This window comes from Scaptodrosophila lebanonensis, unplaced genomic scaffold (assembly GCF_003285725.1).
Source record: "Scaptodrosophila lebanonensis strain 11010-0011.00,11010-0021.00 unplaced genomic scaffold, SlebRS2 tig00000024-arrow-pilon, whole genome shotgun sequence".
NCBI lineage: Eukaryota > Metazoa > Arthropoda > Insecta > Diptera > Drosophilidae > Scaptodrosophila > Scaptodrosophila lebanonensis.
Window position 1 is genome coordinate 5544259 of NW_022060538.1, and position 70668 is coordinate 5614926.

A 70668-nucleotide genomic window follows, 5' to 3' on the forward strand; every position below is an offset into this window, starting at 1 on the left:
TTTAACCAGGTTGCATCTCAATAGCAATCTCTGCCCATTTCCTGCAAACATATATATATATATATAAAACTAGTTTGAAATAATTACGAAACCGAGTGGAGTGTAATACGAATCAAGCCATATTAGCTGGAATACTTGCTTTATCAATAATATGTGGATGCGAAACAATACTTTGTGTAACTCATACTAGTATGTCAAAGCAAGCTTCCGAGATTGTTATTATTTTAAGCGCGACGCGCATCTTTAGTTAATCGAGTTAATAATTCATTCAAACTTCAATTGTGCCTTTCATACGTTTCTAATTTATAATTCCACCTTTCAATTTACATATATCCTCAACTTTCTGACTACATTTGGCCACAAGTGCCAACTTCGCTGATGGGTTGGGGGGGGAAAAAAATAAACCTTCCATTCAGTTGTCATATGCCATGAGATTTATTTAGCCAATTTCTAAATAAATAAACTATTGGAAATTCAAATATTAAACCGACTATCGACTTTATTGCATATAATTGACGCTGCGATATTGAAAGCGTGTTCTTTATAGCATGGCAGCTATCTCCCCCTGATCTTGCTATGACTGATAAGTGCTTAGTATTTTATATTGGGTGCTGTAAGTCGCTTCTCTTTAGATTACTGATAGCGCCGGTAACTTGTGCTTTCGCATAAAAGTGGAGGAGATGTTTATAGATATTTTTAGACAGCCGTCGGCGATCAGTGAACCCAGACCGAGCGCCCAAAATGCACGACAAAACTTCGCAACTGCCCGCCTGGCTGACCAAGGAGTACATGCAGGAGAAACTGAGCCTTTTCCATAAGGATCAGCAGCTGCGCGTCCTCAAGCTCTCAGCAGAATCAGCCACGGGAAAGGGCGGGAACTATGTGGGCGTGTTGACGCGCCTGCAAGTAGAGTTCCAAACTGGTGATGGTCAACGGCAGCAACAGACTTACCTGCTCAAGGAGACCTGTTCCAAGGACACACCGGAGGCGGAGATTTTCAAGGAGTATGGCGTATACACTCGTGAGTTGGACATGTATGAGAATGTTTTGCCCAAAATGTCCGCCATTTTGCGAGAATTCGGCATCAAAGATAAGCGGCATCCTGATGCCGTCTGCGTGGATCGTGATCACGCCATCCTTATACTGGAGGATCTCGGCCAGCTGGAGTATCGCAATGCTGATCGCGTTCAACGCCTAGATGTGAAGCATGTCCAGCTGGCATTAGAAATGCTGGCCAAGTATCATGCAGCAGCCGCAGCGCTGCATCAGCGCCAACCCGAGGTGTTTGCGAAGAATTACGACTGCACTTTCTTTTCGCGCGGGGTCAAGGGCTATGGCACTGTATTTTCTGGACTCTTCAAGGCCCTGCTACGCTATATAAAGACCCAGCCCAAGTTGGAGGCACGCTACTATGAGAAACTCAGCCACATGCAGGACAATCTGATGGAGTACGGCGCACGCTGCTTGGATGTGGGTTCCGAAGACTTTCAGACCCTCACGCATGGCGACTGCTGGACCACAAACATTATGTTCCGATACAATGCCGATGGACAGCCCAGCGCTGTGATTCCCATCGACTTTCAGTTCAGCCACTGGACCTCTCCAGCCATAGATCTGCACTACTTCTTCAGCACATCACTACGCGAAGAGGTGGGCAAGAGGCAGACTGAGCTGGTTCAGCACTACTATTACGCGCTAAAGGGGGCTCTGGAGCAGTTGAAATACCAGGGCCCCTTCCACAGCCTATACGAGTTTCAGTTGCAGTTCGAGAAGCGCCGATTTTTCAGTAAGTACTCCAACTGTGTTTGGCTAACTAGTATTACTTATCTCTGGTATTAAATCACCTTGACCTTGCAGCTGTATTTATAACACTCGCCTTTCAAACAATTATGATATACAATGGCAAGGAAGAGACGTCGTTTCAAAATCTATATCAGGACACTCCAGAGGCTATACGCTTCCAGGACTCTATGTACGAGAGCGAGCAAGCTCAGCGCATTGTTCATCGAATGCTGCCCATCTTCGACGCTAAAGGACTGCTAGATGATCTGCATTGAAGAGCTACAAGCGAGCTCCTTTGGACCATTAGAAAGCTCATGAAAAAGTAGTATTATATACCTATTTTAATCGTTTCTCTAGTGTGGAAATTCTTCCACATTGAACGGTGACAAAAATTGTCCATGGACTTTTCGACATGTCTATTAGATATAGAATCTAAGACAAGGTTTGAATCAAAAAAAGAGACGACAAGTACATACATGCAATGAAATAGTTAATAAACGAACCATTCCCGGAATATTTATAAGAATATTGTTGTGTACTTATTTACAGACATAGATGGACAACAATTTTGAACGAAAGCTCCTTTTAGCCAATTTATTCGCGAGCTTGTCCCACTGCAGCCGGCATGTGTGGCGAGCTTTCCTTGCAACCACCACCCTTACAACTGATAAGAAAGCTCCGCACAGCTGTTGCCTTGCAAGGGAACACAAACAATACTCGGAAAGCCTCCCGCAGGCAGGCACAACAAAGCGCCTCGGACGCAATTGAAGTCAGTCGCAACTTTGGGCTCACACGGCGCATACGCAACGCGGGCTTCGATACTCCAGCGGCAGTGTGGCATTAGTTCACGGCCAAGTTATAAAAGTTAAAGGCTGGCCCGTTAAAGCCAACAGATGGTCGCCGGCTGTGAACGCGCTCGGTTATCTGCGATCAGTGAGGCACATGCCAGATGCCAAATGGAAACTAAACATTAAAGTTGTAAAAAGTAGAACGAGAATCCAAATTGAATTTATAAAAAGGCAAAAATACTGCGGCATGTCTAAACAATATTTTTGATGATGTGACGACAAATGACGATCCAAAGTGTTGTGTTGTGTTGTGATTTGATGTGAAGAAGCCAGGTGGGGTCAGAAATCCAAAGGTATACAACGAGTGGTCCTCCACCCATCCTTCACCCATTTCACCCAACTAGACGGGCGAATGCGCGTAAAAATATCATTTGTTTTTGGTTTGTTTATTTGTCTTTGGTGCAGTAATAAAAAGGCAGAAGGCGTGAAAATCTCCAAAGAGCGGCAATGTTTTTATCGCCAAAGTGGCTCGAACGCTTAAGCGCTTCGCGGAAATTTGCTAATAATCTGCCGGACGCAGCTCCATGTGTTCTTCCACTTCTCTGCTCCCCTAGAGCGTCTCCATTGTCTGTTTCTTTGTGCAGCGCAGTTCGCAGCTCGCAGCTCGCGGTTGGCGGTCGGTGCTCGGTGGTCGGTGGTCGAAGGCAAGATAATTGCGTTCGACGCAAAATAATCGAAATAGTATTTTATCTGGAGCGTTGGGTGGGCGTGTGTGCTCGTGTGGCTATCCGTAAGTGCCATGAAGCTGCCAGCTGACCAGGCAAAAAGTGGAAACCTTTAATGCGACGTGACGCACCAGACGTGTAAAGGAAACTGTAATGCTGGTAATGTTATTTCGAAAATTTGCAGCCAAAGTCGCAAGCAAGTGGAAAAAGAGATGAAAGCAAAGCCAATGAGAGGAAGTTGTAATTTAATCAAACAAATGAAATGCGAAATTGCTGTTTGCGTAGCACAGTGAAGAGCGTTTAAGTCTCTGAATACACAAAATAAGAATGAAAAGTGAACAAACGAGTGAACAATAAAAAATGAAATAGTTAAAGCTAAACAACTTGGTCGGACTCTCGTGAAAAGTGAGCTAAAATAAACCAAACGAAATAACGTAAAACAAAGCTGACTTTGTCCGGAAGCAATGCGCTGAATAATCAAATAATATAAAGGCAATATCTAAAAAAAAAGGGCAGTGAGTGAGTTTAACAAGCAACCCGGGCTATTATTTTGCCAAGGCTATCAAATGACTGGCACCGTTCAAAGGCATGTTACGGATTATTGGCCATATCGAGCACGACTGTATCTTCCTTCTCTTGTGTCATGAAGTAGAAGAGTTATTGACCGTGGCAGTCAAGTATTTGCTTAGGCTACTAAGTGCTTTTTGAAGTTTTGTACCATGGTGATGGAGGCAGGGTTGTGCATTTGAATGCCCAGGCGGGTGCTCCCAAATGAAGCACATCCGACTGTCATTCAAACGCCAAGTCAACTGGAATACATCACAAAGTTCTAAGCTTTAAATATATGTATATGCTCCGCAAGAAGTACGCTCATTTATACACTTGAAGAAGTTTGGGAAAAGTTTTCCGATGCAGCCGCACACACACACTCGTAAAAAACATATAAAAAATTATTTAACTCACTCTAGCAATTTTGTATTGATCGAAGTGGCAATATTATACAGTATATTCATGAACATTAAAATCTAATATTGCCAGTACTAGGAGGGAATCGAAAACACAGCTTTGAATTTTAAATTACTTCAAACTTTTTATATTACATCTTCATTTGTGTCCACAAACAATAAGATTACTTCATACTTAAGTAAAAATTGATGTTTTAAAAGTATTTTTAAAGTGGAATGAAATTTATAAAATATTATACCCCAAAACCAAAGGATAAGGGAAGGTCAGTTTAATTAATATGACAACAAACAAACTCGTCTTGTTTGTCCTTCTGTCCATGTAGAGGCAAAGATCTAAACAAGTATTTGAAAATTAAGATTACTCTCCAGATGCGAAAAAGGATACGTTTTTTTTTTAATACAATGGAAATGTTAAACTTACATTTACACCGCGATATGTCAACTGTAAAGGAAGCTATGGCCACAAATGTGAGGTCTGCCAGCTGCTTTAAGATGTGAATGCAATCGATTCAAACATTTCATTATGGTTTAGTTTTGTATTAAACAATTACTGTAAGAATAAATACAACGTTGGATGCTTCTAGTTGCTATACTTTCTAATATCGTTTCGTTAATAGAGATGGGCAGACGGACAACGCTACATCAATTCGTTTCGTCATATGTCTATATGCTTAGAATTTTAAATGCAATTTCACAAAAAAAAGTTAAATTTATACTATTCTACCCTTTCGGTAGAGAGTACAGCGTGAACCTATTTCTCAATTCCATTAAGAATAATTAAAAAATGAAATGCCAACAAGCGGCAGGGATAGTCGAGCAAGTCTGGCAGTGAAATACACTTTACCAAATCAATAAACGAAAAAAATATGCTTCCTTCTGCCTGTTACACATATTTACGATTCGGTTAGAGTATATAACGAGAGTTGTGTTCGTTAAGCCTTTTAAGACAAGTATAGTTTTATAGTAAATAGTTTTATTTTCCATTTCATTTGACTTCTGAGCGGCATGGAAAAATATCGTAACAAATAAATGAATAATTACCATATAGCCATATCTATCGTTCTGGCAAACTATTTTAATCACATAAGACACACTAAAAATCTGTTTATGGCACAATTAGCAGGTAATAAATGATGTTAAAGTTCTTCATACAGGTATTTATTTAATTATAGTTAACAAAGAACTGCTAGCTTTGCAAGAAAAGAACAACATAAATATAAAAACTTATGAATATACAAAAGAATTAAATATATTGAATAGTAGAACATTAAAAATAAAATTAAAAGAAGTGGAAGAGTAAGATAGGATTAGAGATTATCAGGTATGAACAATCTAACTTGAAAGTTAAAAAAGATAAAAAAGTAGTTTAATATATGTAGTTCTCTGAGTTTTTTATGGAGAAACCATTTTTGACAGCTGCGTTATGAATGTATACATATTTTTTTTGGACATATAGCGTTTGCTGATGGCTTTCCATCGCATAATTTGCTGCGTAAGCCCCAAAGGGCATTCATTTTTCCGACTGCATAACTGGTGCAAAAAAGTTTGATGCAACTTTTAATTAGTTGGTTTGTTCCGAACAAACGGAATGAATTAGCAAATGTAGGCAGCAAACAAGAAAGCCTCTCTTCGAGTAGGATCAGCCACATAAAGTGAAACAATTTCAAAATAGCCCGCCTCGGAAGCAGAAGTGTGTGTATATTGTTTTGTAACAGCAGGGTGTTTAAATTATGGATAAAGTGCTGACAAATTCTAACAATGAGTGTCATACGGCGACGTTTTGTGTAAACGCAAGACAAGAGACAGAATTGAAAACCAAATGAGCTGAGCTGTCGAGAACAAGGACAACAGGGATAGACGGCATCACCAGCAAATACCTTCAAGCTCAAATACTGCGAACAAAAGCAGCAACTACAAGAACAACAACAGCAACAACAGGACAACAGCTGTGTCCACACAGCAGAAGGCACGTGGAATATGGTGAGTGTAGATGTAGTTGCATGTACTTGTAATTGCAATGTAAATATTCCAAAAGCCATTTACAAGAATGACAAATTGAAATGAAATTGCAATGACTTTGCATAACTTTGTCTCTAAGCGAAAAAGCTTCCCCAAACTAGTACAGCATGTAATTACGCTTGGTACCTGGCTAGTTTCACTTCATTAGACATCAGCAATGGCGACTCTTCCACACTGCCACCCAAATGCTATTAAAAGTTGCAGCACAAACAATGCATTCGTGTCTAAATAGGATTTACATCGACACACAGCTACATAAATAACATTTGTCTTCATTGCGACACTCGTCTTCCTCTACTCCTTACCTAATAAATGATTTCCAATTGGCTAAGCAAAATCAGTTATTCAAAGGGAAAACAAACAGAGTTGGTAATATTAAATGAACACCTCCAAAATGATAAAAACAAAAAGGTTTCCTAGAAATAATAAAAGAACCAACGGCACGTATTTCCAAGTATTGGGGTCTCACTTTTCCTGAAATCAACGTCCCACTGTCCGCTCTTTACTGTCTCTTTTCGCTAGTTTCGAGTGCCAAGGACAATTAATTATTGCTCCATGTCCTCGCAATAAATTGTTTACAAAGACAAAAGATGTTTGTGCATTCAATTTCAATTTCACATAAAAAACATTGAAGCTGAGGTGAGAAGTCATCTCATTTTCTGGTTCCTTTACTTCCACAATTTTTGAATGTAGCTGCTTCTATAAAAGCAACAATGTACAAATATTTCTTAATGTAGCTGTCTTTAAAGTATACATCTCTAAAGGGTGATATACACTTTTAATAGATCGCGGTGCATACAATCATTTAATAATTTTAATATTGAAGTGAACATATATTCTAATGGGCAAATAGTTCTTCGCATGGACTAACTTCTCGTTATTCTTTTACTCATTTCTAAATACCGAAACATGCAATAATTAAATACTTCTTCTTCAAAATAAAAATAATTGCAGCCTGAAAGGAGCTTAAGAAATATATAGAACTTCTAGACTAAAATAAAATGTTTCAAAAATCCTAGTCAAAAATCTTAGACAATTAAATACTTCTTCTTCAAAATAAAAATAATTGAATGACAGGCACAGCTGACAGAATTTATTAGCAGCTTGAAAGGCACTTAATAAATACTTGTATATAGAACTTCTAGACTAAAATAAAATGTTTCAGGATAATCCTAGGATAGTCCCATAAATACCAGACAACAACAATTCTAATTTTTTTTAAAAGGAAATCTTGTAAAAAAGAATGTTTTGAATTCATTTTAAAAAAGTTCCTCTACACTGATAAAAAAGTTGCATAGTACGGATGAATATTTTCATATTAAATTTAATGTTCACCTATTTCATATTCAATTCAAAGATAAACATCGTAAATTTTACTAAAAACATATTCAATTAGTGAATTTAATATGAATAATATTCAAAACTTCGTTATTAAAGTGTGCCATATTCAATTTAATGAGGAACCATTTTAAATATTAATATGCACACACAAAAAAAAAAAAAAACAAACATTGACTATATTCCATAGTAAATTATAATATTTTTCTAAACTTTAATTTGAAGTTTTTTGTAGTCGATTTAAATATACTAGAAATATATTAAATTTCAATTGACTAGAATTCTCAAGTCGGTTTTCAGCGGTTGTGTGGTATAAATACAAAGGGTGTCAAGTAAGTGTTTCTCAATCAGCTGTTTCTCACTTATAATATTAATATTGATCCAAAGTATATCCGTACTAAGAGGCATAAAAAAACATCAAAAAAAAATAATTGATGGATAAAAAACGAACTTTAAAATTACTTTCTGCTAAAAAAATAAAAGATTTTTATAGAAATAAAATATGCATCATGGAAATGTCAATATTGAAAAGAGTTAAAAAAAACCAGTAGCGTAGACCAAAAAGTGGAATAAATATTTTGTAATTATAAAAAAATAAACCTTTGGCGTGAATCAAACCCACGTCGCCACGTCATTACTTGTGATTTAATATTGCCACACTTTAAATTTAATATTTTAATATTAAATTTTTAAATTTAAGTGTGCTCACTGCATTTGTACTAAAACACACGATGGTGCAAAATCGATGGTAAAAATAGTTGAATCTACGTGTAAATATTGAAATTTCCGTGCTTTTTTATCAGTGAAGTTATAATAGAAAGGGAGTTAAATGTTGTCCCATCTGGCATTTGACTACCGTACAATATCGATCTGGTCAGCACAATTTAATTTAGGTAGAATAACTATATAATTGCCTAACTTAACCGACTCGGTTAGGTAAACTGAACAAGGAGTTTAAATTTCAGAGATTGTAGCTCAGGCACCAAAAAAAAACAAAATGTATTGGAAAAAATAAAATATCTTCCAGTTTAAAATTATGGGTCTACTTAACCAAAGCAATTTACAAAGGAAGATTGCACAATTGGGCAGACAGTATGATGGTAGATAAGCCAGACCTACACATTTATTAAACACTTTCATGATGGAATACATGTTGATTAAGGATATGATCCAAGCAAGTCTTATTATCGAGATTTAAATAATGTAGCCATCAGTCCACTTTGCGAAAAAACATTTTTATTTTGTCTCATAAAACTGCTATCAAATGAATTTGCGCCAATATTTTAGCACACATGCAAGGATTATATAGCTTATTTGCGGCTCAACCAATAACATTTGTAATACTCAACTCTCTTTAGCTCTACCCCTCCAGCCCTTTTTGTCAAAAATAAACAACCAATCATGCTTACGACTGGGCTCCACTTAGTGTCTGTGTCGTGGGCTGAAACCGACACCAATTAATAAAATAAATATCCTTCCTCTGCCAACGACAGCGACATCCCAAAAGGGATGGATATGAATGCCATTTCCTACAACAACAACAAAAAATAGACACATTTGTCAACGGCGCGGCAAAACTGTCATTCAGCAAACGGTCCGCCTGCCACAGTCTGAGTGAACATTTAAACATTCGGAAGAAAGAAACAAATTGTATAAATGGCAATAAAATTCATTTCGGTAATCAAAGTATGGCTGGGTAGCAAGCAAAACTGGAACCCAGTACATCCGAAATGCCAGCCGAAATAAATCACAAGGATACGAGTAGCGGTTTCAAAGGGGGCGCTCGACTTGGTTGGCTAACAAGAATTGGCGATAGTGATGTCGGTGGCAACAGTTAACGTCTTTGTCAGGCATTATTTATGTGATGAGCCGGTTAAATGTGAGCTGTGGCAGACAGGAGGGCGAAATATGAATGCCCCCTGCAGTGATGACAGCACAGCGAAGACGTTGATAATTTCAATATTATTCAAATTTATGGCAAGCCCGTAAGAACTTGACGCTACTTTACATAATTTTCCAGTCCCGAAGTTTGCACAAAAGTTCCGCCTTTTGCGTGCAGCCAGAGATTACGCGCAGCATCGAAATATTTGCAACTCAAGGCGCTTAGTTTGTGGCATGAAAGGAAATCACAACTGTGAACCACAATTTGCACCTTGGAACGAGAATCGTAGAAAATCCTGAATGACTTGAGGGCTTTGACACAAAACTTAAGCTCTCAAGACACCTTTTCTGATCAGCTTTGGGGCAGCAGTTTGTCCTTCGTCTGTGTCTATTTCTTTATCAATTTCCTTTCCGTTCTGGGCCATGGAATTTCTGTGCTTCTCAAAAAGTTTCACCTTAATTTTGGGACTTTGCAAAGTGAACATCATCCTTGGACACAATGCTGGCTATTTTTAACTTCCTTTTATCATTGGGTTGTTGCGAAAATGCAGCTCATTGTCAGTTAATAAGTTTGTGTAAAATATTTTCTAAATTTGTTACTTAAAGAGTTCATATTGTTTGATTTCATTCGAAAACTCGGCAACTTGTGCAAATGTTTGTCCTTGTCCGACCCAAAGGAGGAAAATTGAAACTTTCAATTGAATTTTTATTGCATGCTCGCATGCAATTTCTGCTCCAATTGCAACCACAAGGGAATCTATCTATTGTTTACCTTTGGCCACTAAATCGAAGACTGAGCGGTGGGTGGCAAGGAACTAACCTTTCGCTGATAGAAAAAATGCTTTTAATAGAACGAGTCCAATACACAATCAATTTAAAAGCATTTTTTGTTCATCTGCCAAGAAACTAAGCAACCGACTTGAAGGGGAACATTTTCAGTTTTTTGAGTCGTAATTGAATGGCATACGTAAGGAACGACAGAAATAGGACTGCGAGGCCAGTATCCTCCGAAGACGGAGTGAGGCAACCTCATCAACAAACTGCTGGGCATTCACCTCATTGCTTTTTCCCACAAGAGACCCATACGAGAGGCTCCAGCTGCACCCTTCGGTTATAATTTCAAATTGTGTGTCTGCTGGAACTTTTATTTATAGCATACGAGAGCTTTATGACTAATTTTGGGATGTAAAATGAATATATTTATAAATTTATAAGGGGTCTTATGGTACACATTAGGCCAGCCTAGTTGTTTCCTGTGCTTGAGCCAAGAGACAGAGCAAGACATTTACAAGAAAGAGCATTCAATTCCAACCATGTGTATCCGCTTAAAATCAAATATGTACTAATATTCCAATTGAGAGCAGGTAGCCCTAACTATAACAGCAAATGGTGTTTCCTTTTCGTATTCTGCGAGTGATAGCTTCCCGTTGTGCTCGATTTAACAATGCGATTTTTTCATCAGAGTTTATTTTATTTCGTCAGCGATACAGAAACTGACTGAAATCATCGTCAGGATTTATTGGCAGATCATTTATAGCGCTTGCATACTTTTCGGCGCTCTAATTCCCTTTCGGCGTGCAGCGACGCGACGCGTGGGGCGAGAACTCAAGGGAGTTTCGGAATGCTGCCCATTTCGTTTTATTGACACTGACAAGTGCGCTTCATTTGGCGCACAACAGTGCACAATTATTTGTAGCAAGTGTCGTCATTTGTTATTGCCGTCGAATGTACATATCTGCCATTGATTTTTCACATTTGCTCGGGACGGGCGCCGCAGCTTGTGCGTGTAATGTGCGTCGTTTATGCGAACATAACGGTGAAAGTATCTTCCTTTAATAGCTAATGGCGGCTCATATTGCTTTGGGGGCATCGACAATGTTTGTAGGTGTGGGGGTACTGCGGCATATCTGGCATATCCACTGCGCGCACTGTTTAGCAGGAAGCATATCTCGGGCATATTGTTTATAACTTTTATAAAGTTCATGTAAATTATATGCATAGCCCTGTCAACGAGAGAAAACACGAAAAAGAGAAAAACAAATAGAGAGTGGGCGCGGCTAAAGCTGCATAAATTTATTTGAACATGACATATAAATGAGCGTAGGTTGTTGACACGACTTCTAAGTTGAAGGCCAAGTGTAACAAATTGTTGCCAACAACAGACATTAAGGGCATCATGACCAAAATATAAATAGAAGATCCTATAGTCAGCATGACTAACAAAGATAGCAGTCAAAACATGCAGCACTACAATCTGATGTGGCCAAAAGGTCACCTGCACGACTGCCATTTCTACGCAAATAAAATGCCTTTGCATGCTCAGCAATCCTTAAATCGCCCCTTGGCGCAACTCCAAAATAAATTTGAAGTCTGCAGGTGGCTTTGCGAGCTCAACCGAATGTCACCTTCAATTGCAGGTGGCATATACATACGAGTATACTGGAAGAAAATATGAAATATGCTATTCAATTAAATTCAAGAGTACGAGGCAAAAACGAAATATAAAATGTACAAATTTAACAACAGGCTGTTTAAGGAAACCAGGTACAGTTTTTTGGCTTAAGTCTTAAATAGGAATATTAAGGGAACATTAATTTAAAATTGATTCTTAATTGATACTTAAAAATGTGACGCATTGCTTTGCGATTGTTGCCTTTGTTGTCACATGCCTCGCATTTACCCATAAAGAGTCACATTCAAATCATGTCAAATGACTATAGACTGTCTGTCGTCTTCGTATGAGGAACGCTAATGTTGTTTATGGCACCTTACTTTTACTTTTGGCCAACCGTAGCTACCAGCAACGACCTAGCGATGAAGTCGTCGGCCCAAAGAGCACAGCTTAGTCAGTCGTGTGCGTTAAGCCAGGCTCATAAATCATAAACAAGGCCATCCACACACACACACACGCACACACAGACACACTCGCATCGACACACTGGCATTATTTCCACTTAGCTGTATTGATTTCTGAGGCTGGGAAGTTCATTATGCGTCACTTTGTCTCCCTCTATAAACAGATTATCGGCATGAATCAAACGGACTCGGCGCTGTCAGCAAGCAATGCGGAGTCCCTCAGCGCCTTCGCCAGCTCGGGATTCATCGACTCCCAGGAGCAACGGCATACACTGGACTATTTGGAGATGGGCGCGGGTGGTGGCAGTACCGCCGTCGCCACCACTCAGTACATACAGGGAAATCACAGTGGCTTCAATGCCACCAATTTCAACGGCACGTCCGGCGGCATGCCAGCTATGGATCCCGTGCTCATCGAACGGTTTCTGCGTAATCGCAGTATAGACGGACCTTGGTATCATTTGCTCATTGCCATGTACAGCGTGCTCATTGTTTTTGGGGCCCTTGGCAACGTACTGGTGGTCATAGCAGTGCTGCGAAAGCCAATAATGCGCACCGCTCGAAACCTCTTCATACTCAATCTGGCCATATCGGGTGAGTGTGTGTGTGTGTACTTAAGAGTATTTAATTCAATTATTTTCTTCTAAATATTGCTTAAATCTGAAATAAAATATTTTGTCTTCTATTTCGTTTTTAGTCTTAACTACTTAATAATTACATAAGTTAAATGTTTAATTTCTGTTTTGTTCCTTTGAGTATTATTTATAGTAATTATTCTTGACCTGTGGCCTTTTCAAAACCACTTTCAATTCTCAAAAGGAAATTATGAAATGTTGTGCAAAGTGCTAAACAGATTTTCACTTAAACTGTCTGTTTAGGTGGAAATCAATGATGTGAAATAATCCTCTTTAGGTAATAAGCCAGCTGTCTGCCTGTCTCTCTGTCTGTTCAGTTGAAACAGTGAACGATATTTGCTGAGTACTGAATAAACAGCCTGACGGCGGATGCGCCATTTAACCCACATTTTAAGCAATTTGTGCTTGGTTGCCTTTACAGATTTACTGTTATGCCTGGTTACAATGCCGTTGACTTTAATGGAAATTCTATCGAAATTTTGGCCATTCGGCTCGTGCGCCATTCTTTGCAAAATGATTGCCATGCTGCAGGCCCTGAGCATATTCGTTTCTACGATTTCCATAACAGCCATCGCGTTCGACAGATATCAGGTTAGTAGTCATTACCAACGTCAAGTGTGGGTCTGGATGTGGGTGTGGGTGTGGGAGTGGGAGTGGAATGCACGTTGGTTGCCCAGCAATGCTTATTCAATTTGTGCCGGTCATTTGGCATTCGGCATATTAACATACAAATGAGGCAAACATAATTGGACGCGTTATGCAAAGTTCGGTTGTTAATAATGTAAGCGATACCGATGTGTTTCAGCGATAAAGCCCGTCGGAGAGAAATTAACATGAAAATGATGGCAGGGATGGTGAGAATTTATTTCGCAATTACGCAGCTGTTCAGTTGCCGTAAAGCTGCCCAAACGAATTATCAATGTTGGCAGGCAATGCAATTGTCTATCTATAATTCGCAGTTGTGCACTATTTTTCTTAAACCACAACACACCATTTTCTATGCAGAATATAATAATCTTGATGAGTAATTTATTCATCGAATGACTTTGAATAATACTAGAGAATAGGGAGAGAGTACTCTTTCTGATAATTATTTTACTGCATTTAATATGGTTAGCAATATTGTTTTTGTTTGCAGAAAGAAAGTTCCATTACTATCTGGGATACTTTGCTCTCGAAACGTTTTTGCTGAATTAACTAAGCATAATACTTAACTGTATGAGATAATAAATAAGCTGTTTTAACCCCAAAAGTGTAATTTATCTTGCAACCAACGAGTGCTGAGATTAAGCAAAGCAATCAGAAATGGGGTCAAGTGTATAATAATGGTAATGATGATTCCAACTCCCTTATTTCTCTTTTTATTCCCCGGCTTTTAGGTCATTGTGTATCCAACGCGGGATAGTCTTCAGTTCGTGGGTGCTGTTACGATCCTGGCAGGCATTTGGTTGCTGGCCTTGCTGCTCGCCTCGCCCATGTTCATCTTTAAGAGGCTGGTGAACACCGACACCCCGCTGCTACTGCAGCGCATTGGCTTCCAGGACACGCTCTCGTTCTGCATCGAGGACTGGCCGCTGAACCATGGCCGCTTCTATTACTCGATCTTCTCGCTGTGCGTGCAATATCTGGTGCCCATCCTGATCGTGTCAGTTGCCTACTTTGGTATCTACAACAAGCTGAAGAATCGCATCACCGTCGTCACCGTGCAGGCCTCCACGCAGCGCAAGGTGGAGCGGGGGCGGCGCATGAAGCGCACCAACTGCCTGCTGATCAGCATTGCCATCATCTTTGGCGTCTCGTGGCTGCCTCTGAACTTTTTCAATTTGTACGCGGACATGCGAAGATCGGTCGTTACTCAGGGCATGCTGGTCGCCTACGCCATTTGCCACATGATAGGCATGAGCTCTGCTTGCTCCAATCCGCTGCTATATGGATGGCTGAATGACAACTTCCGTAAAGAATTTCAAGAATTATTATGCCGTTGTAAAGAACCCACTAATGTTGCTCTTAATGGTCACACAACAGGCAGCAGCGTTCAGGCGGCGGCGCGTCGACGACGCAAACAGGGCGCCGACATTTCCAAGGGCGAGCTGCGATTGTTGGGCAGCGTGGCTGGCGGTGGCGGCGGTGATTTTGTCGGTGGTGCAGCCGGTAGCGATGGGGACGCAGCCTGCAGAGGCGGTCGTGGAATTGGCGACATTGTTGATGGAGATTATACAACAACCGCCTGCAGCATGGGACATAATATATATGGATTGCGCAGTGCTGTGACCGAGTCAGTGGCCCTAACGGAGAATCCCATGCCCTCGGAGATGACAACGCTTATGCCTCGGTAAAGCAACCTCAATTAACCCTGACTTACATCAACTAACCTCACTAGACTCTGAGCTCAGCCCATTCTTGTGCGTATTCTAGTTTAAACCCTAAAGTATCGGTCTCATTAGCAAGAAAGTAACATATTGTGGCAGAACTGTTCAGCAGGCGGTTCCTTTTCCAACTTAAATACTTTTCTGTTGTTTAAAACAAAAGACCTTCATCCCGAATTCCCGAATAATTCTCAGAATTTGAAAAGAATGCCTTTCTATTAAAAACATTTTATTGAAGTTTACAATAAAAATGAATCTAAACAAACGCATAACCATACGCTTTGTTTTCAAGCAATAATTAGAATAATTATTGTGTCGAACCTGTCTTGAACACAACTATTTCATTCGAATACCAAAGCATTAAGCCAATCTACATTTCAATTTTATAGGTTGCAATTTTTTTGCAGATGTATTGAACCATGTTTTACTTCTTTCTTCAGAACATATTGGGCAACAATTAAAAATTCCTTGACTTGTTCCGTATGCTTAATGCATAGCATGGTAGCAAATTATTTTTGGCAATTCGATTATTCATTTGAAATCGAAAACAAATCCAAGGCTTAGGATAAAGTCGTGCTTCTGTTCCACTTAGTACTTTCTGTTCGAGACCGATTGCACTGTATTTTTTAGGAAGTAGTTCGATTTGATTTGCACTTTTCACGGCCAAAGTACTTAACTAATGCTTCTGACGCTATCTCTTTAACCTTCTCTCTCTCTCTCTCTCTGTTTGAGAAATTTCGACAAGAAAACAGCATGCATTTCAGGTTGATAAAATACTTTTGCACAATATTTGCATTTATTTGCTTTTCGGCATTTTCATGACATCCACAAATGGCGAAAAGCTTGGCACATGCTCATAGTATATGTAAATGCATTTTCGAGTGGAGAATCGTCGGTTTCTGTGGAACTGTAGCTGGCATGTAAATATTTCAACAGTTGCTGACGTTTTTGCACTCATTTCTCTAATTCTGCCTCTCACCCGTGCACCGTCTCTCACCATCTCACTATCTCACCATCTCTCTTTCTCTCTCCCCCTCTCTTTCTCACTTCGTATCAGGCCAAATGTTAGCTGAACGTGGCTTTAAGCAGCCACCAGCAGTGGGCCGGCCACAAATTGGGGCACATCTCGATCCAGAATCGACCACAATGCAAATAAAACTCTTACGAGATGCACACCAGAAATTGCAACAAAATGATAAATGTGTATACAATATAGATGAGGATGTAGGTTTAGACTAACTAATTACGAGTACAAGTGATTCAAAGCTAAGCTGAGTTACCTTTAAGTTTCGGGAGGCACACCAATTTACCAAAACAACAAACAACGACGGCGATGGATATGGAAATGGAGATGGAGATGGAGATGACGTTGAGGCGTATTTTAATTGGGATGCTTACGTGTACATAGATAGTTATAGATTTCAATCTGTTGTAGTTAAGCTAATTATATTTATCCACTAATTAAGTAACTAACAGCATTTGTGTGTTTATCTCTATCTGCTCTACGAATACATTTGCTTCTCATATCGAATACTGTAATTTAATTGAACGAGCCCTTCAATTAAATTTGGGTAATTGATAGCAGCTCTTGAGTTTACTTTAAAGCCTAGTTCCTACCATTTAAGCACAATCTTTCATACGATTAATATTGACAACGTTATCTTTCGTTAAGGTATGTACATATGCGAGTAATTTGTAATTTATTGTCATGATGGAAAATGCAGAGTATCCTGCATTACAGCTCCCATTAATTAATAGGCTTAACATTGTTAAAAACACAAACAGAATAAATGTAATTGTAAATATGCGTAAATATAAATGCTAATGGCGGATCCAAGCAGTCAGCCAGACAGCTCTCTCATTTATTTATTATGATAAACTGTTGCCATTCTTAATTGAGCACGAGTGCGCTTGACGAGTGTCCTACACATACCTAATTAAAGAAATACATACATATTTAAATACATATAATGGCCGTCTATACGATTACTGCTTACAATGTGGTATGCATTGAGGCAGCGAAGCGAAATGAAATAAACTTCAATAAAATATGACAAAAGTACACACACACACTCACAGCTTTTATGTTTATTTTGAAAAATGAGCTGCGTCTGCATTTCAGCCGAAAAGGTAAGTGGGGGCTTGAGAGCCCATTGAAGTGATTCACAGAGTCCCAAACAGCTGACCCATCAGCACTTGACCTTTGCCACTTTTATAGCATGTTTCCCTTTTCATGCGTACTCGCACACATACTTTACAATACTTCCTCAAACATTAACGGAGCAACAGAGCCGACGGTAAGCAAAATCCGGTCGTTTCGGTTTGTAATTGTGTGAAGAGTCAAGAAGCAGTGCCCGCAAAACATAACGTAAAAAGATATGGCCCATAAAAATGGCGTAAATGTGAGCACTCTCTGATTATGCGGCCCCTATGTACCTACACGGGTCTGGGACCCATCAGAGCTTGGTAACGATGTCGACGATGTCGATGACGTTGAAAACACGAGAGCAAAAGTCAACACAAGCCGCGGAAATGCACAGGCAAACGATTTAATGAACTCAGACTCCGTGCACGGAACGAAAAAGGAATGCATCATGAAATACGAGGCGCAGAATGTAGGATATTCTTTTAGAGCGAATTCAAAAATGATCAAACCTTTAAGGGAAACGAACGATTTATTCTAAATCATCATTTAGCACCCACAATAGCCTGCACGCAAAGGTAAACATATACACAGGCTTATCTTATGAAGAGCTAAAAAAGATTGCAAATGTAATAATAAATTATTTAAAAACTTCATCAATAAACACAAAAAGCAGTTACTTAGATTCGTCGAGATTAATTTAAAAAAAAAAATAAAACTACTACTCTAATATTTTTTTCCCTAGAGTGGGAATTATTTGTGTTAATAATTATGAAGGATTTTCGCCTGAGAATACTGAAGTTTTCCACAGTACCATAAACAAGTCGTTATGGGATTCAAAGAGTGCTCTGAAGGGCCTACAATATTTTTTCGCCGCTTCAACAATATAATACAGCAGTATAAATAAAATAAAAAGCTGGACTTTCACTAGGCATTGGAATGACAAAAGCATTGGAGCTTAAAAAAGCAAAACAAAATCGGGTTTTCACTTAAATGTTTATTGAATTAACATTCTTCCAATTGGTTCAAGCCGCGCTTCTCTGCAAAAAATAGTGGAGCACAAGTAACCAAAAACTAAACTCAAACAATAAACTGGAAGACCAGCAGAAAATCAATCTTCGCTGGAGCTATGTTTTATGTTTTTGTTGCTCTCTTAACTAACTAACTGACTAATGTAGCTAGCCTCGATTTAGCCGAGTACCTTTGACATGGACCGCTTTATAGCAGCTCTTTGGGAGCGATAAAGAATGGGCTGTCCATGTCATTCGAGGACACAATAAAATCGTTCTTATTATCTTATATTTACGAGTATTTAATATAATTTATCTTACAAGTACATCCCGTGTCCGTATTTCTTCTCTGAGTGCATGGCATGGGTCCTGCGCTTCATAAAACTGTTGATGGCGGCTGCTGATGGTTAGGGAGCGAACGCATTGGGCGTTATAAACTTATTGATAGTCTTACTTTGCGACTCAATCAATCAACGTCGTTGGACGACATGTGTGAAATCATGTAAAGCAGCAGGAACAGGTTGTCAACCAGTCAACCAGTCCACATCTGCTGTGCGTGGGATTGCGTCCATTACTCAACTTAATGAGCCAGCGCCTGCCTAAATGGAAATCGGCTGACCACACATGGTTCAATTAAGATATGATTGCGTTTCAATTACGGCTCCATGTGGCCTGTCCATCCACACGACGAGTGCTTAATAATTAAGCTCTTCATGCAACCATAGAACGAAACCAGAAAATTAAACCACACAAAGAGCAGTGGACCAGCAGCTCCACAGACGACCATCACTCGCATGTGTCGCCAGAAATGTGCGGTCGCGAGTGACTTTTGATGACTTATCATCACACATCGGCCATTGCCTGTCACCCACCCAAAGAAAATAGTAATAAAATAAAAATTGTTTGAAAAGTGAAAAGTTCCCACACGCCAACATGAAAAATTAATTAAAAATTTCTATAAGGTTGAAAGTTAAATGCGCTGTGCTCTCGACCACATGTTTGTTGTCTTTATTTCTGCTGCTGCTGCTGCTGCTGTCAACTTGGTCCACACTGGGCTTTTATTTGTTTCGCAGTTGACGATAGTTGTTGGCTAGTTTTGACAAAGTGCGTTTGTAACGCTTTAACGCACTTTGGCATGTGAAAGTGCCGAGACTGGGGCGTGTCCCCATGGTAGAGCAAGTGATGTCACTAACGATATTTTTGAGTTGAGCCGAGTTGGGAGCAAACAATGAGCTACGACGTACGCTGCTTCCAAAAGCTTCCAGTGAGATGCCCTGGCCGCTTCGGAGATTATATCTGACCTCAGCTGCTATAATTTGCCATAAGCCTCTGGCAACAGGCTTAGTTTGAAGTCCATTTTACGCTTAGCAGCTCTTTTGCGTTCCACAGCGCAAGCCAATTGGCGTATCTGTGTCTTCATCAATTTTGGCACGCACTTAATGAAAGCCAAATGTTATTTAACTTTCTTCCTAAACAAAATTGCGTAACCCAAGACGATAACACGGCCATAGCAACGCCACGGCTTATTCTAAAATTGTTGACCAGCTGCTTCGCTGAATGAATACTTCACTGAACAACGGCAAGATTGACCGCCTGAATGGCTAGCTGACTGACAGACTGACTGACTGACTGGCTGGCTGGCTGGCTAACTGACTGGCCCGAAGTGTTAATCATCATAATCGATGCAAACAAACAAAGTTTTGTTATGAAAATGAAATCTGACAAACAGCGGTCCGCTCTGAGCTCGGACGAGTCAAGCGTGAGCACATTATTAGCATATTTATGAGTAAAAGTGAAATTAATGATAAAAATAAAAAATACGACAAAGCCAACGAACAAATGTATGTGAAGAAGTAAAAAGCGAAGGAAAAGGTTCGCAAATATTGACAATACCGAACCAACATAAGAGTGTATGCAGAATATTTGCGATTTGGCGCTTGACGTGACTTGCGTCTTTGGGCGGGAACTTGTGATGCATACCAAATGGTTTCCTTTATAGCCTCACATATACATATATACATATGCATACATAGATATGCGTGCACGTGGCATGCGGTGGGGGACTTTAACTCATACATCAAAATGTAGCTGGCTGGCTGGCTTGTCAAAGCACTTCCAGCCTCCAAAGATTTACAAGAGAAGATACGAGCCATAAAAAGTGCCGCTTAAATGGGCGAATTTGTCACATTTGTGCAGACGTCAGTCACAAATGATCGGCTTTTAAAATAAAGTCTTCGACAACGCTTGTGTTTATTTTGTCTACTTGTAAAGATGAATGTTGTTTTTGGTTTATGCCAAATCTACGCTAAATAAGTTGTTGCCACTTTCACATTGTGCCTCCAAAAAGGGTGACCAATATTGCCGCATCACCAGCACACAAATATTGTATTTCGGCTTGCCGATGTCTCTCTCTCTCTCTCTCCCTCTATGTGTACACTATAAAAAAGTTAGTATAAATTTTAGTAATTTTGCGCGAAATAAAATCATTGGACAGCTACTAAAAAATTATATGCTATTTTGTTAGTTACTCTCCAGCTACCTTAATTCATTTATCAACACAATCTTTTCAGCTGAAACATCAAACCGACAAAAATCAATGAAATCAAGGAAAATGTTTGTTCCTAGCGCAATTAAGACAACAAGGACTTAATTGAGGCTTAATCAACAACTGGTATAAGCAACTGTTCTACACGATAGAATTCAATAGAAATCTGCTGAAAAGTCATAAAAATATGTTGTCGCCTACTTATCTTTTTAAGGATATAAATAATGTTTCTAAGCAGGGACTGAAATCAATATACTTATATTATTAAAAAATTTATTAAAAGTTAATATAAGTGAATGATTTTTTCGTTTACAAAATAACAAAATAGTCATTATTTGCAGTGCTTGTTTCTAAGGGGTTTTAATGCTTAGTACATAGGTGTAGGTACCTGGACGCCCATACTACAAAAATATGATAGAGGTCAAAACTGTTCAACAAATAAAACACTTAATATCCTAAAACTAATAAACGCAACAAATGTTAGAACAGGGAAAGGACATCAAGCGAAGATTTGACCACATACTGATGTCCTTTCAATTTCGTTTGTAAATTACTGATATTATTGCGATATTTATTTATTTCGGCAAACGTGTCGCTAACATTCGGGCTATGTAGTGACATATTTCGTGGGCAAAATTATTGCTCGGTTGAGTCGATTTCCTACCGCCTACTTCTTTGTCCAGAAGCCAATTTGTGAAAAGCAATTTCGTGTTTCATTTATGGAGCCTCTTTTAATATATCCTTGTGTTCTGGCTGCAGTTGCAATCACACTTCTACCATTGTTTTTGGTCCTACAGGCGCAGGTGTACCTACAAGGAAGAGATCCTGAAATTCGCAAAATTTAACTGTTTATGCTTCTGATAGATAGTACCTCAAACGATGTTTGAATTAGACCATCCTGTATGCGTTGATTACTAAATTTTTTGCTTTAAAGTTTTTCAGAAACAGTTACATTTTTGCTTTGAGCGCTCTATTACAAAAATCTGTATATATTTATATAAATTATATATACCATTGCAAGACATGTAGGATGTAGGTAATTGGGCAACAGCTGTATACTTTACAGGCAGCCCTGGTGCTGGCATGTCATCACTTATATTTAAATTACAATACACACGATAATCGGGCGATACGCGTCGTAGAAGAAGTTGGTTGCGAGTCAGAGTGTGAACAAGTATCGCCGAAGCCTCTGCTCAATTGTTTGTAAAATTACTATATTAAAATTATCATAGTCGTTTTTTTTTTTTTACTTTAAAACATTTACCAGAAAGGCATTCCTATTAAGTAAGCCAATTATTAAGACAATTATTTCTCGCTTTTCTGAGTGTACCCATTCACATGTACTCTGAAATAAATATGAGCGCAGATACATCAAATAAAAACATTTCGATTTCAATGCAATATGGCAAAGAATGCCAGTCAGTTGTTGGTGCCACCCACTGCCCTCAATCGGGGACAGCACTGTCTATTTTTGTATAGACAGCTGGACAGCTGGACAAGCTGAATAGTGTCCATAGAGCGGCAATTGTTGGCTGTTTGCGAATTGTAAAAAGGCAGTTATTGGTTTTGCGGTCTCATTAACCGCCTGATGAGTGACTTTGGCTTTCGTTTTGGTTTTTGATTTTTAAGGTATTGTGGTCATGTGCGGAGACCGCATTGACTATGACTCGGTAAATCGGTGAATTGTTTTCGTTTCTACCTGCTGGCCACAAATCAATGGGCGCGCTCTATTCATTAGGAGTGCGCAGTTTTTGTCACAAGAAACTGAACAACAATGACAATAATGGCGCGCTTAGTTGGCCAATTCTAGGCGCTGACTTTCATGAGAAAGTCGCAAGTTGGACTCTGCTCGTAAATCTAAAACACGTTCAAACATTCCCACATCACACATAAATCAAACTGTAAGCCAAGGAAGTGAAAAGCATCACCAGTTGCTCTCAATAGTGTTGCGACTATTTTTTGTTGCCCGGCGGAAAAGTAATATAAAACCATTGCTCTTAAATATTTATAGCAACAAATGTTATTTGTCCAGTAAAAGTAAAACGTGTGCTGCACATTAAATTCTGCAAGCGCCAACAACATCACATTGTTGCCAACATGTGCGGCTTTTGGAGGACTTAGTTGTATTTTAAATATGCACATAAAAAATAAAGCATGTTTAGTTTACAGATACTTTAAAGCATTGCTGGCCAAACTGAAAACCGGAGATATAAGTGCATATATTGTATTGTTGAATGCAAACTGCAAGTAAAACTTGTAGTTTAAACTTTTATGTATGCACAAGTGGCCGCTTTATAATTAGGCCAGTCTCGCTTACCACTTGAAGACAAAAAGACAGAGTGGACCAGCTTTGCCTTGCCTTCGAAACTTAAAGCGCAACAAGCTGGAAGCCGCAAGCAACAAAAGTTGCAGAGAAACTGAAAGTTTGCTCCAGAACCAAATTCGCCATTAGCGGTGAGCATGTAAACTAACCGAAAAATCGAAAGTTTGCTAATCTGTTAATGCTGCACCATGGGCTGAATTGGACGAAAGTGTGAGCTCAGTTACTCGGTCACATTCCTTTGTTTAATCATATCATATAATATAATATCATATTATTAGTATCATATCAACATATCATAGAATATTTAAAAAAACCTTTAATTCTGCAAGAAACATTATGAATTATATTTATAGACAATTATAATATTGTAAAAAAATAACATTTCTTCCACTTATCGGAGAGCCATCCTAAGACTATAAAGCTACGATAAAATCACAGTTAACTTCATCAAGATAAGTTGTCTATCTCTGCAATGTCATGTTAGCTTATCTTTTTGTGTCTAGGGGCTATAAAAACGTGCAGGCACGTAATCTTGGCAATCATTTACATTTAGGCCCTCAAGGAGGCAGCCAATCGAAGCAATTTCCGAGCAAGAAAATAAAATGAATAACCATGAATCATCATAATAGATATGGCATACGAGTATTGCTGCTCGCCATCATCTCATCCACCTGCCAAGGACTCTGGCTAGTAAGTACTAAGCGAAATTTCAGACTTGAATTAAATATTCGTAAGAATATGCGCATAAAAAGACTTGTCTATGAAGCAGCAATTCATACAATTCATTTGACTGTGATTAAATAGACAAACAATCGGCAGTCTGACTGACTGACTAAGCATCATTTCATTTCCTTCTAATATGCAGAGGCAACACTAACTTTTTGTTCGCCATGATGAGGCACAATTTAACATTTTTCATAAAATCATTTTGCACTTCAGTTGGCGCCGACGCTGAAAGTTTACTCAACAAAAATTGACAAGCAGATCTGTGCCCAGACCAAGTTATACATTTTTCCTTCATTGTTAATTTGTCTTTTTTTTTTGTATCAAGAAGACATGCTGGGATGGCAGCGCAACGGTTTTCATTAACGTCCAATTTTCCGCATAAGCAAATTTGCGCTGAAAAGAGAAACTGCCGTGCCAGCAATGCTCCTGTTGTTGCTGGTGTTGTTGTAGCTACTGTCGCCACCAAAGTTGTCAACGACTTTGTCACTCACTTCACTGTATCGAGCGGCAATGTCACGCTCTTAAACTCTTGGCGACTCAACTCTCTGCGACGTGAGAGCAGCGTAGTGTCTTACGTCGTGACGTTAAAACTGGTTGATCGTGACGGCGACGGCAACTCTTTAGTTTGCTCAACTCGGCTGCGACTTAAGCCTCAGTTGCTGCTGGCTTTCGCCCGCAACAGTTGAAAAGTTTGCGAGCTCCGCTTCAGACGCAATAACGGAAACGCCGGGAAGTTTTTTAGTCGAAAGTGAACGAAACAAAAAAAAAAAACACAAAAACAAAAAACAAGAAGAAACAACAACAATCAAAAAACCCAAATAAACGTCGTTTGTCGAAAATTGTGGTCCATCGTTCATGCTGAATGCCATGTGCAAGGCCAGCTCGAATGACTCTGCGTAATTATGCGGCAACAACAATTGGTGCAGATACGAGTATTATCTTCTGGTCAATTATAATAGCCGTGCAGTGAAAACGAAACGCAACAAATTGCATTGCCAGTGTGTCAGTTGAAGTGGTTTGGTCCGCTTTTCACTTGCCAAATAAAACGAAGAGAGAAAAAGAGTGTCGCTGCAATTTCGCGGAATGAAAATAGCCAGCAACGGCAAATTCTTTTAATTTGTATACAAAAGCGTTCAATTTGAATGTGCAAAAATCAATCAATAATTACCAAAGTCCGCTGAGTGCTGTGCATTATTTAAGGTAAATTCGATTGTTTATACAGCAGACATTAATCATTTATCATTGAATTACCCGACGAGTGGTGGTGGCGGTGCATTTTCGTGCTTTGATTCAGTCAGCGACCATTAAAGCGACCATTTTCTTTCGCCAGCTCGCTTTTAAACGAACGCTGCGAGTGAAGGGTAAGCTCGAATGCTGCCAAATGGCAGTAACAATAACAACAACAACAACGACAACAATAATAATAGCTACAACAACATACACATAATAGACAACACGATAGCAAACAGCAATTGTTAAATTTTCTCTGTCGACACGTTAGCCGCACCGCATGCTGAGGTCTTTAATAGCAAACGTTATAATTAAATGCTAAAGATGCGCTGTTACGTAAGAAGTACAAACACATATTATACATACTGATGTACATCTTTATAAATGCATACATACATATGTGTTTGGCGTCCTACCTCAATGTAAATGGAAATAAAGCCGAGCAGCTATAAAAATAAGCTCAGAGCGTTGCTCAAGCAGGCAGGCAGCCAGCCAGCCAGCCAGCCAGCCAATCGATTTGTGCGACACAACAGACCTCAGACGCTATGGTTTTGGCTCGTTTGCGGCCCGCCAACTTTTATGACACTTTCTTTTTGGTAGAAATTCGTTTCATGTGCAACAGCAACAGCAATAACAACAACAACAATAACAACAACCACAACATGAACAACAGCCGAAGTAATTCGAAATGCGTCATGCGTGGGGTTTTCAAAAGTGGAAGTGGAAGCCTAAAGGCAGGCTGTTGCAGCCAATCGACTGCAAAAACATGACAACGATACTATGGTTACTCAGTTGTCACCTGGAAAGCCGCTATCTTACATACACACAGAAAAAAACAGCTGAATTAATTATGCAGCTGAAGAAATTGCATAACATGTTCAAAGCAAGAGATTCGATAATATTGGGATATACTTTTCAAATCAATTTGTATGCCTAAAGAAACCTTAGGATTGTACTAAATTGTTGGGCAGCCGACTCGTTTTTTCCGGCTAGTAAGCATCCCCTTGTTATCTGCCTAGATCGAGTATTTATTTTTGCACTAAATAAATTAGAAATTAAATATAGAGAAATATTAAGTACTATGACAGTTTGTGCCTCAATCTGAGTACGCTAAAATATTTCTGTGTCGCTTAATTAAGGTAACTACATATTAATGAGATAAATTTGGCTTCAACACTATTTTCGCTGAGTGTACTGCGAGACGACGCCCAACACTTTACGGGCTTTTGATTACCAAATTGTAATTGCAACTTAAGGCTTGGTTAGTCGCCTGGAATTGTAGTCAACCATAAAAATGTGGTTAGTGGTGAGATGCTTGCGGCGGTTCAATTGCCACAGTGAAATGTATAGTCGGTTCATGTTTTGTACTATATTTAAAATGCTTCCTCACACACACATACTGACACCTAGCTAGCAACTCGCACTTTCATTTTGAGACGCAGCTTTTGCAGATTTTCAGCAGCATCTTTAACTCGTTTCATGGCCAGGCAACTTTCTTAACACCAACGACTACAGCCATTTGGAGCAAAGCGCCGAAGCGCCATTCGCAGACAGGCAGACAGACAGAAGCAGGCTACAGGAAGAGTGCAAAGAGAAATGGAAGTGCAACCTGACTGACAAGCACGTACTTGTACAGTGAAGCCATTAAAATTGCATTTCCACGGAAAATTCAATTTGTTTGTAATCACAAATGCACTCATATTTCAAATAAAATGTCAATAGGCAAGAATCTTAAGCCAAGAAGTATGCTCCGGAAAATAAATGATGAGCCAGAAGTGCACAATTTTACAAAACGAATAATTCTCATGCGGACTAATGGAAAATCATTCTTTCGTTTGAAAGTGGTTGGCATTGGTGAAAATTACTTATTTTTCTACCCTTTATGCGAACAGTGTAAGGGTATGCTAGCAAGTCTAAGCGTTAAATAAACTGTAGTGTCAAACTGTAGGGGTATTGATGATCAGCATGATGAGACAAATCGGCATAGATATGTACGTATCCATCCATCCATCTGTTTTCGACAATATCCTAATTACATAAGGTACTTACTTGTATATTGTTTTTAAATGGGGCCTCCCCATTTTCTGAAGCTTTATCACAATCTGTGCACTACGAGTATACATATGTAGATGCCATAAAAACGATTCGTGCAACAAAGTTTTGTTGAAGGACTGTGGGGGAGAGAGAAGAGGGTTCAGTGAAAACAAGAGTTGGCCTGGCATGACTTGGTCCCATTTAAAGAAATGCTCTCATGGCGAATTAGCAAACAACTCTTTAAAACATATTACCTCTAAAACCTTTTGTTATCGAGCTTAAAAGCTAAGCGAAAGCGACTCACAAAACAACCTTAATGAATTCATAATCCATGTTAAGCGAAGCTTTTAGGCAGACTTGGAAGAATATTATTGTGAAATATCAGACTTTATCCGTTTAAATTAAAAATTCAAGAGCCTAATTCTTTTTCAAAATTTGGATCAGTTGTAATGCTGTTGGTCAAATTAAGTGCTATACATAATTTCCGAGCTGAAATTGACAAATGGTCTTGGTTTTCATAACCCATCTCGCGACAATTCTTTAGAACATAATAAAACGAAAAACCATTAATAAAAAGATTTGTGGTTGGAAAAAGAATAGTGTTAATAGTGTTGCCAACAAACCAGGACTTACTGCCAAATGACAAATTATTGCGCTCTTGTCTGCATTCGCCTGCAGCAGTTACAGAATCTCAGGGCAGCACCCTTCAGCTGCCACTTCATGTCAAATGTTGTTCCTGTTGCTTGTCGACTTACTTGTACAGTATATGCGACGATGTTTTGTCAATGTCGCGCAAACGCCCCCAAGCATACATACATACATGTACGAGAAAACATACTTGTAGTATAGTACGCAAGTATTTATGTGGAGGCAAATGTTTCACGCTCTTTAGCCATGCAATTGAATTGGCTGGCAAGGCGTGACATTTTGAGAAGTGCTTTCCAAATCCAATTTAAATTGCTCACTGAATAGTATGTTTGCCAGCCAAATATCATTTGAGACAAGAGTGTTGCATTGCAATTACATGCGTTGCATAATTCGTTAAAAATTAGCAAGCGAGCGAATTAAATATAATCACTTGAATGTCGACACGAACGAAAACTTTCTATAAACAAGTTAAGACATAACGATCGAAGCCTCACATGGGTAAGAGTTCAACTTGCATATAAATCACTTGATTTTAGTGGGTGTGGCAGCAGAACACCCTCCCTAAAACAATTCCAGCACCCTAATGGTTGCCAGAAGCCGAAATGTTAATACCCAATTTGTAGCTAATTGGCAAAAATCAAAACATTTCACTAAACGAGCATTTCGCCACGAAACAGCAATAAAGTGGCTGACAGAAAATTGACAGCAAATGTATTTGGACAAACATAAAATACCTGTTGTTAGACTGTTGGTTCAGAGGAAAAAGGAAATTGAAGCCAAACACTATTCAGCCTTCATACCTACGTGTACTTTAATAAATATCCGATACGTGATGATAGTATGAAACGATAGTGCGACTCACATTCCCATTTGTTTGATTAATGTTTTAAAATTTAACATGCTATCATATAATGTGTAACTAAATGCAAATTTATTGAGTTTTAAAAGCTGTCTGCATGCAGTGCCTCAATTAAAGAATTACAATTTTGAAAATAAAACAATAAGAGCTTCGGTTCCGATGTATCTAAAGTTTAACTATTTTAACCATACATATATATTTATTTAAGCTTACATTTGTTTAATTAAGCTAGATGTGGTTATAGTTATCGTGTGTTCGTTTAGGTATAGGTGGATGTGCTTATCCACTGAAAATATTCCCTATCAGGTCGTTATGCGGTTTAAGAACAACATATATTTCCGAAAAGCGTTTGACTTAGAACTACTTACCTCATTGTGTCTTGTTATGTACAATTAAATGTATTTATACCCATCATCTATCTTTGTTAATATAATAACTGTATGTAAATAATCGAAGCACTATGTTGACAAACAAATAAATGTGTGCAACGGAAACTCCTAACTGTTCTGAAGCTAACGACAAAGATTTTGATGGAGCTCAATAAATGAGTAAATGGTATACACAAACAAGAGAAATTTAGAATTTAGAAGAGCGTTCTCTTAAGTCACCAATACTATAACAATAGCAATAATGTTAAAAGAAAAAAAGTCCAGGAATAAAAAATTTATCAAATTATTACTTAAAAAAGCTCCATGTTTTCTCTTGAATGGCTCTAGAAGTCAAGATTTATTTAATTTAGCTTAAGATTATTTTTCATTTATGCATGCATAAAATATTGAAATTGAAACAGGACTGCAGTAGGACAGCTCCAGTGTATAAATCTCCTATCCCTTTTAATTGCAAATCATATACATAAAAGTCTAGCAAAATGTTTGTGTGCATATCTATTTTGATATAAACAAAGAAATAATACCTTTTGCCAAAGTAAGTTATAAACTTTTGGTAAGACAGGAAGCAATGTTTACATAGTCTTTGTATAAGTGAGTTTGAAAATAGAGAACAAAAAAGATTTTTGATTTCGCTGAATTGGAACGAGGTCGAACAGCAAAAAGCTTCAAACTGTCTCGATTATCTGAGCACGCATCTAACATTTTACTTTCAAAATTGTTACCATTCACTTGTTGGAGTCACAAGTACCCGTAATTAGAGAGATTTATAAATTAAAAAGTTGTTTGAAGATGTTCTGCAGAATATGAACCATAAATATCTATAGAAAGAGAGCTGACATCCCAACTATAGTCATTTTCCTCTTTTCACTGTTCTGTCCTGTGAAACAATCATCTGTGGATACTTTGGTGTTTATCAAGTCTTATTAATTTCAATTCAGAAAAATGTAATAGGAAACAAAGCGACATCATTTTATATTTGCAGAAAGTTTCAGAAATGGCAGACGAGTGGAAAACTTCCACAACACTAAAGCACTATTTGAGCTCAGATCTCTCACAGATCTGTTCAAATATGTGTGTCCACTGGTGTGAGTGAAGCGAAGATAATTCTCTCTAGCTTTGGCCCGTGCGGTCGGTCAGTGGCTCGACTGTCCGCAACTTGTTCTAAACGACGGGCGATGGCAGGGGAAAACTACTGAAAACAGTTATGTCACATTGTCCACAGTTATGGATGCAGCTCGTAAGGCTAGTTTATGGATTTGACCGTTAACTGGCGCGCACTTAACGCCGTTTATCAAGTTGGTTCCAAAACTGGAAACTGGTTGTGCCTTGCCGCATTGTCTAAGCGACTGTCTAACTTTTGTAGTTTGTCACGAACGTGTCGCAAATGCTGACAGTCGTCGACTTATTAGACTGTAGTCAGCGCTTTGTACTTTTATATAATGCTAATGGCGATGCTATTGCCATGCTTTTTTATGACTCGCGGGAGCTCTGCTCCAATTCCATCAATTTGTATTATGAATATGAGTATGTGGATTTGTGTGCGTGCTGTCAGAATGTGGAAAAGTTTTTGTGACTTAATTGAGAAAACTTCGTTTCAGATGGGCGGGCTTGCATATCCACACACACACACATCAACTCGCATTTGCCTAAATATAACTAAGATGCCATACAGCAGCAAGCGTCATGGCAGGCAGTAAAAGTCTAACTACAACAACTAAATGAATTAAGCACTGCTGCAACAACAACCAAGCAGCTAGCAAAGTTTTCCAGAGCATGAAGGCCTCCAAGCACAAATTAAAAAGTTGCAACTAACCAGCTCGATATGCACAGCAGAACGTTAGTGGCAAGTGCTTGTAAATGGTAGCCACAGATGAGGAGAGTGCGATAAGCTACTAACTACAGAAATTTCGAGTTCTAATTACAAAGGCTCATTTGCATGCAAGCGCAATCATGGGCCACAGAACCGCAACTCCGCAACAGGGCCAGCAGCCAAAGGCATATAAAAACACAATGCCAAGAGTGCGATAACTGCGTGAGTGGAGAGAACAAAGTTGCAAAACTATACACACACGTACACACACACAGAGAGAGAGAGAGACACACACACACACACATATACGATGCCGACGTGTTTCCCAAAAATGTTTTGACAAGCTGCGGGTTTTGGCTTTTAGCAGAGGGGGCAGGGTGGCAGTGGGGCAGTGGGGCAGTAAGTCGCGGCAGTTGCAACGTGGGAATTTTCAATGATAAATGAGGAATCCAAACATCGAGTGGGCTGAGCATCGCTCGTTAATGAAGGTCGGGGAAAACCAAAACAACTTTAAACACGTTACAAGTATACTTGTATAATAAAAACTACCGACTAACAAGAAGAGGCACTCTCTGCTTCTCCGAATTCAAGTGCATTTCCGGAATAAGTTAACCAAGTTAGATAACTGTTTACATAAATTGCGCTCAAAAAGGCAAAAATTCGATGTGATTGGTGGTGGATGTTTTATTAAAACGATTTTATGGCTTTTAGTTCTAATCACTCGTACATCCTACATTAGTCGAAGACATGTGCGTAGTCAGCATCTCATTTAGGGGAAGTTAAGGTTTTGGATTTCCGAATAAATTCAGAGCTTTGGCCATAAGACTGGCATAGTTTTTAGATACGATTAATATACATATTTAATCGTTAAAAACATTTGTCATTGGGCTTCTTTGTGAACAACGCTTACAGATTTGGGAGGAAAAATGGCTCCTAGAATGCGGTGTCTAGTTCTAGGTAGGGCAGGGAAGTCGCAGAAGAGGTTGGTCACCGCTTTCTTTTCCTCCTCATCATGACAGCTCCTACAAGCCGGTGTACGGTCATAGCCCTTTTACGGGTGGGCCACGTTAGTCTTGAGACTTTGTGTTCGTTTATTTCTTTGGTCCACATTTAATTTGTAGCGGCAGGAAACAAGTTCATTTTAAAACTTCGGAAAATTTTTACTCAGTGCTGGTAAAGTACAGAAAAGATGTTCAAACTATTCTCAACAACTAAAGACGTCTGCCAACCATGGTATGCCGTTGCAGCTTCTATGAAACTCTTGCAAACTCTGCTTGGAAAAGTTGATTGACGTTATGCCGCTTATGCTGTTATGTTGTGAGCTGTCGACGGATGGATGGGAGCACAAGTTGCAGAATAGACTTCCGCTTGTAATCCTGGTAGATGCCATCGATGTGCATTAACGCTGCTGCACTGGGAATTTGGCTTAATAAATATATTCTCACCATGAATAGTTGCGTCGCAAAAGAGAGCGAAAGAGAGAACCTTCGGACAAAGTTTAAATACTGCACGTTATTCAGGCTCACTTATCTTGGTAGTGGGTAGTATTTCTAGGGACGGGCATCTGACCATCTTGCAACAACCCACATCAATGGGTCGAAAGCAATCAATAGCATCAACTTTCCACGAGCCGATTTGGTTTTAAAGTATTTCTGACAGACTGAAATTAAATGGTATTACCATTTAATACCTTCGGTGAGCAAACAAAATTAATTGGAGCTGCAAATGGAATTTTGCGAATATTTCAACTTGGCACTTATACCGAACTCTTTTAAAGTATATAATTTCCCATTAATTAACATGCGGAGGAAATTGTTCTGGAAAATGTACGCAAAGGCGTAGCTTGGTAATGGAAGCGTGTTGGTGAAGCCAACGACTGCACAGCAATTCGTGCGTAAAATTCTTTGTGCAGTCTTGGACGAAAGCGCTTTGTGTTTATTTTCGTTAACTTGTTGTCATGCAACGGAGAACAAACGAATGTAACTTCGTTCTGTAATACATTTAAGAGACTCTTTGCTGTCATTATTTGTGTTTATGCGCGTAGAGCGTTTTTCAAATGCCGCTAAAAAAGCGAAAGTGAAAATGCAACAAGAAAATAACGTGATCTGGCGGTTACAACCGCCCCCACCCGCAACTCTCAAACCGCCAACTCGAGCTGAAATGCCTGGCGTGTAAACAAAAACAAACTGTTTGCATTTTCACTTTTTTCTCAAAGCGCCTGCCCGCTCGTCGCTCGTCTATTTAACTGTTGGCCGTGGATGGCGTGTCAAAATCCGACGCCGCTGGTACCGAAAAGATAAATAAAAAGTGCGACGTGCATTGTTTACTTATCGCTCAGTGCTGGGGCGTTAGGCAGGAGCACGCGTCATGTTGACAAAATGCTAGAGTCGGCATGATTTGTATCTGCAGACACCAATCTGATGGTAAGCAATAACGGCGCTAACTTCATTCGTAATAGACAACTTGATTAGCAGGTTGCAGGTCTAAATGCTCTCCGAACATTTCGGGCCAATTATCAGCGCAGCAGACAATGCTCTGGCCGGTTTGGGGGCGTGGCGCCAGACACCAAGGTCGGGCCCTTTGGCTGCGACCGCAGAGAAAAATGCTCTTGATTCATTTTATTGACTGTGACGGCGCATTTTGGTTGCTTGTCACGTGCCATAAAATTATTTATGGAGTGGATAGCAGGGGGTGTTGTTGGGTAATTGCAAGTTCCACAACCATAAGAATAACGAAACCAACAACAACAATTACAGCAAAATGCTCTTAACGCTATAATTTTTAATTACAGCGCACGAATTCCAATGAAATTGCTGAAGACTGGCGAGCAAGCAAGGGCAACCCATTTAAATATTCCACGTGTAGCATGCAACAGCAGTTGCAGTAAAACAACCAATGAGATAGACCCTGGCAGTGACAGTGACAGTGTAAACAACAGCAACAACACCAACATAAAAACAAAATAACAAATAAGAAGGATAACAAGAACAGCTTAAACGTAAACGTAAACAACGACAACAAGGCGTATAATGAATATGTTAAGTAAAGAAAACAGCGCTGAGAGCAGCAGCAGGAGGGGGAGGAGAAGGCAGCCAAAATTAAAAACAAACACGCACAGAAAGCAAAGATGCAGTGCACGGCAGTGGACGCTGTTCTGCAGCCTCTTGTTGTGTCAACTCTGGCTGGCCACAGCAATATCGTCTAGCCGTGGTTACAGCCAACCTCTGACGAACCTGGCCGGCGCCGCTCACAACGATGACAACACATTTCGACCCATGATGCCCAAAGACATAAGTCCTGAGTTCATATCGCGCAATGTTTTCACCAAAGCCGGGCAATATCGCGTCTTTCAGCCCGTCGAAACCGAGAGCGATCTGCGCCTGGCCGTTGCCATGAAGCGAAAAGACTACAACGGCACTGCGGAGCCAATGCAGCCAAAGTCAACAGAAAGGTCGACAAAATCAACGATAGCTCGTGCAGTCGAGCCCGCATCGTTACCCCAGGAGCGGTCAACAGCTCTTCCGACTGCTACTAAAATAAGCGAACATAGTCAAGCGCCGGCAGTGGAGGAGGACTCCACAACATTGAATAAAGAACTTAATGGCTTGGAGCAGCTGCTTATGGAATATGTGGAGCAGTTCTTTACACAAGGCAAATACGAACCTATGCCTGGCCTGGTGCTGGCCTTGCAGCAAAGTCACAACGACACCCATCCACCATCAGACCCTGCCAGGCGTCAGGTGCGGAGTGCGGTCGAGGACGCCAATGTCGAGATCAACATACCTCGGGCACTGCAAAGTGGACGTCTCTTGTTCTTCACAGGTAAGCCAACATATGAAAAGCAAGTGCCCAGATTAAGAAATACATATTACAAGACTAAAGTGCATTATATCCCTTTTAATTCTGTCATAAAAATTCCGCGAATTAGATATCACGAACTTTGGTTCTCTTTAGATAATAAAACAGCCAGCAAAAAGTTGCAATTAATTAATTTTGTGGAATTTGTTTCAAAGTTGTGTTATCAAATTAATTACAACATTTACAAATTTACAAATTTAATAATTTGCTCTTCTGGCCGTAAGTTCTTTACTGTAAGAATAATTTAACTATTTAAAGCAATCGGAAACTAAGGAAATGTATATATAGAAGGTCTCAATGCAGAGAACTCTAACAAAGAAAAGAGATTTTTGCAAATAATACACTTTGATGGCATTTACTCACTACCAAAGCTTTATAAACTAGAATATATGATAATCGAAAGAAGCTGTTTAACTTTGCCTATCAATTGAAAAGATTTTCATATTTTAGAGAATACAAGGGCGCGGAAGAATAGTATTCGGAATTAAATTAAGCAATTCACACCAACGTTCTGAAATTCATATCATTGTATGAACAACTTTTAAACAAATCTAACAAACATTTGCATTGCAGGTCTTAAGAAGATTATGTGGCCCATTTACATGGGCTTGCAGGTGCTGAAGAGCCTGCTTTTCGCCTTGTTCCTGCCCACCATAATTGGCAGTGTGAGTCGCCTCATAGGCAAAGGTATTTGAAATCTGTTTATTGCATGTGGTGGGATCTGTCTTGGCTAATGCAGCATCATTTATCAACAGGCATCACATCTGGCTCGGCCAGTTCGGTACCGTTGTTTATACGACCCATGGAGGCGCCACAGGAGTTGGACTTTAGGGACAACAGCGTGAACTTTGATGACGACAATAAGTTTAGTCTGGCAGATGAAGGCAGTAAAAACAATGGGGCTTATGAATACAATACAGGTACGTGTCAGAGGCATATAGTCAAAGCAGGATATACCCACAATAGCTGTCTCTTCCTCTTTTTAATAAACACAGCGGCTTCACAGCAGCAAGCGCAATACGCGCCCTTCAATGCGAATGCCATTAATCAGCAGGCTCTCTCGCGTTATGGCGGACAACAGCAGCAGTTGATGCAGGACACCTATCTGAGTGCTCTGCAGAGTATTGGTGCGGCGTCCTTCAAGAACTCGCAGAGCCTGTCCGCGGGTTCCTCGACCGCTGGGTTGGCAGCTCCGGGCATGGCGAAACGTCCAGTGGCACCGGCCAACATGAACACGTTCCAGAGCTTCCAGAAGGTGCCGAACTCATCGCTACTGCTCTCGAACTACGATCCTTTCTACAGCCCCTTGCTGTCACGCTTGGACTCGGTGTTCGCTCAACTGAAGCTCAATTCTGAAAATGAGAATTGTCGCGAAAAACTCATCTGTTTGATGTATGCGAACCCCGCAAAGTATGCACCGTACAGCAATCTCGTTTCGGCGCAATTGAGTCGGTGAGTCATATGGTGACTGCCTAAAAGTATGCTATGCTAAGGCTTTGTACTCACACGTCTAACAAGAATTCGCTTTGGCTTACATTTCAAATGAAAAAATCAACGCCTTGCTTACCTTTTACATTTTTTCCTCTTTTTTCTCCTTCCTCTTCCTGTTCCTAATTCGTTTATGTATCCAGAGAGCTGAACGAGCTGCGAAAACCCACATCAGATAACCCGGACATCTTACGTTTCTTCAAATACATGCGTGCTGCTAAGGACGGGCAGGATGGCGTTGACTGCGAGCAGTCATTTGATAAATGCAAGGAATTCAAGGATTTCGAAAATCCCGCCATGCTCTCCACCTTTAACGACATCAACAAACTGGTACAGGCGCGAAAATTGGCGTAGGCGACAATAATGATGACAACACAACAACGCCTCCAACACCAGAAACAATATTGTGCAAAAATGTACACATCGACATGCCCCGAATTTTTTTGAGGCATGTCTTGAAGCAGTAATTATGCAAATTAGATTTTAGATAGCGTAGCCATATATATAAAAGATCGACGCGCTGGCGTCGAGACGTCAAGACGTCTTGGGCATTTCGTGGGGGGAATAAATCACTGATGTGCTGTAAATAGAGAAATTTCTTTAGTGTAATTAACAAATTTACTATCAACAGTCGTTGTATTTAGCCATTAAACATATGTATTTATTTGTAAGTTAACGAAATATTTAGTATTATAATACACACTTAGTATGCTTAAACTATTTATTTATTTCAACTATTTATGTTTCATCCTAATCATCGTTGTTATCATTTTATAGTCATTTTATTTATAATAAATAAATATTTAAATTTGTTTATATTTTCAAAGCCGAAAAATGTGTTTCACAGCAGCTTTATTTTATGGGTATGTATTATGTATTAGTATTAGCAGATCCTAGTTGAAGGCCACACAAACTATCGTGGAAAGAAACAGGCAAACAATTTTGGAATTTTGTATGGAATGTGTCATTACGCTGTTAATTTGCGTCGAAGAGCATGTCAATCGGAACAATAGAAACATAAATCAAAGTCAAATATTAAGAAATAGAATAAAATTTACAACTTGAAGCTGAATCAAAGTCACATCGATTTTTCTTAGATAATTAATAATAATAAATTGAGCTCCAATTAATTTATAAATGAATGGCTGCAACATTCATAATGAGTTCCATAAAGACAAGGAAATAAAAGCAATAAGCAAATTCCTGTAAATTATTATTAATATCATGATTCAAATATTTTTGCAGCAACTGGGCCACTGGGAAAATGTGTATTTTATTCATTTATCCGAATTACTTGCCAAAGGCATTTTAAAGTTTATTGAAATTAGTCTGCATTGAGGGCAAAGCATTTTGAATTGTGCTTGTAATTATTGAAATTCACATTATGAGTTAGTAGTTGTATATGAAATAATTAAATCACCATATTTTAGTTGGTTTCGATTTAGTGCACAGTCATAACATGAAAACGTGCAACCCGTTTTGGATTACTTATACGTTTATCTCATTTTAAAAGTCACGTATCATTTTTATAGGGATATTATATTAAGTTATTAGTAAATTAATTGCACGATTCTCCGCAAATAAACAATGGAGTCTTTAAATCCAACGCCACATTTTGAACTTTTTGAGAAAAATTGAAATATATTTCTACATAAAAAGATTGGGATCTGACATGTCTCTTTCGGCTTCTTACATATGCACATTAGTTGATTAGACTTTTGTCATATACGCTTCAGTGTATTAAGTTCAGGGTAAGAAGTAGTTTTTCCTTATAACATAAGAATATATCATTATCTGTAAAACGGACAAATTCTTTCTTAAAACATTTAAAAAGTTAGTGCCAGAAAATTCTAACGACTGGCATGACCCTTATTTAGTTTCGTATTTAAATTTCCAGTTTCAGTTTGCTCCCAGACGCTTGAATCACAAAAAATAATAAAATTTGTCCTAAGAATGTATCAATATCTTACAACATTTAAAAAATGTGTGAGAGAAAATTCTTACGAATGACATGACCCTAATTTAGTTTCGTATTTTAATTTCCAGTTTCAAAAAGTTAATTTGCTCCCAGACGCTTGAATCACAAGAAATAATAAAATTTGTCCTAAGAATGTATCAATATCTTACAACATTTAAAGAGTGTGTGCGAGAAAATTCTTACGAATGACATGACCCTAATTTAGTTTCGTATTTTAATTTCCAGTTTCAAAAAGTTAGTTTTTCTCCCAGTTAGTTTCCTCCTCGAACAAAACGAGAAGTGAAATCATGCTGCTTACAAATATTAAATTTCTGGCCAAAGACAATATTTAAATCTTGATGCTCGATGGAGCAATTAAAATGATTTTCAATTAGAAATGAAAGCACTAACTGGCCCACAAAGCCCTCGCATTAAGGAAATATGTTTATTTTGTTTGTGTATATTGCAATCGTTTTCAAGCTGACTGTTCTCAAAACAAAGTGAAATTTGGTCAAGTTCGCTTTTACAATAACATGTTTGACGAACGAATCCAAATTAATAAACTCATGTGTACCAAATAACTTAAATGCAACGGAAATTTGTACAACATAGCTGTTTGGTCACCCATTTAAGCAAGCTGCTGTAATTAATGTACTTTAACGTGCACCTGCCCTCTGCCTAAATAAATTAGAGTCTGCCCTTGGCAAGGGTTTAACGCATTAGCTTCACATTACGCCGTCCACAGAGGAGCTCTCACGCAATGTTAATATAATTTCCGCTTATCTTATTTGCAACAATTTGCAAAAACAGCTAAGTGGAAAGCAATTTGAGGCGCACAGCGAACAGCTGCTGGCACACGCATGCCGGCGTCCATGCAACATCAACTAAATGTCCAGCTTCGTCCAGCGTTGTCACATGCTAGCATTTAGCATTAAAGTTGCCAACTGAACGACCACCCCAACCCCAGAGCGACAGTACCGCCCGGGAGGCTGTGCCAAAATTGTAATTACTGCACGGACTAGTCAGTTGTTATCTTTTTGCTACATTCTCAGCACAGCTTTCAAATGAAAATAAACACCAGATGGCAGGGGAATTTCCACAATCAACGCATTGTGTTATGCTTTGCCACATTTCGGGGCTTTTCCGCATGTAAGTGGAGCTGCTGGCAATTGCATCACGACACTCAATGCAACAGTTTCTGTTTCGGACACGCAGTGTGTTCAAGTCAGAGGTGTAGGCAAGAGCGAGCTCTTGAAGGGGAAGAGCGTAAGAAAAGTTGTTGTGTCATCTTATTATTTTATTTATTTTCAGCTAAGAGAAGAAAAAGCTACAACTTTACATTTTACACAATTAAATATTTATGATCAACAACACTGATAGTTAGTAGCGGTTTAAAAACTCATATGTAGTCTCAATTAATGTTTAAAGCTGATGTTTAAATATCCATTTCGATGTTTTTTCTCTTACTATATAGGATGTAAATATTGTTTACTAGAAGAAGCCCATTTAGGACGGGCAACCAAAAAACATACTATACTTTTTAAAAATGTATTTATTAATAGGTATTAAGTACAACTATTTGCCCCCCATGCACGTCCATGCACGTCCATGCACGAATTTCTTTTGGGGCACAGGCAAATTCGCTTGCAACTTGCATCCCACATGTTTTAAAATCAGAAAACGTTGAGGAAAACAGTTTATTCACATCTTACCATGACTTTTAACAATAGAGTGGCCATGTGGGCGTTTCCAAAACCAGTTGAATGTCTTGTGGCAAAAAGTGATTATTACCTATGCCAACCCGGGTTACATAATCTCTGTGCTGTGGCAGTGACGTACGACGTACGCTCCCCACTCTGCGGACGCTGAGTCATCGGCGAAGCCAACGATTTGCTCTTTAAATTAAAGTCGAATTTAACCCAAGGTCTCGACGTGCGCCTCTAAAAAGTTTTTGGGATTTTCTCAAGGCACACGACCAAGACGGCCAGACAGTTAAGTAGCCGGACGCAGCAAGTCGTTGACGTCTCAGCCCACAGACCTACATCGATCGGGCGATGCTAACCCCAACCTACCGCAAGAGCGACGGTGTTGACGAAGTCGTCATCGTCGTCATTATGACCACGCGTCGACTTATGATCGACGATACGAGTACTGAGGTAGCCGTCACCATCATCAATGTGGACTGGCCCACTGACAAGGGGCCATTGTTTGTTGACTGACTTTGCTTTGTGCGTTGACTCGAGGCGGTGCTTCAGTTAGCTGCTTGTTGCTTTTGTCGCTGCTCTCCTCTCGCCACTTCTCGCATTTCATATAAAATCTTTGCAGCCGGCCAGTCACGGCACAGTCGCTTGTAAGCCAGCCAAAAGGCAAAGTCTCGGTGTAAGTTAGCCGTAAAGGATATAAACAACCCAAAACACCAAGCGTTTATAGGAAACAGTTAAAGGTAAACAAATGCGAAAGCAAAAGCAAAAGTGAAGTGATGTGTTGTGATTTGCTGCGGTTAAGTGCGACCTGCAAGCAGTTGTGTAATATGCAAAAAATAATAACAAAGAGATGCGGGAAAAGCCATAAAATTCGAGTGGCAATGCGGTACAGTAGTGCCCAAAAGTTCATATACAGATAAATAATTTTAATGCGAACCGCATGCAAATTAGTTAAAAAAGGCAGCAACAATTTGCATTTGCATATGTATGACTGTTTCCACGTATTTGGCAATGCCCATTAGGTCGGCCACATTTCATTGACCTTCAATGGCAAATGTAAATTTGAAAGCAAAACAAAACGGCTAAACAACAAAAAACTAACAGGCGATAGAAAATGCGGTAATGCAAAAAAAAATTGGGCAAGATTTTGAAATCAAACACATACTCGTACATACATACGTACATACAGGCACCCAAATATTTACCATATACATATCCTGAGGACGCCTAAACATGCCCGTAGGCCAGCTAATACATAACTAATTAATTTGTTTCCTCTTCTGTTGTTGTTATTTATTTTAAAGCTGCCTATTTCGGGAGGGCCTGCGGAGGTATTTGGGAGCTGGGCTTTGATTGATTTTATATTTAATTAGTTTCTACAGTGCGGCGGTAAGCGCATTAATTGAAGTTGCCAAATGGGGCAGCATACTTTCGAGTGGGAGGGTATTATGTTGCCATAACAGCTCCACTTTCATGCTATAACACATTTTGCGTTGCCTACTTTGAGGCGTACCTGAACTTTCGACAGCTTAAATGAACCGAGTTTTGAACTTGGTCGGCGCGTTCGAGGAAGTTTCAAGCCCAAGCCCAAGACGCAAAACATTTGTCCAACAATTACGAGTACATCGATAGATAGCCATGTAGTATATATTTGTTTTGCTGGCTCTGTGGTTGCGCGGCTGTCAAAACAAAAGCGAAAGTAAAAGCGGCATCGGCTCCTTTCAAGCATAACTGACATTGCGTGCCGCGACTTGGACAATGGGGGCTAATGGGTAAAGCGTAAAGCGACAAGCAGAATCGAGAGCAGAGCGCGGAGTAATTGATTGAAATTGAACAATTTCTCAATTTCTATTCAAACTTCGTTAGCATGCAGTTCGTCAGCGAAAAGCCTTGTTTAGATCATTTCTTAATGTAGCAAACGGGTGGGTGTTTTGTTGTTGCTCCCGAGATATCTGAAACAAATTATCTCTCTGGCTGAAAGCGAGGCATTTCTAAAAATATGCGCAGTACTTGTATAACAAAAGCAGTTGCGGCATTTCATTGCCCTTAACACATTTTCTAAATTTGAAAAGCTAGTCGGAATTTTTCAGTTAAATTTTAATGTCAGGCTATAGTTTTGGATGCAGCTAGATTTAAGTTTATATAATAAAATTCAAAATTATGACTAAATTATATAAATACTATAAAATGCAGGCTATAAAATTGGACGATCATATTTTGAAAAGTATATATTTCAAGTTCTCTAAATTAGAAACTCTCAAAAAATATTTGAAAGTTTGCATTCGTAATTTTGAGGGACTCATTATTTCAGATTTAAATTTGAAATTTTCCTCTTGGTAGCCTATTTGTAGAGTACAGTCCTCTCTAAGATTCTTCAAGCTTATATTTGAGTAGTGAAATTTTCAATTTGTTCTACTGTTGGCTACTACTTCTACCATAAACGCATTTTGTTCGCTTTTTTGCACTTTGTTGTCAGACAACAATATCCGTCGGCATTCGCTGTTTGGGTGAAAATTGTAGACCTTTTTAGAGTGTATTTGGTTTCGCCTAAGTGGGCAACATTTGCATGAATTCAGCGCGATTGGATTACGTGCATTTTCTGCGCCATTTGCGCACCCAAAGGGTTAAGAGACCCAAAATTAACCGGTTTCTGTTGCATTTCACTCTCAGGGGCACATTGTGCTCAATGGTATCCAAAATGAACGCGCAGGTAATGAGGCAACAAAAAGGCACGGCGTCGTTTTCTGCGTCAAAACGAAAAGCTCAGATCGGTCTAGCTGAGCTCGACTTGGCGCTAACATTTGAACAATACATTAGCACCGCTTGGCGCTTGAAAGTGAGAGTTATTACGTGTTGGCTAAGCCTAATTGTAGAAGGTACGCCAAAAAAGAGAAGAAAACTTACTTGGCAAAAGCTTAGGCAACGCTTAACGATGCTGACGCATGCACAGCGTCCGGTCCAAGTAATGCGTCTGGAAAGTGTGTCAGAGTTTGTGAGCGGAGGTGGAGGTGGAGACAGAGGTGCGCCAAATCAGCCAAAAACGCGTAAAAGTTGCCAAATAGTAAGCACGAAAACGAAAACGCTTTACAGTTTTGTGAAGAGATACAGACGCAGTCGGAGACACAGACAAAGTCGTTAGAGTCCAAAGGTGCGGAGAGTTTTTGGGGCTATCGCATGATTGAGCCAAAGATCCAATGAGAGACCATGAAGCAGTGAAAACGACGTCGAACCGTTATCGCCGCTTGTCGGTTGAGTGTCAATTAATCGAAAATTGTTTATGTTTTATTGAGCAGTGGCAAGAAGCCGTAGCAACAGCCATAGCAATGATCGAATCTCGTTTACTTTGAATGGGAAATCAATTAAGCCTGGTGTCAGCAACGGACGTGTTTTACATTTTTCTTTTACCATCTCTGCTTGCAGCCATGACAACAATGGGAGCGTTCGCTTTACTGGCCCTGGTTGCCAGCACTTCATTGGCTTTGGTAGCCGGCGAAGGCTTCAAGCTGCCGGACCAACAGTCCAACAATGTGCAGCAGAGTCCTCATGTCCAGCAAATATTTGCGCCGCAGCCGCAACAACAGCAGTTCCAGCAGCCACAGCTGCAGCAACAACCTCAACCACAGGGCGAGGAGCGTGGTCGCTCTTCTATTTTGAGCATCTTCGGTCTGGGCAACGACAATGATCCCTATTTGGCTCGTACTAATACCAACTGTCTGGGCGGGGATCTCTCTGAGTGCTTCAAGACCCAGGCATTGGGCACATTCGATGAAATATTCTACAAGGATCAGTATCGGTAAGTCAATTAGATGGTCTTATTCGAACATCCATCCACTTGCTAATCTCAACTCAACTCTTCTTATGCAGTTTGTCTGACTTTGCTCGTGTGGTGCGTCTGCCGGAAACCCAGCAGCGTTCGCTGCTGCAGGAACCCTTCGAATACTCGGAGGAGCCACGTGGCGACGACGACGACTGGAATCAGTTGGTGAAATATGCTCTGCGAAGGGCCGAACGGTAAGTGACATAATTAGATAAATGACAGCGATCCGAAGTGGCAGCCAAAAGGCCGAGGCCTCAGCACCTTGGTATATTAATTAACTTTTGGGGAGCCAGCCGGCAAGAAATCGTGCATTTTTAATTGTTTGTTCTCAAGTGGCCCATAAAAATGTTTAACCCTTTATTCCTTTGGCTTTCGGTTTTTGCAGCTTTATCAAGTCGACGGCATTGGAGCTGGAATGGCCAGAAGAGCTGACCGAGGCTGGTCGGTATGAGGCGCGTTTCATTGGCAATGAGATTGATAGCGAGTTGGATGTCATTGAGAATAAGAGCGGTGGTCCATTCTGTAAGTTAATCTATCATTTTCTATTACGAACTTTAGCTAATTGTTGCCATTTTAATAGCTCGCAAGAAGATTAAGAAAATGATTATTCCACTACTGTTGGTGCTGAAGATTTTCAAGCTGAAGCTGCTGCTCTTCCTGCCCTTCATCCTGGGCATTGCTGGTCTTAAGAAAATTCTGGGCCTGGCTGCCATCATTTTGCCCGGACTCTTTGCCTACTTCAAGCTCTGTCGTCCCCCTGGCGGTGTGGGCGGCGCCTTTGGCGGCGGTCTGTCTGGCCTATTCGGCAGCAAGAACACCTTCCCCGCCTACACACCCCAGGGTGTGGGGCCAGCCACCTACTACCACCATCACGAGCACTACGAGGGCGGCCATGGCGGTGGTAGCTCTCCCTTCTACCGCCAAGATCCGGCCTTCTCGAAGCCCTACGTCGACTACTACAGCAAGAACTATCAGGGTCAGGAGCAGCTGCAGTTGCAACAACAGCAGCAAGTGGGCGTCAATTCCGTGAGCTTCGGCGATGCGCACGAGGCTGCGTACAATGGCTATTATGGACGCAATACGGGCAAGGACATAACGGCCCAGCCCCAAGCCACGGCTCCTCTGCAGCAGGCGAGCTAAAGCGTCCCTCTCTGTCTTTGTTATTTATTACTTGTTGTGTGCCTAGCTGTCATGCCTTCCTATAAGCATGAAATATGTTATTTATATTTATATTGTAAATAAATTTCCACTATAAGTTCAATTGCAATGATTTTCTGGACGCGCTGGTTGTCTAATTAATGGCAAAAATTTCACTGCACAATGTGTTGCTTTTGCTTTTGTCTTCTTCTATTTTCTATAGCTTTAAATAAAATGCAACTTTTAATTAAAGCAAAAGAAATGCCACGCCGTGAAATTGGTAGCCTAGCCAAGCCAAGCCAAGCAGCAGCAACAGCAACAATATTAGCAAAAGAAAAGTGGCTGAGCGTGTTTACCTTGCTTCGATTCGGCCAACTTCAATGCTGGCTTGGACCGGTGTTGGCTGTTGGCAGTTCAAAGTCAATGGCAATGGCAATGGCGATGGCAATGGCAATGGCAATTGAAAAGCGGGTTGGCCGATTTCAAATAAGCTGCTAAAGGCCTAAGCTACAGCGTTGACAACACTGGCAAAGTGTCGACTGAGTGACTGACTGACTGACTGACTAACTGACTAACTGGCGGGCCGACTGGACCACATTTTCCGAAAGAAAGCGAGCCAGCGGGTTCGGTACATGAGAAATTGTTATGACTCTGGCAGCAACGCCAAAACGTAGTGGCTGGGCTGCAACTCGGGCGGACGCAATGTTTTCGATTTTGGTGCGGTTTGATTTTACACACACACACACGCACACACACACACTGGTAACACCCATGCCGACACACATGCACACACCACCAGCATCCAATTTATGGCCAGAGCTCGTAGCGGTTTTTCGTCCGACTGGCAGCAGCCACTTTCCTAGCGTGCTACATTTCTAAACAGCCGTCGATGTTGTTATTGTTGTGGCTGTTGTTGTTGCTGCTGTTGTTGTTACCCTACTTCTACCGCCTTGGAAAATTCAAACAACACACACACACACACACACACACACACATGACTGGCAATTTTTTGGCATATGCAATAACTTTTGTAATGACTTTCTGTGCCATGACGGCCAAATTGATTTCAATTCCTATAACTAGAGCTTGCCAATTGGCAAGTGGCAAGGTGGGCGGTGCAGGGCGGCGGACACGAGCGCCACCTGTTGGGCTACGCCCTGGGCGGTTCGAGCCACGTCAAATACAATAAATGTCGCTTACTTTAATGGGCACAAAATTCAAGGCATTGCAGCAATGGGCGTTCAGTTGCATGTGAGAATCGAAATGGAAAACAGCATTGTAGGTGAAAAGTTAATGACGCCTGCTGTTGAGGGCGCCCATGAATGAACAATGCCAAGGAGGCGTACTAATGTGGGAACCCGACAGACATTATTACGCGTGAGTGGGCAGAGGTGGCGCAAGTGAGGCCAGAAGTAGCGTTACCGGCAAATAGATACCTCCTCTGATACTATAGGTTACAAATGGGGGACATATAGTATATGCGATATTTTTACAGATATGCATTTCCACAATTTCCACAATTCTTGATGCGCCATTTACTTGCTCTTTAGTTGGTGTTCGCTAATAGAGGTGAACTAATTGAAACATATTCGAACCCTAATAGTTGATTAGTTAAGTTTTAAAAGTTTGGATCACAATATTTGTTTTAAAAGTTCTGATTTATGTTCGAAACGCCACCTTTTTAATTTTAATTATAATTTCTTCACCCAAAAACTAAGCGTGTATACAAGCTCAGTGTAGAAGTAATCAAGTAATTTTCAAAATACTAATCAATTGCAAAACATAAGCAAGCTTGGTCGCATTGGGAGTGTTTTCTTAATTACATAAAATAAATAATAAACCTATAAATTACTTGGTGCTATGCAATTATTGTTTTGGTTGTTCAAAATCTTTGAAGTTAGGTGCAAATAAATTGCCTGACTAACTAGCTTGTTTTCAAATTATGGAATTCAGAACTTTATGGGCAATTTTGTCTTAACGAAGGGATATATATGTAGGTGTTTTCAGCGAATACGAATATAGAAAATTAAAGACACCTACTTGTAATGCGACGTAGCACATCACTCAATGCATGACTAATCATTTAATTTTATTAACGGGCTAAAAATTCAAATAGCGAAGTAAGACAACAGCCCCATATTCGTCAGTTGACATGGAACTGTGGAATAATACTGGACCAGTGCTATCTGTTGGAAATCCGTCACTGGTGCCATGGGATAACCCCCCGTTGGTTGAGCTCAATGAGCCATTATTGTCCGCAGAGAGAATGCATGACGATAGTGATTCTTTAGAGGACGATCCTTCATGTGAAATGGGCTATGTCTGGAGCTATGATGAAAACGGATGTGTTCCCGATATCAATCAACGAAACCAAGTCGTCAACAAAAATTTATATGGCTGCAAAAAAGGCTATCAGTTTATCGGTGGCCCAGGGAAGTGCGAACGAAAAAGATATGATCATACACAGGCACCTGGTCGTTTCTACAAATGGATATTTGGCACAACAACCACACGGAAGCCGTTACCTCGACCCAAAAGACCTCGTTCGACTACGCCGTACACCGGTCGATACTGGGGGATCAATAGTGGCTTAGGCAAGGATCCCACTTATCCGTTTGATAATTTCTACAATATTGGTCAAAACTGGAACTATGTGGTGAACCGGCCATGGGGAAAGCTGAGGAAGTAAAGAGAATTGTCCCAAATCTTTGTATATTTCAAAAATTAAATTGAATGGGAGAGAATGTGAGAAAAAATGCACGTCATCATTTAATAGCCATGCGAATATCCATCGTGTCTAATGGCATTCGTTGGCCCTCCCTTGTCGAAAACAATTACCTCAAGTCGTTACTTTCATTTGATAGAAACTTACAAAAATGTTATTAGTTCTAAACACAAAAATTAATTGCAGGTTGAAATAAGCGACGACGCCACTGTCTTTGTCATTGTGGCTGGCAGTGGCTCTGGTAAAGTGCCGCAAGCTAATTGGGCTAACTAAAAAGTTTTCATGTTTGCATGCGTGTTGTTGCCATCGGAGTTGTTGTAGTATTTGTTGGTTTCTTTGTGGGAAAAATGTCTCCTTTGTTGTTGGGAATTGGGTCTGCTGTTGTTTACTTTCAGTTGCTTTGTTATTGTTATGACCCATGCGATCCGTTGGAGGGTGGTTAATAGGGGGGTAGGGACGTAGGGGGGGACGCTAGGAGACAGAGAGAGCTTGTCGTCAACATAAACAACATTAGGTAGACAGTTAGTAGGCTGCTGCTGTAGTCGCTGCTGCTTCTCCATAGACAAGGCCACAAAGATATGGCCGAGAGCTTCCGAAACGACATCAAGTTAGAATTTCCTGAAACTAGCAAAACGAGTCATCAGCGTTGTAAGCGAGCAAGTGTGTGTGTCTTTTTATATTTTTATTTTTTTGGGCTTTGTGAGCAAACACACACACACACACACACACACACACACACACACACACACACACACACACTGGGACCAGTTTTCAGGAAAATGGCAAAGTCAATGCGACGAGGTAAAAACAAACGCTGTCGGCGCCAGCGTTGACAGAGGCCTGCATTGTATTTGCGACGATTTTTCTGCTTTTCATATAAAACCCAAATCGCAGGCGGAAAATTCGCATTAGGTTTTCTTATAACACGACGATGTCAACAGCGGCAGCTGGCAGAGAAGCAGCAGCACCACCACAACAAGCTTTACGGTCAGCGTGACATTTGAGAAGCAGTAGTAGGCGGAAAAGCGCAGCACGTGCCGCGGCTGAAGTGTGTGTGTCAAGAGATTGTTTGTTTGTGCGTGCGTGCGTGTGCTGGAGTGTGCGCCAAAGGATAGCAGGACATTCGCCACATATGTGAAATTGTGCGTGGCCGTGCATTCAAATAAAAAATAACGTGCTTGACTCAACTCTCCAGTGATACCCAGCCTCAAAAATCGAACAAAAATAATTTACGCTTACCAACAACCACAACGGCAGCAACATGCTAACTTTTACGGCCTACAGTCTGCTCGCCCTGATTTTCGTCCTGGCCACGTCGCAAGGCACGCCCGCCATCGCCGCCAATGAGAACTCGGTAAGCCACGGGAGAAGGAAAGAAAATGGAATTAGCGCCGTGCGATAAAGACAAGGCGAAAACTTTTTGGCTGGCCAAATCAAGCATAAAGGAGGTATAAACTTTGCACAGCTAATGGGTTTTGTTTTTAAAACACACATTTTGCCAGCCAAACTGTTGCCTTATCGATACATAAAAGGGTCCGCAAGTGTTGGTCATGTTCTGTGGACCAGCTGACGGCCATTTTGTGCCATTTAAGCTCAATGTCCTGCAGCAATTTTTGATTGCGACCACAGAGACAATTGTGATGGGCTGTAGGGTTCTAGGGAGGGGAGACCTAATTCAATTTATTATGCACACAGAAATCAATTTTGGTCCTGAAAAAAAAAAGCAAAAAGCATTTGACCCCAAATTTAGGGCATGTGGCTATATTTTGAGAACAACTGCTCTTTGAGCTCTTAGGCTAATCAAATGAAACTCAAACGATGCTGAAATTGACATTTGAAAACATACGAACCCAATCCACCTCGTCCTATCCACAGATAAGCGCCGACTATCGCAACCGAATGGAGGAGCAGATACTTGCCAAGTTGAATTTAAAGTGCAGCCAAAGGGACAATCATTCTTGTATGATGCTAAAGCTGATTGTGTTCATGAATCGACTGTTCAAAAAGTCCAGCATCGAGCTTAATGAGAACGTCAAGGTCTTACAAAATAGGTGAGTGAGTGGGTCAGCGGATGGATGTCACTAAATTTTGTAACAAAACTTAACCCATCCGGCATTTCTCGTCCGCAGAGATGTGTCGGAGATACCAGATGATCCCGAGGATGACTTGTTGCTGGCACGTGCCATAGATTCCGATGAGGAAACCTACGGATTGCTGCTGGCCAACAAGCTGTGGAAGTTTGTGCGCTCACGTACGCTACGCTATAAATTCTCTGACAACGCGGACTTTGTGCTCGGCAGCGAGCCCCAGGGTAATCTAAACATCGGTGTTTCCGTGCGACCCATCGAGGCATTGCAGGAGGGACGTGGCAAGATGAAGAACATGGGTCCCATGCTAATGATGATGGCGGCCAAGACGGGTGTGGTGGGAGCCATACTGCTCAAGGGTCTCTTCCTTCTAGCCGGCAAGGCTCTGATAGTGTCAAAGATTGCACTTCTGCTGGCGGTTATCATATCGCTGAAGAAGCTGCTCTCGCACAAGAAAACGATTGTGGAGGTGCCAGCACACCACGACAGCTACAGTTCGGGCTGGGCACGCGCCCTCGATGGCTTTGTAGAGGGTCTGGCCGAGGTGCCGGCCCAACTGTTGGCTCAAGATGCGCAGGAAATGGCCTATGGAGGTCAGCAGCCTAAGGCTGCGGCGGGGTCGGGGGCAATGCCAGGCAATAAATGAAACAGTGCAGCATGTGGTGCGTGTTATTACTATGCCCTGATTGATGGACGGTCTAGCTGGGGCTCTTATTGACTGTTACTGTTACCCGTATTTGCCGACTGTTCGTTATTTGACTTGCTCTATTTCTATTAATACTCGTACATTTTCAAGCTAATTTTTCTTCTTATTTATTTTGCTCCATGCCTGGGTACTATCGCTCTATGCCTGCTCGCTGTATCTGTTATGCTTCACTCACTCACTTATTTCACTGTTTATGTAATTTATTAATCTATATATATTTATATGTTAATTTAATATTTATTGAAGAATAATAAATAAATGTTATGCAAGACACATTACAACTTCGAGCAACCATGTGCTCACTTATTTATTTGCTTTTTTTTGGTTTTTGTAGCATTTTGATGCTAATTACAAGAATTCGGCTAAACTAAATGTGTGCGTTAGACTCGACTAAACTTAAACACGTTACAGGCAATAAATAAATAAATACGTAGAAATATCGATTTAAAATATTAATTAAGTTTACGAATTGCAGGGACGAATTCGAGACCCCGCAACCGTTTCGCATATCCTCACTGGGGCGTCATCAGATGTTATGGCAGCAAAACCTCTCTCAACTGTCTTTGGTTGTGTGGGGGGGGCAGCAGCTGCGCTAATTGGCTAGACTTCCTCACCTTCGCACCTTCCTCGCCTCGCCGGCACCTCCCTACGAGCGGTAGTAGGGCATGTGCGGCTGCACGTAGTTGTAGATGAGCGGACGCCTTGCGGGGGTGGCTGCAAGAGGGTTGGGGAAACTTAGCTTACAATTGTGCTTTATCTCTGACGCAAGGGCTTCATGGTTTGCCAGCATGCAGAGGAGAAAGTGTGGAGAGTGCAGCCGAAAAGTATGCTATGAATAATTTTTGAACCATTCTATATGGTGCCGTGCATTGATGTGCACAAGTTCGTTTGGTTCACGTGCCACTGGTGAGCTAGTTCGGTGCTTCAGTTCATTAAGCTCAATTTGAGGCGCGCTCACATCAAGATATCGATGTGTTTTTATCAAATTTACTTTCTAATGAAAGCGTGTATTACTCATTTCCATTTCAAATATTACAGCCACGAATTGTTAAATCCCTAGATAATATTTATAGTGAATTCTGATTAGTTCCCCAATAAATCTATATTTTTGCAAATATTTTCATTCAAATAGAAGGAAGAAAAAAAAAAAAGAAAAGAAACTGAGCTGATATAATATGATCCTTCTTGTTATTACGAAAATGTCCGTACTTAATAACGAAAATGTAAAACAAAATGTTCATGGAAAGTTTCTCAAAAGCAAATAAAACAAATTTATGTTATTATTTCTTCTTTTCGGCATATAAGAGTTATAAATACGAGTACTGCCATACTACTATAATTTGTAAGTCATCAAAGAAACACCTCAATAACAGAACAGAAATATCGAGAGAGATAGCGAACTATCCAAACAGTTCATTAAGAACTCCAGAGTTTTACATTTTCGGGAAGATTTAAAGACAAGGTTCTGGCAACAAGCAATAACAACTGTCTTAAAAATCTGAAATATTACTCCAAATATTTTTTGAATGGGGAGAGTTAGAAAAATATAAATATTTTCCATTAGAACTGAGAAATACGCTTCCAAAATGAATCAATTTTTGTGTTGCCAAATGAAATAAGCATCAAATCTTTGCTCAAACAAAGTTTTGTTTGCAAACGGGGTCTTGAAACGAATTCAAGCCCATGGAACTCAAATGGGTAGCAATGCGAAAAATGTTTTATACACTGTCAGAATGTTTATCTGTCATCTGCATATTCATCGTCCTCCTCCTCCTCCACACTAGCCTCGGCAACGGCAGCAGCCACGGCCAGTGACTGGCCGATCGACCACAACTCATGTTTCTTAAGGGCATGGACGTAATGTTGACGTCTACGATAGAGCAGTGGCGAGTGCCATAACGGCCACAGCTTGGCTGTCTGAAACAAGGGTAATGCTGCTTTATGGCGCCGTCACTTATCACTTACTCTTCGCTATCCAAGAATCCTCACGTTTCACTTTCAGCCCTGCACTGCCTAGACCGCCGAGCGCGGCCAACATTGTATTGTTGCTGCCATCGCCGGCCACATGCGAGTGCATATGGCTTTCCGCAGCCAGGCTCTCCAGACCAGGATGGCCTGAAAGGGGTAACTGACCACCTCCAACAGCAGCCATATGATGCAGAGGTGAAGAGTACATGTCGCCTGCGGCCAAATCGCCCGGATGCATGGGATAGTCCAGACCATAGGGCATCATATAGGGCGAGTGCTCCGGGAATTGGTACATCATCCTTAAAAGTAAGGTCAGAGGTACACGTCGTTGCATTTACTGCAACTCTAATATACTTACTTTTCGCTCGCATTGTCCATTAGCTTCTTGATCAGCACAATGGCGGCAACCACAAAGGCAATTTTTGATATGAGTAGTGCTTTGAGGGTCAGAAGGCCTACTGCCTTGGCGGCTACCATTGTCCAACCAAATGTCGTGGCTGCCAGATACATTGGTATGTACATTTGGAACTGCTTCTTGTCCTGCTGATGCCGCCGTCGTCCGCCACCACCGCCACCAATACCACCTCCACCACCACCTCCAAGCAGCCCACCGCCTCCGCCGCTGTCACCACCCAGTCCACCTAAACCGCCACCTCCACCGCCGAGCAGGCCGCCGCCGCCGCTGCCTTGCAAGCGTCCTGTCGAGCATTGAAAAAACAGGACACGTCTTATGTTTTATGGATTTAACGGCACATCAAGGACAGGTTGGGAAAGTGAGTGTGTATGCGGATATGTGTGTGATTGAGACAAGCGCAGGAGCTGCCTGCACATCATGATTGATGTTGTGTCAACAAAATGGTGCAACAACAGCAACAACAGCTTCTTCCAAGGCATCCTGGCCTGCCACCAAACGCCGCATTTAATAGATATAAATAACGGCATCGAGTGGCCTGACTAAGGAATGCGACGGAGTCTACTTGTATTATTATGCACCAAGCATAGCCTTTACGCTGTTTTCTTGGGCCGTGTACAAATGAATTTGTAACTCAAAGTTTTCACGTTCCACCATTGTTGTCCGTGTGGCTTCAAGTGGACCAGAGGCATGCCACCTTATTATGCCAACTGGCATTTTAATGCGTCTGGTTGGGCATGCCCATTGGGCCCCCCAGAGCAGAAGCAGAAAAGCTACAACAGATTCTGATTGTGGTTGATTGGGTCTAAGTAATGATGCTAGCGCCTCGGCTGAAATCGACTGACATGTGTCAGTCTTGATTGGCTTCTTTATTGATGGGTGTACAGCTGGACAGGATAAAGATATTGTGATTCACTAATCCTACCTGTGCTGCTGGTCGCCTTCTTAAGTAGCGCCACCTCAATGTAATCGCTGTCATCTTTGGCCCGCTGCACACTGAAGACCATTGGACCCACAGGTATGCGTACAGCATTCCCGCTGACAAAATCCATGAAGCTGGACAGTCCCCGACTGCTGCCCCATTTATTCTTCTTGCTGCGCGCCTCATCCGCCGGCAATGCTGGCAGCTTCACCAAGTCAAAGAGACCCAGCTTGATGGTCTCGCCGCGCCGATAAGACTGCAAGATACCATTGGCCACACCATATAGGCAGCTAGCATTGTTGGCACACTTCCAGCTCAGCTTGTTCAAGAGGTCTGTGTTTTCCACACTATCGACTGCAGGATTCGCTGGCTCCGGCTGTGCAGGCTCAAGGCCCAGCGCGTTGGCTGACTGGGCACCACTACGCTTGTGTATAGCCGCCGAGGACAGCTGCAGGCTCAGTAGCACACAAACCGTGCATGCTGAGAAGTAGTGCAGCATTATGTGCTCTGGTTCTTGGACCAATCTCAACACCGTTTACAGTCTTTTGACTTTACTTTCGAGCACTCACTCACTTAGACACTTCTACGAACACACTTCACAGGACGAGTTCGCGGGCGTATCCTTCACATCGATATTGCTTAAGCGCGGAGTAGAATTTGATATTTAAGCAGCTGCTGCAGCGCATTGCAACACGCCGCTATAAAGACTAATTGCTTGCCGTTGCATGCCACTCAGTTTTATTGTTAAGCCTCAGTGGCAGCATCCACGGCTGCCCAAAGCAGAAGCTGCGTGCAGCAACCGTCTCAGTCGCAGTCGCCGCACTCCAAGCGCAGTCGCTGCCCCTGCCCCTGCCACTGCCACAATGTATGTTATAAACAATTTTGCTATAGTTTTGATTTCAAGCAGATCTGACAGCCAGCTGAGTGATGGCCTCGTCAACGGCGCGCGCACTCGACGGGCGTCAACTGGCAGAGTACGATGGGCGCACTACGAAATAAACTAATATAAATGTGTACGTGCTATGATACTTCAAGTTGCTTTTGTTAGGACCATGCAAATAAAACAGCAGCCTCTTAAAAATCGCAATTGTCGAGGGAAACCTATTCCAATTTAGAAAATCGTACTGCAGTATTAAATTGAAATCAATGGTACAGTTGTGGATATTTTTTCTTCTATATGTTGAGAAGAACCATGACTGTAATAGGCTTCAAAGCCTTATCTCCTGACTGTGGCGCAGAATGTGATTTATCCGGTTGCAGACCAAAAATGTTAACTCAAGAAACAGAAACATTAGACAAGACTGTCTATATTACAGTCCCTTGTCTCAGGTATAATCGAAATACTAAGGCGAGACCTCTTGACTGCCGAGGATGATGTTATTCATGCGGTCGCAAGCTAAAAACTCAAGAATTGGAAACGTGAGGATCACATTTATAGACTGAAAGTAAGTAACAACTCTAAGATGTTTCCTTTAAACATGTTTCAAAAAGTTCAAACTTGTTCCTCATAACAGCCTTAACATTCTTCTTATGCTCTAGTACTTCCGATCATGTGTATTCTAATGGTATTTTAAATGCCTAATATTATTTATTTTGGGGCTGGTAGCTATATTTTCCGTCTGTTAGAATGTTTTTGTTTACTTCTAGGATCGATAGGAAAACAATGCAGTTGAGGCCAAGCAATGTACACATTTTCATTCCAATTATAGTACAAACTCGGTATTAATAGTTTAAATTATTTATTTTTATTTGAATTTTTAACACAGCAATATGTGTTGAATTATTGATTTAAAAGCTTTGTAAAACAATGTTCTTCCACTATAATTAAATATTGTACACAAATAAAACTTTCTTCGAGTTTTTGTTAAGAAATTATATAAAAAATTCATTTATCACTTTTATACAAAATATGAGGGATAAAGAGTGACATTTAATATTTATACTCTCGGTTAATAATTTAGTAATAGTATTTGATTTGGTCCCATTGTAGTTGGCTTGTTGTGCCCATTACCGTTTGCGACAGTGGCGCTGCGTGCTTTTCAATTGGAAGTTCGCATTGTTTGCCAAGGCGTGTCTTTGATCTTCGCCGGGGGATTTGTTTGTTGCCAAAGGTTCAAAGGCTGCTGTCATTATTTGTTGCAATTAAAACACAAACACACTAAGTACTAGTGCCTAGTATTGAGATGTGTAGGGCGGTGGATGCAACAAGCTGAGCGCAGGCAGCTAAAGCTTGTGGCACTCAACTTAATGCGGCTAATTTAGCGCTCATTAATTTGCAGTAATTTGCAGAAAACAATTTTTCAGTCAGTAGTGAAAAAGTAAAAGCAAACAGCACGAGCAATTAAGTCGACAGGGGGGTTGGTAGAAGGCCAGCTTTGCAATGCCGCCAACATGTGGCCACGCCTCGGCAGCCAACAAGTGTGGCAGCAAAGCACAATTGTTTGTACAAAGATGTATAAATAAATAAATAATAAAAGAAAAGTGAAACGAACTATTAGCTCTCGTTTTCCATAGATCGCCAGCATCAGCAAAATCAGCAGCACCATCAGCACAATTAACACGACCATAGGCATTATCTTCGGCAACCCAGGCGGTATCAAAAGCAGCCTTCGGTTGCTGTTCAGTTACATTCTGTTGCACATGCGGCGGGCGGTTTGGCAAATGCAGCCAATAAAACACTTTAAGTGTCTGCCGCTGAAGTAGCTTCTTTCTTCATTTTGCTGTTGTTGTTGTTTTTGCTAATAAATATTCAGTTTGCAGTCACGCAGGCCGCCGACAGTCGACAGCGCAAGTGCGCGATATAATTGCCCCAACACTCGGCGCCTATTGTTAATAATTTTCAGCAAATGGCAATCAGAGCTCAACTGTTTTGTGGCACCATTTTGCGCCTTGCTACTACATAGTTGATATATTTACAACATAATGGCTATAATTCACTCAATGATTGGTTGTTCGCAGCCCCTCGGCGTGACGCTCGCAATTCGACACCAAATCTAAGTCCACGCACTGTCCTGTCCTGGCCATGGTCAATGGCAGTGGCAGTGGTAGTCTCCGACCCAAAGAGCGAGCACCACAAAAGCGCAAGTAATGCGAAGCGTTTTGCGTGGTTTCGCTTAACAAGAAAAAGTAAAGCAGTTGGCCAGATCGGCCTGCCATGAATAGAGGAGCCGTGCCACAGTCGGCTCCATAAAAAGGAAAGTGACGCTATCTGAACACCAGTTGCCAGTTGCGGGCGTTGGCTGTTTGAGCGTCTCTGTTCGCATTGAAAGTGGTAATCCAATGCCATGCCAACTATGCAGATGCAATGCTAGTGCCAAACATTGTATCAGTTGTGCGTCGGTCTATACCAACCAACGCCATCAAAGTTTAATGATCCTTGACTTTGGCCTGATACATGGCGATCCGGTTACAATTCAAGCAGGGCGTAGTCGCCCATGTCTTTGGCCCGACTGTGATGTGGCCAAGTTAATTGAAATTGTTGAACTCGTATGCCTTGCCCAAATGTTTATATTTAGCTTTATAGGCAGCTCAACATGTAAAACAATTCCCCGGAAAGGAGCAGAAGTACGCTGTTTTGTTATACAAGTATATCTTTAAATCACCTTAATATTTTGAAGATAACATAATACTGTTTTTCTTCATATCTCCAGTATTAATTAAGTAGCTAACGTAGACATAATAAGAATACAATAGATGTAGGCCAAGCAAGAGCGTTTAAAGAACAATTGCACATGGCGTTGAAGATAGCGCACAGTCCCAGAAATGATTGATTAGAAAATTTGAAAAATTATGCCAGGCTTTTGGGAATTGAAACCGAAGTAGGTAGACCATTACGAACTTATCAAAAATAATCAGCAAATGAAACGCATTTCAGAACTAGAATTCAAGCACACTTTCAAGAGAATAACTAGTGAAACTAAAGTACAAAGCACAACATCTATATTAATACATTAACATTCAGTAGGCAGCACTTATGTACTAATTATAAAGATAAAGATACTTGTAGAGCAAAAGAAAACAACCTACAATTTACATATGTATAAATAAAATATAACTCATAAAAATAGGTTAATTAGTCTAATCAAATCACTTTTAATTTTTGTCTAAGAAAATTGTGACTAGTACATTCATTTTTAAGAAATTTTCTTGTCGTACTAGTAACTATGCAACAAACAAACAAATAAATAAATAAATCAATTCAAATTGCACCAAACGCTGCAAATTAGCTCTTTTTCAAAGTAGTTTTTAGGTCCATGTTACTACTTACTAGCCGTTTCGAAGCTATCAGTAAGTTAGAGAGCTATCTTTCTGGACATCCACCAAGCATACTTGTATTATGCGAATGCTTTCGGCAATTTGGAGTACCACTAGATAGGCAATTTTATTTCAGCCTAATTCTGTTTAAAGTTGCTTCATATCGTAATAATAGTTAGAGCATTCCGCATGCGCTTGACGTTTACATTGTGCTTTATTCGCATATTAAACTTAAGCCTTTCAAAATGTGGGAAGACCTAAATAGCCGAAGGCTAGAATACATTTTTATGTATAGACCTACAACAAAGGAGAAAATAAATAGCATAAATAACATGTGACAATGAAAGAGGAAGCAAAAAACAAAAACCAACAAGAGAGAACGCTACAGTCGAGCAAGCCCGACAGTGTAATACCCTGTACCCAGGTAAGCTTCCGTCACTGAGTTATATGCGCCCATAGCAGCAGCAAAAAGAGGAAGAAGAAGAGCGAACTTGTTGCTGCAGTTTGTGGGGGTTGTACTGGCGAGAATTTGTTTCGCTACTAACTTTTCTTAGAATTGACAGAATTGAATAAAATTTTAGACAACAGTAGATATTTATTTATAAATTATGTGTGCATAGTTTAGTTTAGGTAGCATTTGAAATGTGGACGCTATTGACGAAATTCTGCAGCGGGGGAAGGGGGGAGAAAATTAAAAAAAAAAATAAATAAACTCGTCTTTACTCGGATCTAGGAGAATCTGGGTGCCAACTTTGGTTATTCTAGCTTTTATAGTTTCTGAGATCCTCGCGTTCATCCAGACGGACGGACAGACGGACGGACAGACGGACGGACAGACGGACGGACAGACGGACGGACATGTCTAGATCGATTTCTCTCGTCATGCTGATTCAGAATATATATACTTTATGGGGTCGGAGATGCTTCCTTCTGCATGTTACATACTTTGCACAAACCTAATATACCCTTTTTACCCTACGGGTACAGGGTATAAAAACAGAAAATCAGAAAACAATGGAAAAGTAACGAATTTAAATCCTTTGTGCTCCTCTGAACTGCTAATTTAAAGCTGCTGACACGTGCACAATTGTCGACAATTAAATGGAGAAACATTTTAATTTATTTGTTTTACGAATGTTTGTAGCAGTAGGTTTACTTTTAGTTTGCGTGTGTTTTTGAATAGGGATTGCCTTGAGTGGTCGGTTTTTATCCGTAACAAAGCTACTGGGAAGCAATTTAAACCGATTTTGTGGTCATTTGGTTGGTCAGATGTGCCTGCTAAATTTACGAGAAATACAAGTTGATGCTACTCGTACCAGGAGTGTTGCCGGCATTTTGCGAAAATCTTAAATTACAGAGCAATTAAGCGATGATTTTGAAGCCATAGCATCGCATATCACAAAGTAAAATGCTGAGGTAAAAATAAACGACATCTACTCGTAGTAGGACTGTTTACTTTTGGCTACATGGTAATTCTGAGAACTAAATGTAGACAAAAGACTCAAACAGCCTTGGATTTTAATTGAATTTTGTTCAAAAGTTTGCAGGTGTCTGTGTGGAGTGGTGTGGTGTGCATTTTGCAAGTTACGGCTCAGATTTCATTTTAGAACCTAACTCCATAGGTACGTTCTACTCGCATGTACAGTAACTGAAGCTTATGTATGGGATATAAAGTTTAATACTTCCCACTTTTTATGTAGACATTACTGCCTTGTTTTGATCTTTGCTTGGCTACATAATGTCTATTTCAATTATTCGCTTCCGCCCACCTGTCTGTGCAAGTTTGCAGCTGTTTGGAAGTTCGCACACCTTATCAGCCTCGCCATTGCAAGAATATTTGAAAAGTTTGCAGGTAAATTGTTTCAAAAACCGGCTGAATAAAATTGATAAGAGCCGTGCGACTACCAACTTGATGTCTTCAAGCAAAATAAACTTAATTAAAAGCAACGCAAAACGGTTGAATTTTCAAATACCATTCTCTGTTTTTCTCTAATTACGTGGTCGAACATTCAATTGGTTCGTTTGTTAGCTGGTTGGTTGGTTGGTTAACTGAATTACTGCATATGTTGTTTTTGTTGTTTATTTTCACCGACATGCAAGCGGAATGCGCATTGCTTTTATTATAATGCCAGCCAGTACTTTTGTTTGTTTTGTTTTTTTCACTTGGCTAATCGATTGCCTGAGCCCAGTGACTCGTTTAATTTATTTTAATCTAATTGTTTTCTAATTAAAACATATTTTCATTTGATTTCACCTGCCCGTGTGTTGTCTGCAGCAATCGGCAAACAGTTAGGCGCAGCCCCCAGTATTTTCCTTAGTCGACCATTGTTGTTTGTGGTTTCTTTCTAATCTTGTTTTGCTATTGTTGCTGTCATGGTATTGTGATTATTTTACCACCAAGAGACGCCGCAGGATGTTGACTTATGCGAGGGTATAAGCATAAACACATTTATGATTACACATACATATATACTCGTTTTTTTTTTTTTTTTTTTTTTTTTTTTTTTTTTTTTTTTTTTACATATATACAATTTATTAAACTAGTTTTCTACTACCAATATGGCAGCTTAAGCTAGTTGAAAGTTAGGGAATACAAAAGTTGTCTATAGTAAGCATCTATAGGACGCACTTATATCTATGTACATATATACAATATTTACAATGTTTTACATTAGAAATGAAATTATATTTTATGATATATATTATATATTTTATACAAGGGATCTTGTGGGGAGATCCTTTGGATGGCACTTCTTCAATCTTCTCTTCTTAGGTTTGGACAGGAGCCGCCTCGCTAGTGCGTTGGGGTGACTGCCGAGTCGCTTCTCGTAATTGCTTGCGTGCATTTGAATGACATCGCCAACCTTGGGGACACATAAGTCTCTTTCGATGTCCCTAGTGCGCATATACCAGGGAGCGTTGCATATTTTTCTGAGTATTTTAGCTTGCGCAACTCTTATTTTATTTAGGTTCGATGCAGCGGCAATGCCATAAATTGGTAGCGCATACTTCCATATTGGACTTAATATGGACTTGTATACTGTCACCTTACTGTGCAGAGACAGCTTGTTGCAGGGTGCAAGCAGCCATGCCATCTTTCCGGCTTTTGCCATGACCGATCGCTTGACCATTGTTGTATGCTTGCTGAAGTTGAGCCTTCTGTCCAGAATGACACCAAGATATTTGTGCGAATTTGTATGACTGAGCGTGGACCCCAACATTGTGATATCTCCGCATGACGACGGCCTTGTTGTAAATGTGACATTCGCACACTTGCTGGCGTTGATACCAATGTTCCAATTCAGAGCCCACTTCTCGAAACTACTTACATACTGCTGTAAGGCTTCCGAAGCTACATCGATATCTCTGCATCTGGTAAGCACCGCAGTGTCGTCTGCGTAAGTAGCTATTAGTGCGTCATTCTCGTCTACTCCAAGGATCTCTTGCGGTGCAGGCATATCAGCAGTAAATAATGTATACAGGGTAGGACCGAGAACACTGCCTTGGGGCACTCCTGCACAAATTGAGCGCCTCGTGGATTTCACTCCATCAACAGCAACTCTGAAGCTTCTGTCCCTTAGAAAGCTTTCGATGAGTTGAAACAATTGAGGAGTTAGTATGCCTTTCAATTTGCAGAGGAGACCATCATGCCACACTCTATCAAAAGCTTGTTTAATATCCATAAACACAGCCACTGAGTACATCTTTTGCTCCATGGCTTCCAGGGCGAAGTTGACCACACGGTGGAGCTGTTCCGGTGTTCCGTGACTTCTTCGAAATCCAAATTGCCATTTTGGAATTCTGCGCGTCACGGCTTCGAGCTGGAGAATCCGGTCCAGAATCACGCGTTCCATCATCTTCCCGAGGGCAGGTAGCAGACTAATCGGCCTATATCCATCTACTTCAGTATGCTGTTTCTCTGGCTTTGGAATCATCGTAATTAGCGCCATTTTCCAGCAGTTTGGAAAGTGCCTCAGCCTGAGTATGTTATTCATGAGCAAAACAATATACAGCAGAGCCCTTGTGGGGAGCAGTTTCAGCGTCCTGTTGTCTAAAAGGTCTTCTCCAGGCGCTTTTTTGACCTTTAGATTTTTTATCTGCTGTACCACTTCTTGCAGTGTAACTGGGCTTGCAGGCAAGGCCATTTGGAATGGCATCTCCAGCCTAAGCTCGACTACCCTTCGCCTATCTGCTGATGTAAAGTCAAAAGGCTTAAATCTTTCCTCTAGGCTGTTTGCAAAGATTTCAGCTTTCTGCTGACTGGAATAGCTCCATCCGCCTGAAGGATCCTTAATTGGAGTCTTAGGGATGACCAGCCTCTTGAATCGCCTCGTAAGCTTCCAGAGCGAGTAATTAAATGATGCATCTGGACCAGCACTTTCCAATATGTCATCAATTCTGCCTTGTCTGATTTTAGCAAGCTCTTTTTGCAGTCGATTGGACAGTCTTTTGTAGATTTGATGAATGCGAGTATCTCCAGTTCTTGCATATTCTTTCCTGACTCTTCTTTTCAGGCTTAAGAGCGCAGCAGCCGTTGGTGGTAGACTAGCTTGACTATGTTGGGTTGGCAAGCGTAAAGTTTTCGGTGCAGCAGAAGACGCAGCCAGTGAAATGTTCTTCATGAGGATTGATATCGCGTCTTCGATATCCTCTGGGCTGTTAATTTCGACGTTCAGGTTAATTCTTCTTTCGAGATCGGCTTTAAAAACATCAATACGGGAGCCAGGTGGTAGAATATATTCCCTCTTGGGATTATATTGCGGTGCATGATGTAGCGTCGCTACTACTGGAAGGTGATCCGATGCGAGCTCATATTTTGTTTCAACGGTGAGTCTGTTTAGGGCAATCCTGTTGACAATAAAGAAGTCTAGTGCAGAGGGGTTAAGCCGTGTGTTGTAAGAGTAGAAAGTTGGCTCTCCAGTAGCAAGAACTTGGCAAGTAGTACTAGCTATGGCCTCTTGCAAACACCTTCCTCGCCTGCAAGATCTGGAATTACCCCACCATTGGTGTTTTGCATTAAAATCACCGCCTACAATAAACTTATCTCCTAAGGTTGCAAGCAATAGATCAAAGTCGGCCCTGCACCAAGCTTCATTGGGAGGAAGATATAGGGAGGAGACTTTGATGCTTCCACCATTCGTCGGTATAGTTACGCTGGCCGCTTGGATGCTTGTTTTTAGAATTGGCTCATTCTGTGAATGAGCGATACTTGATCTAATGATGACTGCAGAACCACTTTTAGCGGTGCCACTGGGATGATTAGCGTAGTACTGGTCGTATCCTGGCAAATATGCGTTCAAGCCAGGACGCATATGCGTTTCGGTTATTAACATGATATCGATCAAGTTTGAACTTAGGAAAAGCCTGAGTTCATCATTGTTTTTGACCAGGCCCCGTGCGTTCCATAATCCGATTTTTAACAGCGGATTTAACATTTGGATATTAGTTTTTGTACCAAGTCACGGAAGGCTCTATTGGAATCCATATTTTCCTGAATGAGCTTATACATTTGATCCATTCTTGCGTTTAGATCAAAAATCGCCTTTTCCAGCATACTAAATTTATTGTTTAGATGCCAATCTTCAGCGGAAATGTGTGCCCGGGGCGAGTTTTGGTTTGTTGGCGCGATGGTACGCTTTCCTTCAATTGGCCTTGCTGCATCAGCGTAAGAGAAGCCACTCTTAACAGCAGAGCTTGAGATGAACTGTACTTTATTGCCTTGGTTGTTTGGGTAACTCCTATTGCTACCGATGACTAGACCATCTCTCGGCAACCTCACAGCTGGCTTAAGTTTTTTGGCTAGATCAATTCTTACCTTGCAGCCTCTGAAGCTCGACATGTGGTCTTCGCCGCAATTAGCGCATATAAATTCCCCATTATCATTCAGGTTACATGATTTTGAGCCAGTATCATGGTCCCCCGAGCATTTACCGCAAACCGGCTTTTTAAGGCAATAGTTCCTCGTGTGCCCGAAATCTTGGCATCTGAAGCATTGTACCAGCTCTTTACTCTGTTTGGCCTTTGATATTGTAACCCTGTGTCTACCAATTTGAGTTATTTTTAGTGCCTCAGCAACGTTGGGTGCGTTCTGGAGGTTAACGTAAAACATATTTTGTCTTGTTTTGACATTATTTATGTCCTCACCATCCTCCTCATTAATTTGAATGTTACGCCAGTCCGGTTTTCTGGGGCAATATATATTCAAAACTGTAAAGCCCTTGTCGGTAAAGGTGCGCTCTATTAATTGCCTGGGTACATTGGGATGAATATCTCTGAGCACCAATCTGCAGGGTTTGTTCTCCTTCAACTGGTGGTGCCAGAATTGACAATTTTGATTGGACAATAATTTGATTATTGCACGAAACGCATTCGAATTCTTCGTATAAATACGCGAGATCCCAGATTTCGATGTGCGTATGTCGTAATCGTCAGGGGAGACAGCAGAATTGAGCGCCACCTCCAGCTTATCCAATTTGTTAACTTGTGGCACACATATAGCAGGAGGCTTAGGAATACTACTTCCCTGCTGGAAACGGCTGGCTTCATTTTGCTGGCTCGATGGATCTTCGGAATCTGGCTCTTCCATTTCCTTAATGGAATCAGCTTCTTCCGAAAGGGCTGCAAATCTATTATTTTGAAGCGCTGCCGGAGAGGAGGACGCAGTTCGTTGTCCCTGGGTTGTATTGACAGGAGTTGGCTTATTTTTTTGAGCCGATTTTAGTGACTCGACGGCTCCTTTCCGCTTCCTATTAATACCGGGTACTGACATTTGAAACGAGCAAAATTTGTCCAGAGTTGGATTTGCAACTAAGTTTGTGATTGAAGCCGGTGTACTCACAACGGCGGGTGTGGAGCACAAACTGCCATTTGATGTCGCTACTGTAGTATACATTGATTGAGAGTTCACCACAGAGAACGTTAGGGTACTTGTAGTCGATGTACAAGTGGTTGAGGCAATCCAGTTACTGGTTGAGCTTGACGGCTTTAAGTATGGTTTTCCCATTGACATATGCAAGTCCTTGGTTATTTTTGCTCTCAGCTCCGAAGGTGATTTACCAGAAATTTTTCTCATCTCCACGTACTTCGGCAGCTTATTGACTACTTCCTCAGCTGCTCCGAGAGCGGCCGAGTCTTCATCAGCATTCATTTACGTGAGATAAGATGACTTGCAAAAACAAGCAAAGAAGAAAAATTCTGGGCTGTCTCTGCTTCGATGACGTGTATACGTCAGCAGAGCAGCCCCATACAGCAGATTAATTGTTGATTGGAATCCAAGAAAATAAGGATACTAAACGATTGCCAAAAAGCCAAGGTGAAACTAGGTTTCCGGGTGATTTTTTTTTTTTTTTTTTTTTTTTTTTAACGCACTATACGCGAAATAATTGAAAAAGAGGAATTTACTACAATTTTTCACGGAGCGCACAATAAAAAGTCGACTAGTCACTTTGACAGCTACCAGGGTTGTGATATATACTCGTACATAAATATGTTCATGCTACGTAATTTTGTATGCTCGCATGTAATTTCTCATGAATATAATGTATACTTTTAGGCTGATGTTGCCCCAGCCATTGTTCGGAATCGTTGTAGTCTTCGTGGCACAAAGGTAAATATGTACAGTGGGGCGCTGGAATGAAGAATGCTAAGCAGGCATGTATGGGCGGACATGCAATGAAGAAGCAGACATTGAGCTTTAAGAATGAATATTTACTGGACCTCAAGGCAGGTAATGAAAGCAAAGAGATTGCACTTAAATAATTACTAAGCCACACACTAATATGAGTTACACATTTGAGCTAGCAGTGGCTGGCAAAGGCTGGCACTATAATCAATCAATTAAATTGATAAATGTTATGCCTGCCAGGCTAATCCATAAATAATAAAGTTCTGCTGAAGAATAGTGCAAACAACGTGTTCTTCTTGGCAATTGTTTGTTAATTAGATAGAGATATGTATAGTGTAAGCAAACACAAAAAGTTATATGTTGACTTCATTTAGTGATTGGTATTGGCATTTCTATGACCATTAATATGTTTCATTTTAAAGTGGGGTATTGTGGGGGAGTTTTAAAGCAAGCAATCGTTTCCGTTGCATCAAATTTACTCTCGAAAATGTACTGACATTGCGCAACGCTTTAATTTTTTTATGGAAATTTAGGTATGTGCGGACTTCTCCGTGCCAGTACACCACAAGGCAGTCTCACTGGCAGCACTGAAATGAAAATCCATTCAATTCAATTCATTCAGCGCTACTCAGTATCGATGCGTAGAGTGCGTTTGTCGCCTTCTCCTCGCTTTCCTCAATTGTGTGTCCACTAGTCTGTACCGAGGTATCTTCCTTGTTTGTTCGGGGTCCATCCATTTGGTGTGACGCTCAATGCTTAACATCTCCCATAGTTTGTTGTCCACGACTGTGTCAAAGGTCGATAATAATGCTGTCTATCTTATATTTAAAATGTATAATCTTATACTGAAATATTGTGTTTAAGTTTCAAAATATATAGTTAATTTTTATATGTATCGTGCACACTAAGAATTACCAATTAACAGTTAAACATTTGGCTCAAAATCAAAAGAGATACATTGATGGAATGACTATCCGAAAGCGTTTGGAAATCTCAGAAAATGTAAGTGATTTTCGATCATAACACCGATCAAAGTTATCCGCCTATCTCATTACAATATCTAATTGTGTTAAATGGATTACTCATAGCTCTATTCAATGCAAGTCGATTGAGGCAAGACAATGCAATCGTTGCTGCAACCAATAATGCAACTGCTTCTGAGCTCATTGAACGCACCGCAGAGCTACGATGATCATAATGATGATGATGCTGCAAACAATCAATTATAACAAGTTGCCGATACAGATACAGATGGCCAGCTACAACAACAATAACAATAAAAACTGCAACTACAACAGCAATAACAAAACATAACAAGAGCGAGTCAAAAGCCTCACTCCACCAAAATACAAATACAAAAATAAAAACTCAAATGAAACGAATCGAACTTTGTGTCTTCTGTGTGCGCTTTCCAACCCAAGCAAAGAGCGCTTGCTGTTGCTGTTGGTGTTATTGTTGTTGTTGTTGTTGGTTGATGATCTGCTGCCAACGGTAGATGCGAGACGAGATACTTTCTTTTTATTGCCGTCACAAGGCACAACGTAACGAGTTCAGATCAATTTTGGTTGACTTGATGCGCGTTCAGTTCAATAGCGTTTTCAATTTTATTGTTGTTGCTGTTGTTGTTATTATATATTGTAGATAAGGTCTCAAGATTTCCCGAAAATGTTGTATGTATTGAGCAACAATATGTTAAAAATAAAAATTAATACATTGAGAGTGAAAGTTATTGCGTTTGGCAGACGCAGAGAGGGGCGGTTAAGATGTCGGCGGCAACAGCAGTCGATCATGATCATCATCGGCAACAACACCATAACAACGATCATAATGTTGATGATGATAACGATGGTGATGATGATGATGATGATACTGCTGCTGCTGCTTGGAAGTAACCCACACGTTGATTTCTTTCGCAAACAAAATTAATGTTTAGTCGGGGCTGTCGTAAAATTTAAGTCACGTTAACCGATTTAATAACTTTTACTTCATTTTCCTATTACCAAATACCGACAAAAAAATAATACCAAATACCGTTGTGTTCACGCCTGCCAATAAAAAAATCCACCTTATATAGGTATGCGTGTGTGCTTTAATTAAATTAGCTAGCCTGCTTCGGCTTTCATGCACTTTTTTCTGCACCTCGCAACACACTTGACATGCTTTTGTGCAGCCCAGTAGCAGTCTCCCATGAACTTGGCCATCAGCAGTTCTACGGTCCAAAGACACATTTATACGATTCAAGGCACAGTGGCTTATTGGACCGAAAGTAGTTGAACAAATTTAAGCCTAAACACTCAAAAATAAAAAAATACTCTGACTTGCTTATGGAGTCTACATCAAAGTAGCTGAGTACTAATTTGGCTGAAAATTATATATCTGTAACTTATTTAAAATAGTTAATATTTTGAAATAATTAGACAATTGTTCATCTTTCATTTAAATTCATTTCTCATCCTGCATATCTTAAATAAATATCATATATTGCTGACAAGTTATTTTTGATGAGAAATAGGAAAGATATAGAAAAGTTTTAAAATCTATAAGTTACACTTTTAGAATCTTAAAAGGATTATAATATTTGTAACACCAATATAATATATTCCAACAAATCTTCTCAACAGATATGTTGGAAAGATCATTATAATTTAAGTATAAAACCCGAAAAAGATTGTTCCATTCAAATTAATATAAAATAAATAAATAAAATAAATAAATAAAATAAAATTAATGTAAAATACAAGGCTATTTGGAACATCTTAAGATATGTGGGGCCACGATAGCGTTCAAATAAAATCCACCACTTAGCTAATACTCGTAGATATCCGTGACATCAAGGTTAAATTGTATTTTGAAAAACTTTGCGAAGCTGAAGGTTTAATCATGTTGAAGATGAAATATTAAGACCCTAATAAATCAGGCCACCAAAAACAATGTTTAATTTGTATACAAAAATACATTTTAGTTTGTAATATTACTTAGAATACATGAACCAATTCGAACTTTCGAAAATTTCGAAAATTTTCATCTACACTTTAAAAAATACCCTCAGAACAAATTCTGGCTTCCTAGCAGCTTGGTTTGTGAGTTAATCTCCAATCGATCAGTAAGGAAAAGCTGTTCATTTTCGGAATGTTTCTTGTGAATTGAAAGAGAGAAGGTTTCAAGTTCGAAAAAGGAAATTGTAAATGAGTCACTGTCCGTTGCGGTGGTTTTTTTTCTTGTAGGCCAGTAACAAATTCACGCGAATTTTTATTAACTGAATGTCGGGCTCAAGCTATAAAAATTAGGCATATAACAAAAAAAGTAAAAAATAAAAATAAAACGCCACCCAACTGTAACTTTCGCTTTTGTTACCGGCAGCCAAATTGTCATTTTTTATGATGTGAGCTAATAGAGCTGTTTGGACAGCGAGACAATTGTGTGAATGGCGATTGTGGAGCAGCCGTGTAATGGCCAAGGTGTGCTTAGTTAGATAGAAGAAGCGTCCAGCACTTGACTGTGGCTAATTTGTATAATTTCTGATTCCATCGCGTTGCAGCCGCCGGAGTTGACTGAACTAAAGAAGAGCTCATGCATGGCATGGCTGACTGACTAGCTGACTAGCTGGCTAGTCGAGCGGTCGGGTGGTTGGTCTTCAGTGGCCAACTGACCGTAGAAATTGAAAATTGCAACGCCACTGAAGAAGAAAATTGCGTTTGAAACGCAAACGAAAATGCTAGGCCGAACATTTCTTTGCTTGCAATTGCCATGACCATTGTTTTAATTTCCAGTTGTGACAATTCACTTATTATTTTTTCTATATTTTTTTTTTCATATGGGGATCGGACAACTGCTCTGTATGCTTCAGTGGCCCTGGCCTTGCTTTGTGGTTGCATTTGGGAAAGTGACCATCCGTACGTATTGTAGAAAATTTTCCTAGAAATGGCACTATAAATTGTACCGGAGCATTTGTCAAGGCTTTTAGTTGACATTCAAACGGTCTGGCGATATGTGCCGCGCGTATTTATTGTTCTGTCTCCTTGGCTTTGCCCTCTGCCTGGCCGAAGCTCAGTCCAAGGACGATGAGTGCGTCCAGCAGCCGACGCTCTATTGTCGTGGGGCCCGAGCTTTGCGCATTATGCTGCGCAACTTGAATAAAAGTGATAAGCCGCTGGTGATAATGCGGGGTCTGGAAATTGTGCCGCTTCACAACGAGACGGAAACGGAAGCAATGCTTAAGCATGCAGCGGATACGCAGCCCACATTGTTGGACAGCGTGGCCTTCTATTTGCGCACACACGAAATTAACCTAAAGCTGGCTGATTTGCTGGACGAACCCACTACAAGCCTGGAGCGTAACAGTATCGATGGTGGTGGTGCCGATGCTGGTGGTTATGTGGCAGGTGGGTCTTGCGCATTTGTGTGTGTGCTCAGCTGATTGTCAAATCCTTTTGGGCCTATAAAATTTAACTTCAGCCATATCTAGCAAACCTTCGCTACATGAAAACGTGCACATAAAAACTCAATTTTATATTGTCGACACTGTAAGAAATCGGGAGATATATTCAGTGTAGTGTTCAACAAAAAGCCTTCAATCATTCTAAGGCATTGCTTTTAACCAAGAAACGATATAAGTAGCTCAGAGCCCGTGTTAATGTTTCACGAAAATATTTAAAAGAGTGAAAAATTCAAGTTGGAATAAGAAAATGTCGTCCTCAGGCTAGCCTCGAAAACAACACTATTTTCAAACGTTTAATTTACACCGTAAGCAATTACTAAATAGTATTAAAAAGTGTTTATTAATGTCATTTGCAATGCGACCTTCTTGTTGAATATACTCGTACTTTTGTTAATCTTCCTCTTTTTCTAATCGCAACGTTGTTGCTGGCGCAAAGAACATGTTCTTCCCCTTGACGAACTTTTTGGTCCTTTTTGTATATTGGTATCTATTAGTTCTCT

The 70668-nt window shown here is 40.4% G+C and overlaps 7 protein-coding genes across 8 annotated transcripts in view; 6 read left to right on the forward strand and 1 right to left on the reverse strand.

Annotated features, from left to right (window-relative positions):
• The first annotated feature begins 713 nt into the window (after positions 1-713).
• LOC115620961 lies at positions 714-2308 on the forward strand. The gene is made up of 2 exons (XM_030514482.1): positions 714-1786; positions 1858-2308. The coding sequence occupies exons 1-2, from the start codon at positions 742-744 to the stop codon at positions 2055-2057; spliced, it is 1245 nt and encodes a 414-aa protein (XP_030370342.1). The 5' UTR covers positions 714-741; the 3' UTR covers positions 2058-2308.
• Positions 2309-5833: 3525 nt separating this feature from the next.
• On the forward strand, positions 5834-16680 carry LOC115620851 (neuropeptide F receptor). Its single transcript, XM_030514295.1, has 7 exons — positions 5834-6240; positions 12519-12948; positions 13411-13580; positions 14369-14942; positions 15015-15167; positions 15201-15321; positions 16413-16680. Exons 1-7 carry the CDS (start codon positions 6238-6240, stop codon positions 16426-16428), a joined length of 1467 nt encoding a protein of 488 aa, XP_030370155.1. The 5' UTR covers positions 5834-6237; the 3' UTR covers positions 16429-16680.
• Positions 16681-24970: 8290 nt separating this feature from the next.
• Positions 24971-36921, forward strand: LOC115621226. Its single transcript, XM_030514815.1, has 7 exons — positions 24971-25302; positions 33864-34523; positions 34614-34894; positions 35504-35617; positions 35686-35850; positions 35926-36382; positions 36562-36921. The coding sequence occupies exons 2-7, from the start codon at positions 34102-34104 to the stop codon at positions 36770-36772; spliced, it is 1650 nt and encodes a 549-aa protein (XP_030370675.1). The 5' UTR covers positions 24971-25302; positions 33864-34101; the 3' UTR covers positions 36773-36921.
• Positions 36922-40797: 3876 nt separating this feature from the next.
• Positions 40798-45156, forward strand: LOC115621227. Its single transcript, XM_030514816.1, has 5 exons — positions 40798-40818; positions 43499-43871; positions 43943-44089; positions 44281-44417; positions 44476-45156. Exons 2-5 carry the CDS (start codon positions 43501-43503, stop codon positions 45033-45035), a joined length of 1215 nt encoding a protein of 404 aa, XP_030370676.1. The 5' UTR covers positions 40798-40818; positions 43499-43500; the 3' UTR covers positions 45036-45156.
• Positions 45157-49018: 3862 nt separating this feature from the next.
• On the forward strand, positions 49019-50490 carry LOC115621971. Its single transcript, XM_030515821.1, has 3 exons — positions 49019-49111; positions 49633-49808; positions 49887-50490. The coding sequence occupies exons 1-3, from the start codon at positions 49019-49021 to the stop codon at positions 50488-50490; spliced, it is 873 nt and encodes a 290-aa protein (XP_030371681.1).
• Positions 50491-51196: 706 nt separating this feature from the next.
• Positions 51197-54366, reverse strand: LOC115621682. 2 transcript variants are annotated; one of them, XM_030515392.1, is made up of 5 exons: positions 53847-54366; positions 52877-53204; positions 52512-52817; positions 51911-51912; positions 51197-51264 (listed from the first exon to the last, which is right to left on the reverse strand). In XM_030515392.1, the coding sequence occupies exons 1-5, from the start codon at positions 54349-54351 to the stop codon at positions 51197-51199; spliced, it is 1209 nt and encodes a 402-aa protein (XP_030371252.1). In that variant the 5' UTR covers positions 54352-54366. The 2 variants fall into 2 exon arrangements, with proteins under 2 accessions (XP_030371252.1, XP_030371253.1); XM_030515393.1 differs by lacking the exon at positions 51911-51912 and having other exon boundaries at positions 52516-52817.
• A 15352-nt stretch (positions 54367-69718) lies between these two features.
• The window catches only part of LOC115621972, a 2183-nt gene continuing 1233 nt past the window's right edge, over positions 69719-70668 (forward strand). Inside the window, exon 1 of the mRNA XM_030515822.1 lies at positions 69719-70079. Coding sequence (XP_030371682.1) covers positions 69719-70079 — 361 coding nt within the window. The remainder of the gene's footprint in view (positions 70080-70668) is intronic.

Coding starts and splice junctions, on each gene's coding strand:
- LOC115620961 (XM_030514482.1), top strand. CDS start 742: ATGCACGACAAAACTTCGCAACTGCCCGCCTGGCTGACCAAGGAGTAC. Junction 1,787..1,857: donor CGAGAAGCGCCGATTTTTCA/GTAAGTACTCCA, acceptor TTGACCTTGCAG/CTGTATTTATAACACTCGCC.
- LOC115620851 (XM_030514295.1), top strand. Junction 12,949..13,410: donor ACTCAATCTGGCCATATCGG/GTGAGTGTGTGT, acceptor TTGCCTTTACAG/ATTTACTGTTATGCCTGGTT. Junction 14,943..15,014: donor ATGGCTGAATGACAACTTCC/GTAAAGAATTTC, acceptor GTCACACAACAG/GCAGCAGCGTTCAGGCGGCG.
- LOC115621226 (XM_030514815.1), top strand. CDS start 34,102: ATGAATATGTTAAGTAAAGAAAACAGCGCTGAGAGCAGCAGCAGGAGG. Junction 34,524..34,613: donor CAGCCAAAGTCAACAGAAAG/GTCGACAAAATC, acceptor TACTAAAATAAG/CGAACATAGTCAAGCGCCGG. Junction 35,851..35,925: donor GGCTTATGAATACAATACAG/GTACGTGTCAGA, acceptor TAATAAACACAG/CGGCTTCACAGCAGCAAGCG.
- LOC115621227 (XM_030514816.1), top strand. CDS start 43,501: ATGACAACAATGGGAGCGTTCGCTTTACTGGCCCTGGTTGCCAGCACT. Junction 44,090..44,280: donor GCTCTGCGAAGGGCCGAACG/GTAAGTGACATA, acceptor CGGTTTTTGCAG/CTTTATCAAGTCGACGGCAT. Junction 44,418..44,475: donor TAAGAGCGGTGGTCCATTCT/GTAAGTTAATCT, acceptor CCATTTTAATAG/CTCGCAAGAAGATTAAGAAA.
- LOC115621971 (XM_030515821.1), top strand. CDS start 49,019: ATGCTAACTTTTACGGCCTACAGTCTGCTCGCCCTGATTTTCGTCCTG. Junction 49,112..49,632: donor TCGCCGCCAATGAGAACTCG/GTAAGCCACGGG, acceptor TCCTATCCACAG/ATAAGCGCCGACTATCGCAA. Junction 49,809..49,886: donor GTCAAGGTCTTACAAAATAG/GTGAGTGAGTGG, acceptor TCTCGTCCGCAG/AGATGTGTCGGAGATACCAG.
- LOC115621682 (XM_030515392.1), bottom strand. CDS start 54,351: ATGCTGCACTACTTCTCAGCATGCACGGTTTGTGTGCTACTGAGCCTG. Junction 53,205..53,846: donor CAGCAGCACAGGTAGGATTA/GTGAATCACAAT, acceptor GACGCTTGCAAG/GCAGCGGCGGCGGCGGCCTG. Junction 52,818..52,876: donor ATGGACAATGCGAGCGAAAA/GTAAGTATATTA, acceptor CTTACTTTTAAG/GATGATGTACCAATTCCCGG.